Below are 72,089 nucleotides of genomic sequence, written 5' to 3' on the forward strand. Positions count from 1 at the left end.
TCTTATTACGCCGAGCTTACAGAACTCTAGGCTTTCTCTAGCCGGCTTCTTGACCAGGACCAGATGCTTAAGAGCTACATAGTGAAGCTGAGCCCTAGCAACACTTCTGCGCTCGGAACCGTCTTCTGTGCCACCGCTGGATCACTGTACCACAGTGCATGGCACAGAGGGAGGGATCGTTAGCCTGAGATTCCTGGATGCTTGAGGTTTTCGAGGACAGTGGATGCTTGGCCACAGTTTGTCGATCGACCATGATGGCAAGGGATGGGAAGAAGAAGGAGGGAGAGAGTTGAGATGGGGGAGCCTTTAATTCCAGCACTTGGGAGGCAGAAGCAGGTGGATCTCTGTGAGTTTGAGGCCAGACTAGTCTACATAGTTCCAGGACAGACAGAGCTACACAGAGAAGAAATTCCGTCTCCAAAACAAACAAGCAAAGTGAAAGAAATGATATGAAATCTCCCATATGACTCATCTGTTTCTATTCAAACATGCAGCCTAAGTAAATCAAAGATAACGGCTGTAGATGGAAAGGCATACACACATGTTATCATTCTCTACTCTGTATTCCACATAGTATCTTCCTTATTGTCATGGATTATGTTAGTATTGCTACTTGGCAAGTGGTTTTGCTGTTCTGTTCATCTGAAATATATTTGGAAAGCCTAGGTGTGTGTACTATTATGTAACTGACTGTAGGCCTCTGCATGGTCCAGATTTTTATCCTTATTGGTCCCCATGTTTTTGTGGAATAAGAACAAGCCACCTAGAACATAATGGTATGATTTTCAAGCCAGGTGTGATAATGGGGTTAGGGACACATGAATAGTAATTGGGAGTCCTTACTGAGGTCTTCTCAAATTATTATGCTTATTATTTTGGGTTTTGGAGACATGGTCTTCTGGAGGCTGACCCTGACCTTCCTGCTTCCAACTTCCAAAATCCTGACATTTCAGGTGTGTTCCGTTCTACCCGGATTAAAGATTTATAAATGATGAACTTTGTGGCAACTTGTCATTTTCTTTGAGTTGTGACAAATTATGCACAGGCTCCCAAAGACATTTTAGTTTTAGCTTTAAAGTCCCACTCATAACATCTTACATTTATATAGAATATTGTAGATTGAGAATGTTTTTCACCTGCATTTCCTTTCTCATGTCCAGAAAGCTGCATGAGGCAGGAAGGGGAAGTAGCACGAATTGTTTAAAGGATGAGGATGACAAAATTGGCCTAGTATCTAAGACAGTTGTCCGTCACTGAGATTATTCTCCTGACTCCTATCCATACTTCCCCCACTCTCCGTAATAAAGAGAACGAGGTAGGGATGAAGAGAAGAGAAATTTCCAACAGTCATCCAGTATCATCTGTGTAGTTAATGGTCAATCTTTTTTAAATAAAAGATTATTATTACTGGATGTGTATGAATACACAGTGTGAGTGTGCGTGTGTGTGAGCACATGTGTGTATCTGTGTGTGTACCCTTATATCATAGCCCAAGTGTGGCAGCGAGAGGACAACTTTCTGAAGCAGATTCTTTCCTTCTACCTTTACATGATGCTCTGGGGATTGAATTCCAAGAGCCAGGCTGCTACAGGAAACACTTTTACCCACAGAGCCATCTTGCCAGTCCATAGGGCTTCAATTTTTAATTGTTTTGCATATTGTGATTACAAAACAGTGTTTTAAGTGCATTTTCTCTATGTTAGGAAGATTCATATGTCTACTTTATGTTTGAAGAAATTATAGAAAAACAATGCAAGTGTATTAGGAAAGCCAGTTGGCTGATGAAATAGTAGGGTAGTTGTTGAAATATTTAACAAAAAGAATTTAGCCAGTTTGCTCTAAGCAAGAGATTTGCTCAATTTTTCACCTTTTCTTTTTTTTATTTATTTATTAAAGATTTCTGTCTCTTCCCCGCCACCGCCTTCCATTTCCCTCCCCCTCCCCCAATCAAGTCCCCCTCCCTAGAAAGCCCAAAGAGCAATCAGGGTTCCCTGCCCTGTGGGAAGTCCAAGGACCTCCCACCTCCATCCAGGTCTAGTAAGGTGAGCATCCAAACTGCCTAGGCTCCCACAAAGCCAGTACGTGCAGTAGGATCAAAAACCCATTGCCATTGTTCTTGAGTTCTCAGTAGTCCTCATTGTCCGCTATGTTCAGCGAGTCCAGTTTTATCCCATGCCTTTTCAGACCCAGGCCAGCTGGTCTTGGTGAGTTCCCAATAGAACATCCCCATTGTCTCAGTAAGCAATGTTTTTATTATTTCTCACTTAAATTGATTTATTAATTTTAATCAGTCCTATACATTTGTATACACTTTTTAAAAAGTTTTATTTATCTACTTTTAATTGTCTTGACCAGTATAATTTTAAACTTTTTTCTTTAGGAAAATAATGTTTACTTCTAGACATTTACTTAGAAAAGAACTGAACACAAAATTCAGCAAAAAACTCCATTAAAAAAAAGACTCAGCCTTAAGGTTTTATTTGCAATAATCTTTTAGGGTCAAAGTTTTTGTTTTGTTATGCATATGTGTTTATGTGTATGTGTTTGGTGGAGAAAGAAAAATGACAAAAATTTGTGAGTCCTTTGATTTCTGTTAGATTTACTCTTTATTATTATTTTATTTATATTATTAATTTATTATTATTTCCACCTGTGCATCCAGGAATGTGCAGCTTCACAAAGACTGGCTGTGGGTAAGAAGGATAATATGGTTTGCTGCGTGATCTGAAATGGAAAACTCCTAAGAACTGACTGATTTTATCCTATGACCCATTTCATGTTTCAGCAAAACTCACTGGCTGAGGAGTTTAGCTTATGAACCACTTTTAGCAAGCTCCCGAAATAAGGAAGGCTTTTTTTAGACGCGTCCTCGCTGTGAGAGCTTATGGGAATGACGTTTTTTGGTGACTTTTGGCACTTTGAACCTTCCTGAATTCCTGGTTGTTTGAGGACAAAGTAAGAAAAGTTCCAAAATTAAGAAACACATCTTTCAAGGCAATTGTGTTTAATTTTATGGTATAATAAAAACGTGTCTTGGTCATTTGAACACGTTGTCCACAGTTGGTGGCTGTTGGGGAGGTTGAGGTGGCGTAGCCTTGCTAGAGGATGCATGTTACTGGGGGTGGGCTTTGGAATGAAAAGTCTCATGCTGCTGGCATTTTGCCTTTTTTTCTGCGTTATGCTCATGGCTTAAGATATGAGCTCTTAGTTTCCTGCTCTTGTTTCCATACCTTTCCACCATGCACTCCTGTCCCTCCGGAATCATGAGTCTCCCCAAATCATTCTTTTGCAAGTTTCTTTCTATTGCTGCTCATTACAGCATTAGAAGACTACCTAATATACCTCATATACTACCTGGCATGATTTGACATCACAAAAATATTAATTTCTGTCTCTCAATTATGTAATTAGGCCTGATTTTCATAATGTAGTGTTTACATTGTTTGAAAATTTAAATTCTAGGCTGGAGAGATGGCTCAGAGGTTAAGAGCACTGCTTGCTCTTCCAGAGGTCCTGAGTTCAATTCCCAGTAACCACATGGTCACTCTAAACCATCTGTAATAAGATTTGGCACCCTCTCCTAACCAGCAGGCATACATGTAGACAGAACACTATATACATAATAAATATTTAAAAAAAGAAAATTTAAATCTAAAAGTTCATATGTATTGTTTTTATTATGCTTGTTTCAAAAAAATTTAAACTTAAGAGATTAAGAATTCTTTCTTCTTGAACTTCTTTTTTAAAAAAATTATTCCTAATTAACCCTGCCTTCTCATCTGTGAGACTGATTATCTGAGCTACCCGCACTCATAGCCCTGCCTTCTGATAAAGGCTGTAGGTGCACGCCAGACATTCCACACACCCAGTAGCGGGAGTGGGATCCTGAAAGGACAGGCCAAGCCTCTGCAAGCTGAGACTGGTTGGGAGAAACAAAACTAAACTGGTATACCCAGAAAGAGCTGCAATCTCAAATATGTATTCCTAAATGCTTACACAGTTAGAAGGGTTGACATCAAAATACTGCCAGAAAGACCCATTCTATTGGCAGAGGACACGGTGCTTATGAACAGTTTTGCAAGGAATGGTGGAGTTTTGTTGCATGGTTTTGCACTACAGTGAAACTAAATGGAAGGAGGGGTGGTTTGTGATAAGGGTTGGGGTGGAAAATGTGCTCAAGAAAGAAGAGCATTTGATCTGATCAAGTGAAACCCATTGATCATATCAATCCTTGTTACAAAGGAGCTTTCACTGCAGTTGAACTAACTCGGGCTTTATTTTGACAATGGTTTCCGGCTTTCTTCCCTCTCCTGCTTACATGGCACTATGTAGCCTGAACTTGGCTATAAAATCAACACCCACTTTCTCTGCACCTCCACTGCTCCTGTTATTGTTTAGATTGTGTGTGTGCGTGTGTAAGTGAAGGAATTTATTTTGTTCCTGTTCCCTCTCCATTGAGTCTGGTTCTTGTGACATTGCATCTAAACGACCCTAGCCTCTAGAGCATAAAGGCAGGATGTAGACAAGGTAACAGGCCTAACTAAGAGACTACAGTCTGTGTTACATTCTAAACTAGTCCTTAATAGCCTGGAACAGGGAGACAACCACTTTAAAGAGCCGGTTCTCAACTGAGGTTGACTCTTTTCCTGTACAGGAACGTACTTTGCAATGCCTGGAGATGTTTTCATTGGCACACCTGTACTTTTACCTGTTCTTTCCTGACAAGGCTCTTTTTTGTTCTACTCTACTCCAATAACACCCCAAGCCAATCTCTCTCTCTCTCTCTCTCTCTCTCTCTCTCTCTCTCTGCTTAATCTTATTGCCACGAACTATGTCAAAACCATGCGGTAAGAAAAGATTGGGTATTACAAAGTAAATGTTACTAACAAGAAATGAAAGAGAACATGCTTACTGGCATTAGGTTGTAGATCTCAGTGTTACTGCCAAAGACCCTATGCCTCCAGCACACAGAATGGATCCTCCAACATTTTTCTAGTGCAAAATGTCAACAGTGCTGAAGTGGAGAAGCCCTGCTGGTTTTCAAGATAATAAAACTTTACTACAAAGAACTGGGTGTACTACTATACCATTTAAAAGGTATTTTGGTTTTAATAGTAAAGTTTAGAATTTTTTTAATGACAAAGTTTGGAAATACCTATGCAAATAAAGAATGAATGTGTTAAGTCTCAAACCCTGGGACAAATGGCTGAGGTGCCTATTTAACCTATCAAGGCAGATCAGGCCTCCAGGTCCCAGGATGAGACTTAACACATTCATTCATTCCATGGCAATGCATTATGATAAAAATATCTTTTCTATTCTAAGGGACCTGAACTTTTGCTGGATCTCACAGCCAAAGTTAATAATAACCTTTGAGGACAATTAAGACTCCTGACTGCTATCCTACTGTGTACTCTGCCTGTTTGTTTAACATGTCTTTAAAAGAACAATGTAAAAGTCATCCTTGCTCACCTTAGATTTCCCATGTAATGAACTTCAGAACCAAAGATAATTATAATATTGATAGTTGTAATATTGAATTATGTCCTCTCCCATGCCCTGTTGCAGAACATTGCATACGCGTTTTCATGTCTATTGTTTTCTAGAAACAGCAAACAGCCTGAAAGTGGTCTTCTAAAATGAACAGCCAACAAAAATGTCGAATGCAACGTGTGGATATTGCTTGATTAACAAATGGTGATTATAGTACTGTTTGTTATCTTGAGAGTCTGCTTTAATCCCTTGTTAAATCCATTGTTAAAGATTTCTGTGAAGTGTCCCTCATTCCTTCCCCAAATAATGCTTTCTGTGCTCTCCAATAAATACAGAGCAAGGTCCTTTGTTAGGGACACACCCACCTAAAGGCACACAGGACAGACCCACATAAGCACACAGGGACAGACACAGGGCTATTCACAAGACAGCCTTCTTTGGCAGGCACAGAATCACTCTTACAACAGACAGAAAGAACAGAAAATGCAGGGAGAGTGAAGTAGAGTTAAAGTCTAGACTGGTTCTTGGTTAAATGACACCAGGGGGAAATAATTTGATTTCTTTCCTTAATGTGACATTGTTGCAGTTTTTGGTGACTCTGAGTTTATTAATTCATTTAAATCAACTATGCATTCAAAACCATTTTCTGAATAGCCAGTGTGAGCCAGATCATATTCTTGGAATCCTGTTCACATCGTGTTATACTCCACCCTCCATTACTCCAAACTATATGAAACAGTCTCGTTTCAGGATTCATCTTACTCTGAGAAACTCTGCTTTGCAATCAGCTTTTGACTCCATTTTGAAAGCGGAAGATCGTTCGGCTCCAGGTTGGACTTGAAACAACAATTCTATTTGCCCAGCATCAACCATGCTGCACAGACTGATAAAAGCCTTTCCTGGAAGTAGAAAGGATGTTGCTCTACAAATTTATCAGAGTGGATAGACACAATCGGGGCACATGGGTTTATTAAAATCATACCAGGAAATCCAGGACCAAGGTGTTACTGGACATGTCAGACCCAGGAAGGAGTGAAACTCCCTTACTTGTCCACCATAAAGGGATATGCTAGATGTCTAACAGCCAGATGATTGCCATTTGATGTTCCCTGTGCATCAAAGATTGACAAGCTGAGGACTCTTTAGGGTCTCTTGATTTCCTGCTCTTGGTTTGGCCTACTCAACTGCCATTTTCCTGTCTGTCCACCTGCTTGCCCATCTGGACCTAGATCTGCTTTTCTGCTTTGGACTGGGTTGTACCCTTTCATCTCTGCAGCTACTTGCACCTTCAATTTTAATCCTGATTCTCTCATGGCCTGATAGCAGCTGTTTCTTCCTTATCAATACTGTCTCTGCTTGAACTTCCATCTGCTCACTTCTTAAACCTCTTGAACTCTCCTGTGGCCTCTTTAACTTTTACACACACACACACACACACACACACACACACACACACACACACACACACACACACACTGTGTGATATGAGAGTTAATAAGACTGGGAGAAAATAACAGACATTTGCTTCAGCCAGATTACCAAGGTAGGTAGAATTATACAGTGAATTGTTCTTGTTGAAATTGCCAGATCATTCAAATTTATTGTTATTCCATAAATTCTGACATAGTGGAAAGATGCACATGTCGATGTCTATGTTTGTTTCTGGTATGTGCTCATGGCAGGTCCAATATGAGTTATGATATGGTACTTCCACATGTAGCTTAACGAGGTTGTTCTAAATTTCTATCCACAAACCAAACTGATACAAACTGAGAGTCTGCTAGATAAATTCATTGTGAGCTGCGGAGTCATTTCTGAGGGGCAGGCAGACCAAAGCTTTACTGTTTTTGCTGTTCCTTAGATATCTACATCAGGTGCAGACTCATCATCCAGACTCTATGCTCAGAGTCGGACATCTGTTGAGAGTTTCCTTTCATCAATAGGAACACAGCCTTGCTTGCAAAAGATTGCTTGTTGAGGCTCCAATTCTCAGACAGGGTAAGCAGAGTACAGAATATCCACAGGATATTACTCAGGAACGAAAGTTTAATTTGGGGTATGAGGTGTCTTTGCCTTGGAAGATGATGGGAGAAAGCGTATGGGAGATGGAACACTTTGTTTGGGATATGATAAAATAGAACCAAATGTCAGTTAGACAAAGCTGATTCGTATCTAGAAATGTGTATTCTTGAAAATAAACCATAAAAGTTGCTTCTAAAGATATGATTGACCTGAGAATGAATATTAGGTAAAAAACATCTCAAGCAGCGTTGCTGAAGGATGGTAAGACTTTGCGTTGGGTTGGACCTGATGAAGGTTGTTAGTGATTTTGTTTAGCACAGTTTTGTGAAATGGTGGCAGTCCAGTTAGGTCAGGTTGATGAAATGTAGTGAGGAAATGGAGAGAAGGACTCTAGATATCATGTTAAGTGCTTTGTTGGCCAAGTAAGCAGGGAAATAAGGTCATGGCTGTAAAGGAGTTATGAACAAAGGGACAGCTTTTCACCGATTCATCCATCCATTATTTTATTATGTGTAATCATCCGGCTGAAAGATAGGAGGTTATGTAACACATGAAGTCCTTGAACAATTCATAGAGAGTGGCATGCAGAAATGGAACAGCTAATTTATTAGAACAGAAAAAAGAATAAATAGGTAGGAAGATATTTTGAAGATGGGAAAATAAGGGAGTATTCATCCAATTTCTTTTGTATGCTCAGTGAATTAGGTCTTTAGAGAATAGTGAGAATACTGGCCAGAAATGTTGTAGACTGAAGAAAGCAGAAAGGTCATGAAGTAGCAATTTGGATATTAGGAAACAGACAAGGAGAGTTTGTGCAGTACGCATCAACATTGAGGTCTACTTGAAATATGATGCTAAAGGCAGAAAGGAAATTGCTAGCATGCTGTGTGTTTTCCTTCAGTCACATGCAACTGCTTTGGAGTTAGACACAGCATATACTGAACCTTTTATGGAAATAGTCAGCCAAATCTGAATGTGACAGATAAGAAAATGGGGCCTATCCAAAGGAAGACTGCACAGAGAGGAGCCTTTTATCATTGGCATCAAGTATAATTGTTAGCACATGGTGATACAAAACTGAGATGAACTTGTAGTTGGCTTCATTATTGATTTCTTTTATTGAAAACTGATTCTTTTCTCATAAAATTATCATGATTATTGTTTCCCCTCCCTTTATTCTTCCCAGTTTCTCCCAACCTTCCCTCCCCTCAAGATCTACTCCTTTCTGTCTCTCATTACAAAAAAACAGGCTACTAAGAGACAGCAACTACATATGATAAAATAAAATATAATAAGAAAAAGCAAAAACTATCATATCAATGTTGGACATGGCAACCCAACAGGAGGAAAAGAATCCCAAGAACAGGCACAAAAGCCAGAGACCCATTCATTCTTACAGTTAAGAGTCCCATAAAAACACTAAGTTCCAAGCTATAAAATATGTACAGAGGACCCGGTGAAGACCCATGTGGGCCCTGTGCTTGCTGCTTCAGTCTCTATGAGTTCACATGTGCTTTGCTTAGTTAATTCAGAGGGGCTTGTTCAAACATTCTGGTGTCCTCCATCTTCTATGACTCTTATAATCTTTCTGTCTCCTCTTCTGTGGGACTCCCTGAGCTCTAGGAGGGATTTGATGGAGACCTCCAATTTAGACTCTCTCTCCCCATAGTGTATGGCTGTGGGTCTCTGTATCAGTTTTTATGTGCTATTGGAGGAAGTCTCTCTGATGGTTACTGGATAAGGCACTGATTTATGAGTTTAGCAGAATCTCTTTAGAACCAACTTTATTCATTATTTCTTTAGACCAGCAGTGTTTAGTTTTACCCTAGGTCTCTAAGTTATCTAGTATCTGGTTCTTAGTTACCCAAGCAGTGTCAGGTATGAGTTCCTTCTCATAGAAATAAAATGAAACATGCCCCTGACAGTGCTGAAGCATGCAGGGTAGTCCATTTATATTGGGTTTCATGGTCTGAGTTGACAATGATGACTGACCATGTCTCTTCCTCCAGGAACAGGTTACACTAAGATACGAACTCGGATTGCTAGATTCAGAGTCCAGAGTGTTAACCATTGCACCACAGGAGCTGGTCTTTCAATCAGATAAGATCTTGGTTTACTGCAATACCACTCTTGGGAATATACCCAAGAGATGCCCTATCATATGACAAAAGCATTTGTTCAACTATGTTCATAGCAGCATTATTTGTAATAGCCAGAACCTGGAAACAACCTAGATGCCCTTCAATGGAAGAATGGATGAAGAAAGTATGGAATATATACACATTAGAGTACTACGCTGCGGTAAAAAACAATGACTTCTCGAATTTTGCATGCAAATGGGTGGAAATAGAAAACACTATCCTGAGTGAGGTATCCCAGACCCAAAAAGATGAACATGGGATGTACTCACTCATAATTGGTTTCTAGCCATAAATAAGGGTCACGGAGACTACAATTGGTGAACCTAAAGAAGCTAAATAAGAAGGTGAACCCAAGGAAAAACATATAGTTATCCTCTTGGCTATGGGAAGTAGACAAAATTGCCGGGGAGAAAACTGGGATCTTGGGGGTGGGGTGGAATGGGGGTAAGGGGAGATGAGGAGAGAAAAGTGAGAAGGGAAGGGGGGGGAACTTGGGGAAACAGGAGGATTGGGATAAAGGAAGGTTGGACAGGGGAGCACGGAAGCACAATTCTTAGTTAAGGGATCCACCTTAGGGTTGGCAAGAGACTTGATCCTAGAGGGGCTACCAGGAGCCCATGGTGATGTCCCCAGTTAGTCCCTTGGGCAGCTGAGGATAGGGAACCTGAAATGACCCTATCCTATAGCAATACTGATGAATATCTTGCATATCACCATAGAACCTTCATCTGGTGATGGATGGAGATAAAGACAGAGACTCACACTGGAGCACTGGACTGAGCTCCCAAGGTCCCAATGAGGAGTGGAAGGCGGGAGAAGATGAGCAAAGAAGTCAGGACCACGAGGGGTGCACCCACCCACTGAGACAATGGGGCTGATCTATTGGGAGCTCACCAAGGCCAGCTGGACTGTTACTGAAAAAGCATGGGATAAAACCGGACTCTTTGAACATGGCGAACAATGAGGACTGATGAGAAGCCAAGGACAATGGCATGGGGTTTGACCCTACTTCATGTTCTGGCTTTGTGGGAGCCTAGCCAGTTTGGATGCTCACCTTCCTAGACATGGACGGAGGGGGGCGGACCTTGGACTTTCCACAGGGCAGGGAACCCTGACTGCTCTTTGGACTGGAGAGGGAGGGGGAGAGGAGTTTAGGGGAGGGGGAGAAGGGTGGGAGGAGGGGGAGGGAAATGGGAGGCTGGGAGGAGGCGGATACTTTCTTTTTCCTTTTCTCAATAAAAAAAAAAAAAAAGATCTTGATTTACTACTCCTACCACTTCTCTGTCACCTTTGACTTAGTATATTTTGCAGACAGGATAGACTGTAGGTCAAAGATTTTATGTCTGGGTTTGTGTCCATGTTTCTCTTTTGGTTACCTGAAGAGTATGTTCCTGCACCAAACAATAGAATGTAGGTGTGAAGGCTCCATGTGGATACCAGATCAACTTCTCCATGTTCAATGAGTTTTTGGATGTTGTGCTCAGCAATGGGGTACCTGCTGTCAGTTTGCAGAGAGAAGTTGTTTGGGGATTTCAATCGGACCCCCTTGGCTAAATACTCAACTGAACGCAACTGAGTCCCACCACCGGAAGTCTTACCTGCCTACAAGAGATGGCCAGTTGAAACTCTGTATCCCCCACATTACGAAGAGTCCTCAGTAAACTCTCCAATTTCCTCTGCTCCCCTCCCTGCTTCTCCCCTCCCCTTCAGCCCTCTCCCAAGGTCCCCATGCTTCCAATTCACTCAGGAGATCTTGTCTTTTTCTACTTTCCATGTAGATTAGATCCATGTATGTCTCTCTTAGGGTCTTCATTGTTGTCTAGGTTCTCTGGGATTGTGATTTTTAGGCTGGCTTTCTTTGCTTTATGTTTAAAAACCAGCTATGAGTGAGTAGATGTGATAATTGTCTTTCTGTGTCTGGGTTACCTCACTCAAAATAATGTTTTCTAGCTCCATCCATTTTCCTGAAAAATTCAAGATGCCATTATTTTTTTCTGCTGTGTAGTACTCCATTGTGGAAATGTACCACATTTTCCTTATCCAGTCTTTGGTCAAGGGGCATTTAGGTTGTTTCCAGTTTCTGGCTATGACAAACAATGCTGCTATGAACATAATTGAGCACATGTCCTTCTGGTACGATTGAGCATCATTTGGATATATACCCAAAAGTGGTATTGTTGGGTCTTGAGGAAGGTTGTTTCCTAATTTTCTGAGAAATTGCCATACGGATATCCAAAGAGACTGTACCAGTTTGTTCTCCCACCAGCAATGCAGGACTGTCCCCTTTACCCCATATTCTCCCAGCACAAGTTGTCTTCAATGTTTTTTATCTTGGTATAAAATGGAATCTCAGAGTTGTTTTGATTTGCATTTCTCTGATGGCTAAGGATGTTGAGCATTTTCTTAAGTATCTTTCAGCCATTTTAGATTCCTCTGTTGAAAGTTCTCTGTTTAGGTCTGTACCTTATTTTTTTATTGGATTATTTGTTTTTATGGGTGTAATTAACCTCCATAGGTCGGAGTTTTTCTTCTACCTTCTTTAGAGCTGGATTTGTAGATAGATATTGTTTAAATTTTACTTTACCATGGAATACCTTATTTTCTCCATCTGTGGTGATTGAATATTTTGCTGGGTATAGTAGTCTGGGCTGGCATATGTGGTCTCTTAGAGTCTGCAGCACATCTGTCCTGGCCGTTTTGGCTTTTAGAGTCTCCACTGAGAAGTCAGGTGTGAGTCTAATAGGTCTGTGTCCATATGTTGCTTGGTCTTTTTCCCTTGCAGCATTAATGTTCTTCCTCTTTGTTCCGTATGTTTAGTGTTTTGACTATTATGTGGAGAGGGGATTTTCTTTTCTGCTCCAACCTATTTGTTGTACCTTAGGCATCTCCTTCTTCAGCTTAGGAGATTTTTTTCTATGACTCTGTTGAAAATATTTTCTAGGCCTTTCAAATGGGTTTCTTCTCCATTCTCTATACATATTATTCTTAGGTTTGTTCTTTTTCTAGTGTCCCAGGCTTCCTGTTTTGTGTCAGCACTTTTTTAGATTTAACATTTATTATGACCAATGTAGCCATTTATGCTAACATGTCTTCATCACTTGAGATTCTCTTTTTTTCCATCTTTGTATTCTGTTGGTGAAGCTTGCCTTTGTGGTTCCTGTTTGAATTCTTAAATTTTTCATTTTCAGAATCCCATCACCTTGGGTTTTCTTTATTGGTTCTATTTCCAATGTCAGGTCTTGAATATTTTTATTTCTTTATATTTATTTGTTTGGTTTTCTTGGATTACTTTCAGAGATTTATTCATTTCCTCTTTAAGGTCCTCTATAAAGGCTGTTTTAAGGTATTTTTTCTTGTGCTTTAGCTATGTTGAGATAGTCAGGGCCTCTTGTGATAGCTGGGCTCTAGTGGAGACGTATTGCCCTGGCTGTTATTGATTGTGTTTTATTCTGCTATCTAGGTATCTGGGTTTGGGTTTAGGTGCTGATTTTTGGATTTGTCTTTTTTGGGTGGATGTTTTATTTCTTGGTTTCTGTTTCCTTTCTGGGGTTTTCCAGCATGCGATGGTTCTGTATTGTTTGTTTTTCTGGCCTGTCCAGCTGGCGTGTTCAGGGGGAATGCATGCTGGTGTTGGAGGATGGGATACTGGGATGAGTTGGGGGAAGGAAGGTTGGATGAGAAGATCTTTGTGATTCATCGGTGATGAGGTCAGAGAGGAAAGGGAGATCACATAGCAGGTTTGCTACAGAGCTGGGGGATTGAATCTAAGGAGCAGAAGGGAGGTGTGGGTTCACCTTCAGCCTACTTGTTGCCTTAGGAGGAGTGGTTCTTGGATTAATAGCCGGTGCCTGCTGGGATTGGGGGCTGGGACTAGAGAGATTGGAAGGGGAATATCTGTGGGATCCACAGGAGTTGGGAGCAGGGGTAGGTCAGGGAAGGCTGCCACAGGTGTTCTTCTATGCAGGGCTGGGCCTGAGACTTAGGGCTTGGATCTGGGAGAGCAGAGGGAGACAAGAAAATCTCTGGGTAGTAGCCCATCTGGTTTTCTGGCAGGCATGAATTGTGGCTTAGCAAGGAGTGCATGCTGGAGCTGGGGGCTGGGGTACAGCAACAAGCTGGGGGAGGAAGGCTAGGAGAGGATGGGATCCACAGGACTTATGCACAGGATGAAGGAAGGCTTCAGCTGATGTTCTGATGCAGCGCTAGGGACAAGACAGAGAGACTGGGTCTAGGAGAGGGAGGGAGGGAGGGAGGGAGGGAGGGAGGGAGGGAGGGAGGGAGGGAGACAGATGGGAGACGGTCTGCCGGCAGCCTTTCCTTATTGATATCTCATTCTTTTCCCTGAAATGGATGAAAGATGGCGGAGAAGGATGGCGGCTCTTTGATCACCATGAGGAAATTAATATTTCAAATGGAAGGAAAGACAAGTTTTATTTTTTATTACTCATTTTAACTAAAGTTTTTGTTAACAATTTTATGTATGCATATCATGAGATTTGGTCGTTTTTACCCTCACATTGCTTTCTTCCATCCCTGACCCCACTGAAATGGCTCTTTCCAATAAGTCCTATTCCTGCTTTGATGTGTTTTCCGTGTTCATGGCCCAGTGAGTTAAGTTATGTTTGCGTTCACATGCTTGATGCTTGGTTGGGAGATTATTTCCCTGAGCATAGGCAGTGTCTCAGTGGCTACACCACTCGAGAAAATAGTACGTTGTCCCCTGAAACCATTATCTGCCTCTAGTCCCTCATGGCTGTGCTGGCTCTCCCAGACTCCTTCCACACATATGAGAGGATGTTGTCTTAGTTAGGTTTTTATTGCGGTGGCACCATGGCCATGGTAGCTCTTATAAAGTGGAACACTGGATTGGGGTGGCTGGCTTCCAGTTTCAGAGGTTCAGTTCATTATCATCAAGGTGGGAAACATGGGGGCATGCAGGCAGACATGGTACTGGAGAAATAGTTAAGAGTCCTATATTTTGCAGGCAACAGGAAGTCGACTGGAAGCCACACTGAGGGAAATTTGGGCAAGAGAGATCTCAGAGCCTGCCCCCACAGTCACACACTTCCACGACAAAGCCATACTTCCTGATATTGCCACTCTCTTTGCTGACCATTTTCTTTCAAACCACCACAAATGTTAATGGCCCAATCCAGTGTAGTGAGCTGATGGAAAGACAATGTTTCACAGTACCCTTACCCATCCTTTGGCTCTTAATTCTTTGCAGGCCCTCCTTTGAAATGCTCCTTGAGCCTTGGAGAGACTGATGTAAGTGTATCACTTAGAGTTCAGCACTCAACAGTCGCTTATTCTCAGCATTTTGATGGGTTATGAGTCTCATTAACCACTTCCCACTGGAAAAAGCAACTTTTCGGGTGAAGGTTGAAAGCGCCATTAATCAAGGGGGATAAAGATTATTATTTAGAAGGCAGTTTGACCTCATGTCCATTTAGGAAAACAACAGGAGGAGTTCTCCCTGGGCCTGTGATCTCATAGCCACAGGCTCTTGCCTAGGTTTACAGTATTAGGCATGAGTTTGCTCCAAATGGAACAGGCCTCTAATCTACTCAGAAGGCGGCTGGTTGTTTACTTCTGTAATTATCATGCATGCTTTCACACCCATGCCCATATCTTGCCAGGTAAATTGTTAATGTAGTTCATGGGGTCCATACCTGGTTAAACCTGGTGAATTTCCCCTCCCAGCAGCTTGCATAGAAACAAACCCCTGGCACTGTGAAAGCCCATCAGAGTGAAGGAATGTGTGGTTTTCAATGATAGGTTCTTAACATTTAGTCCTAGTGGGAAGCCAAAAACAATGGCAGTAGCCTATGTTGTTTTGGGGGCTTCTGTGACATCCTTAAACAACTTGCAGAAAGGAATCCCACACCAGATAGTGGATTTTTAAGAAGAGCATTATCCACCTGCCAGATGCCTCTGTTAATCTTTTAATTATGTGTTTTTTTTTAAAAAAATATATTCACAAAATAGTTGGTTGGGATAAGGGTTTTCATATATCCACAAATTTGGTTAGTCCTTCTCCCCACCCACTTCCATGCTAAAACTATCCAACCCCTTCCATAAGATCTCTGCTTTTCTCTTCACAGCCTCTGCATAGCTTGTCGGTTTTCATAGTTACTCCAAGTTAAAGATACTAGTCTAAGAATTCAACACTAGGATCTGTGGTGTGGGAAGTCCTTCTGTTTATGTGTTGCTTTTATTGGTTAATGAATAAAGAGCTGCTTTGAGCCTATGGCAGGGAAATAGAGAACTAGACGGAAAAAGCGAAGCTGTGTGCTGGAAAAAAGAGAACAGAGTCAGAGAGACACCATGTAGCCCCTCCAGAGACAAATGCAGGAACTTTAGCCAGTAAGCTACAGCCACATGACCACATGCAGATAGAAATGGGTTAAATTAATATGTAAGAGTTATCCAATAAGTAGCTAGAGCTAATGGGCCAAGCAACCTTTAATTAATACAGTTTCTGTGTGATTATTTTCGTTTTGGGCAGCCAGAACGAACAAGTGGCCTTTCTGTTAGAGATTGCATATGAAAAAGAACACATAGTGTTTGTCTTTTTAGGCCTGGATTATCTCAGTCAGTATAATATTTTCCAGTTCCATTCATTTACTTGCAAATTTCCTAATTTCATTTTTTCTTTATAGCTTAACAAAGGTCTTTATGCATACACAAACAACATGTGTGTGTGTGTGTGTGTATCTACTACAATTTCTTTATTTGTTCATCAGTTGATAGACATCTAAGCTAGCTCCATTTCCTAGCTGCTGTGGATGGAACAGCAGGGAATGCGATTGGGAAATTATCCCTGCCATAGGATTTACCTTTTGGGTACCTGCTTCAGTATGGTTGGTATACTTGGATCACATGACAGATCTATTTTTAGCGTCTTGAGAAAGGCTTACACTGATGGCTGTCGTGGCTGCACAAAATTACTTTCCTACCCACAATGAAGAGGGTTTCCTCTCCTCCACAATCTCTCCACCATTTGTTTTCACTTGTTCTCTTGGTTCTAACTCAGGTAGGATGAACAGAAGACACATAGGCAGAAGGACTTCCCACACCACAGATCCTAGTGTTGAATTCTTCTTTAATTTGGAGTAACTATGGAAACCAAGAAGCTATGCAGAGGTCCTAGGGAAGGGGTTGGAAAGTTTTAGCAGGAAGGGGTGGGGAGAAGGACTAACCAAAACTGTGGATATACGAAAACCCTTATCCCAACCTACTATTTTGTGAGTGTGTGTGTGTGTGTGTATTTTTTAAATAATTAAAAGATTAAAAGAGACATCTGGCAGGTGGATAATGCTTCTGCCAAGCAGTTTTAATTTGCATCTCCCTGATGTCTAGTTTTATGTCAACTTGACACAAGTTAAAGTCATCTGAAAGGAGGGAACCTCAGTTGAAAAAGTACTTCCATAAGATCTGGCTGCAAGGCATTTTCTTCATTAGTGATTGATGGGGAAGGGCCCAGGCCAATGTGGGTGTTTCCATTCCTGGGCTGGTGGCCCCGGGTTCTATAAGAAAGCTGGTTGTGCAATCCAGGAGGAATAAACCAGTAAAGCAGCACTCCTCCATGTCTTCTGCATCAGCTCCTGCCTCCAGGTTCAGGCCCTGTTTGTTGTCCTGCCCTGACTTCTTTCAGTGATGGATTATGATGTGGATATGTAAGCTAAATGACCCTTTCCTCCCCAACTTGCTTTTGGTCATGGTGTTTCATTACAGCAATAGTAATCCTAACTAGGACCCCCTATACTTCAAGTCTTATTGAAGAAATATTTTGTCTTCCTTCCTTCCTTCCTTCCTTCCTTCCTTCCTTCCTTCCTTCCTTCTTTCTTTCTTTCTTTCTTTCTTTCTTTCTTTCTTTCTTTCTTTCTTTCTTTCTTTCTTTCTTTCTTTCCAAAAAAGTAACAGGTGATGTACTCAGAGGTATGCATTGCACAGGCAAGTGGTGAGTTCATTGGTGCTTAATAAACCTGGCTGAAAACAAAGTCTACGTTTCTTTCTTTCAGGGTTTTATGCTTTTCTTCCCCTGTTGAGCTACATATTATGTCTAAAACGTTTTTATTTTCCTCACTGCAAAAGACTAAAGGCAATAGCAGAAGCATTTATAATTACTATAAGGATTGCTGTTTCGACATAATAATGTGAGATTGGTAAACAGAGTTTGCTGATATAAATACACAGTGGGAGATTTTATCTCTTAATGTGTAACCCAGAAAAGAGTGTTACGAAAAGCTAACGATGATCATTTTGTACCTAGGCACTTCTGCCCTGCTTCCATTTCTGTTGCTGTGCTAGGGGAAAGGTGCTTATTTTAGTTTACAATTTCAGGTTGCAGTCTGTCATTGTAGTTAAGTCAAGGCAGGAACTTCAAACAATTAGTCACATCTACAGTCATGAGCAGAGAAAGAGTAAATGCAGGCATGCCCACTGTTCAGGCACGCTCACTTTCTCTACTCTATGCAACTCAGGACTCAGACCTAGGAAACCATGCTGACCACTTTTAGGCTGAGTCTTTCCACATCACTTAACAATCAAAACAACCCTTCAGTGACATACTCACAGGCCTCTGTGATCTGCAGGATCCCTAACTGACACTCACCACCATGTGTCCTTTTCTTTTCTTTCTTTCTTTCTTTTTTTCCTTCCTAACTTTCTTCTTTGATAAATTCCTTATTATGTTTTTTTTGACTTAATTTTTATGACGTAATTTGGTCATATAAATTAAAGTAAAGAAGAACATGGACACAAATATAAATGCTATACAGATCAAGACATAAAATTTGTGATATGATTATTACCCTCTGGGTTCCTCTACGGTCACATTCCAGCCCCCTTTTTATCCCTTAGAAGTAACCCATCTTATTGCTTGTGGTTTTAGCATGTGTGTACATCATGTGTTATCTGCAAAATGTGACTGTGTGTTTGTGAAAAAATGACTATGGAAGAGCTGACTGTTTTTAATAATATGACGAAAGTGATTTTGATCTGGAATCACCAATCATGACATGTACTTGTGGTTGTGTATTAGGCTCCCTTTTTATACACATCTAAACTCTTTCCCATGGGCTTTGCATAAACTTAGATTCTCACCAACAGTTCAGAGTTCTTTTAATAAAATTAATTTATTATTTTATGTGCATGAGTGTTTTGCTTGTATATATGTGTTTATGCCCCATATGTGCCTAGTGCTCACAGAGAACAGAAGGCATTAGATCCCCTGGAGTTGGAGTTACAGAAAATTGTGAGCTTTTGTGTAGATGCTGAGATTTGAACCTGGGTCCTCTGGAAGAGCAGCCTGTGCTCTTAACTGCTGAGCTGTCTCTCCAGTCCTGAGTTCTTAGTTTTTTATACCAAACAGACTCTTGGGATTACTGGTCTTTGAAATACGTCCCTCTGATCTCATGGTTTTGTATAATGCTTCATTGTACTTTTAATTTTATTCCCATGATTACCAGCAAAGGTGAACCTTTTTTTAAAAAGTACATTTCTTATCATTTAGAGATTATTTATCTTTGATATATTGTTTGAGAATTTCATACATGAATATTTATCTCTGTCCCCTACTCCCTCCCTGCCAACTTCTACCTCGTGCCTTCTACCATCTTTTTTCTTCCAAGTTCATGTATTCTTTTAAATGTTCTGAATCCATTTAGTGCCTTCTGCTTGTGTATGGACAACCTGTTAGTGCTCACATCCTAAGCCAGAAGATTGTTCTTGATCCAGTAGCCATCAATTGCTGTAGTTCTCAGCTAAGACTGGGACTTTGTGGACCCCTCCCTCATCCATCCACATCCCAGTCAGCTTGAATTTTGCTGGCTTGATCTTGTGTGTTTAGTCAAGGTCACTGTGAGTTCATGTACACGATCTCATGACCAGAAAAGAACTATTTCATAGCAAATCCATTTATAGGTTTTAGTTTATGAATGGTTATTGTGTTAATCCAGTTTATTTTAATTATTTTATTATATGTTTTCATATATACTTTGATCGTATTCGTTTCCCTCCCTGACTTCTTCCAGCACCCTCACTCCACAATGCCTTCCTAAATACCCAACTTCATGTTTTATCTCTTAAAAAAAAACCACCCCCAAACCAAAAAACAAAGCCAACACAAACCAAAAAAAGCACACACGCACATACACTCACACACACAGACACACACTCACATGCATATACATAGTCACACACATACACACATTCACATACACAAATTCACACACACACACACACACACACACTCATACACACTCCCCCCATCCCCCCCACCCTTGGAATCTGCTTTGTGTTGCCCAACTACTCCTGACCATGAGGCCCACCCTGGAATTCATTTTTATATAAAGAATAAGACAATTACATCTTTCTCTGGCCAAATGACAAGTAAGCGATCCCTGTAGCATTTTTTTAAGGAGTTCTGGTTTTGAAAGATATGGAAATTGCAAGGTAGAAATTTGTTTTCTGAATATTAATACTCAACCATGGCTATTACAACCAGTGAGTGCTCACAGGACTTGAAGGCAAAGCTGCAAAGGTCTTTTGTAAAATAAAGCTGCTTAGATTGTCTTGAAACCCATTCAGAAGCAATGGGCTGTTTTGTTGTTGTTGGGTAGTACTAGAGTCCAAATCCGGAGCCCCTTTCTGCTAGGCAAGGACTCTACCACCGAGCTCTACTGCCAAGCCTTGTGTTGATTGATGGTTGGTTCATTCGTTCAGATAAGGTCTCACTAAGTAGGTCAGGCTGGCATTGAACTTGCAATTAATCCTCCTGATTCAGCGTCCCTAGAAACTGTAATTACTTGGAATTATGGGCCTGTGTCACCAGGAGTGGACCAAAATCCTGGTTATACACGGAAGTTAATACCACTAGATTTCCCAGGGGTAATTGCTGTTTTTGTTTGTTGGTTTGTTTGTTTGTTTTGTAGTATTGGGGATTGCGCCTAAGGTCTTGTGTATACGGCATACTTTATCATTCAGTCACATTCTCAACCACAATAAGTGTATAGTATGATGAGAAGATTTTAGTTAGAAAGCAGCAGGTAGTTTGTAAAGACACTGAAAATGATGCTGGCCCATGGCGACGATGAATTTTATATAATCTTCATCAGAAGAGAGAAAAGAGAGGTATATTAAAGTAACACTGAGGGTTGAGAGCTGCATTACGTAAGTGGACTAAGGAGAGTTAATAAACTATTCTGACAAACATTGACGTTAGATAGTATACCAAAAGTAGGTAGCATTTTTAATGAAGAAGCATAATTAATGAACAGAATTATGTGAAGAAAATACAATTTGGAGAAAGAACTAAGAGCATTATATTAAATTGTACAGTCCTTTTAACGCCAGAGAAAGCTTCTTACGGTCAGTATTGTGAGCTATCTGATACCTGGAATGTGAGAGTAGAGCAAGAAGGTCGCAGTGACTTTTCCTGTTCGGAAATAACAGAGCTATGAGGAGAATGACCAGGAAACGTTTGGCTCAGGCAGGAACACAGACTGCTGCTGAACATCTTGTTTGTACCTGTTCTGTCAGGAGTCCATCTTCACAGAATTCGAAGTGGGGTTTTCTGCATTTCAAGAGTTCTAAGTGCAGGAGGGTGTGGGGACAGAGAAGGATTATAGAACTTCCTTGTTGCCTGCACACACTTCTTCATGCCTGCTATTACCTGGGACCCAGGGAATGCACACCAGGCTCCTGAGGGGAAGCAGGTGTGAGCCAGTTGGAAAACTCTCCCTCAGTGACCGTCACATGTCCTTTTCATGATCCCCTATCTTACTACTCACTCCATTCTGGAAAATCGCTGCTTCGGTGCCAGGAGTTAGGGCCACGAACAGGATTCCTCTGTACCGATTGAGACAAGCTGTTAAATCTTTAGGAATTTATGCTGTAGAAAATTTTTGAGCTGGAAACTGCAGTCTTTGGTGCCTCAGGATATATGTCAGAGGTTTCCTTTGACTTAAGAGCTGTCTTAAATAGGGTTTACCCGACCTTGTGAATACATGGAGACCAAGGGCACATACAAATGTTTTCCTGGTTGTCTTAGGAACCCTAAGTGTGTGCTTCTGCCAGAGCCACTTGGTTCTCACTGAGGCAGTGCAGAGCAGAGTGAACTGGATGCTGAACATTCCAGCTTATCCAGCTAAGGGTAATAGATGTATTAGCAATCAACTCACTCACAGGATACTCTTAGAAATGCAGGCTGGGACTTCTAGATGCAAACTGCAGTCACGCTGACAGTTTCCTTGTTTTAGTAATGGCAGTTAATGATTTTGCCTCATGTATAGTTCTTTTTGTCACCTAGTGCCTTTAGTTCAAATAATTTAGATCTCAGATACTTAAACTCTCTCTCCCTCTCTGATACACACACACACACACACACACACACACACACACACACACACACAATAGGAAAAATGTCCCAAGTTTTGAGATTTTTCTATAACAGTGCCATTCAGACCTCTTCCATGAGAAAAAATAAAATAAAATTAAGCTTCTCATTTCTATGCTACTGATTCATATATTTATTTATATAATGCATACATATTTAAATTTCAAACATACAACGTATGTTGTTCGTATTTGTCTTCCACTCCTTTCCTCCAGCTTCCCCTGACCCTCAACATTTCTTCTCCCCCACATTTATGTCATTTAGAAAAATGTATTAAGTTGAGTTAGTTCTGCCCAAATGCGCATTGTGTGAGGTCCTCCATTGAGGCATAGGCAACTAGCAATGGCTTTTCCCAAGATTTATTTTTGTTTTAAATTATTATTATTTGTGTGTGTGCATGTGTGTGTCTATATTTGAGTGTGTGCACATGAGTTCAAGTGCCTGCAGAGACCAAGAAATGGCCAACAGATCCTATAGAATTGGAGTAACAGATGGTTGTGAACTGGCGTGTGGGTGCTGGGAACTGAACTCAGACCCTTGAGCTCAGGACAGCACTTGTTCTCCACTACTGAGCCATCTCTCTAACCCTAATTCATTCATTTATTCTTTGCTTTAAAAGTTAGTGTGTGGAACAATGGGGTTCATTATAATATTTCACACATATGTGCCATTAAACTTTCACTTTATTTGTTCCCTTACCCACATGCTAATGACTTTAAATAATAGTTTGCAATATGCAGCTTTTTTGATATAACATTGAATATTTTATACTATGCTTTATGTATGGAAAGAAAGGAGAACATTGGAAGCAGTCACTTTAGTCAGGCTGAGCTGAAGTGCACTTCAGAGACAAAGGGCGTACAAAGTTTCTGATTGTTAATAGTGTTCTGCATATCTGTCAGTTTCCCGGGATGACTTGTTTTAAGTCATGACTCAGGATGCTGTCATCTCAGCATTGGTTTTTCATGTTAATTGAGACACAGGCCCTTTTTTGTGTGTGCTTTCCAGTGGCTGAACCTGGAAGGGACACGCACGACTGCTTCTCACACTTCCTTTGATCAGAGCTACTAACATAGCTTACTTATAGCCAGTGGGATGAGGATTGTGAAGTACATGGTGGTTGGTGAGATCTGTAGGTGTGTTTGTGCTTCAGATGTCACAGCATTGTGACCAAGAGAAGGGAATAAAAGAGAGAGACATTTGCGGAGTCAACAACTTAGATTCGTTGCCTGTGTGTGCACATGTGTGTGTGCATGCCCGTGTGCCTGTAGGTGCATGCCCATGCATGTGGAAGCCCGAGGTTGCTGTCTAGTGGTTTTCCTTCAAAGACTGGTCTTCACACGCATGTGTACCTGCATGCACGTGTGCCTGTAGCAGCCGTTGTCAGGACAATTCTCTTTCCAGCCTCAGACATTTAGGCCACTCTTTCATTTTCTGGTGTTGGAATTTTCCACTTGTGATCTTAAAGGTCACCATGGAAACCAAAAGCCAACACTGTGTGGAAAAATCGGTGGCTACTGAAACCCTTTGTTCTGTGAGCAATCCATGTTCATCTATATTATTTGGACCTAAACTGATTACATTGTTCCAGTTAGAGGAAGGCCTTTGTGCTGGGAAGTTACACTGATGCTCCTGAGTAAACACACGCCCGGCACAGCAGCCTGTGTGCTGTCCCAGATCACTCCCTGGCCTGCTGCTGTGGTACACTAGTTAGCTCAGCACCTAGACTCTCTGAAGTCAGGAAGCATTATGACATTTCTGATAGCTGATAAGGGATAAGCTGATACTACTGCCAAGTGAAGAATAGGAAGTGTTCCTGTCCTGTGATAAGCAAAGGCCGCTCTTTGAAGAATGAGCCTGCTAAAGAGCTACTGTATGGAATTGCATGTAGCTAAATTTTGTGCCTAACACATTGATTTTTGTAAAAAGAATACTGCTTTGGAAGTCTTCCTGTCTGCTTATTTACTTCATGAAGAAAATCATGCCTCTTTCCTCTTAGCCTTTTTTTTTCACATCAGAGAGTTACTTTATGATTAGGTTTTCATATAAACCTAAAAATTAACACATGGTTATGAGAACAGGCCCAAAAAGTGTATATATATAATACATTTCTATCCATTTGACTTTTTTCATTTAAAAGACTTTTCCTTACCTGTTATAAATAATGATTCAATTGTCAGAAGACATTATTTTGAAGGTGTTGTATTTATGATGAAAGAAAATCATGACCTCTTCCGTGTAGAATTAGAGAGTCATATTGCTACCCTGGAAGCATGGTGGTTTTCCTGGGCACTCCTGCTCTCTCTTTCTCTCTCTCCTGATGTATTTATGAGACAGATTTTGGTACATGGTCTAGGTTGGCCTTGAACTTGTGATCCTCTGGTTTCAGGCTCCCAAGTGTTGGGATTATAGACATGTGCCACTATGTCTGGCTTCACTGGCTTTTCAATGTTTCAGCATAGATATGACATTGCTGCAGTTGGTCTAAGACAGTAGTTCTCAAGTTTTCTAATGCTGCAACCCTTTAAGACAATTCCTCATGTTGTAGTGGCCCCAACCATAGAACTATTTTCGTTGCTACTTCATAACCCTAATTTTACTATTGTCATGAATTGTAAGTAAATATTTGATATGCAGGATATCTTATATGTGACCCCCATGACAGAAGGTAGTGACCCACAGGTTGAGAACCACTGGCCTAAGCGTTGCTCTCCTTGCAGGATGTGCTGTTACTGATCCAAAGGTGCTGCTTGTGGAAACAAATGAGTATTTACCGTAGTAGTCCTGCTGCTTCTGATCGGATATTTGCTTTTCAGAGTCTGAGAACAAAACAGTTCCCAGACTGGACTTAGTGTTGGTTAAGTTTGTTACAAGTCAGCGGCTCTCGTTTCCCTAATGCTACAGCTCTTTATTTATAATTTTGTCCTCAACGATTAATCCCAAAGCCATGCACTCAATGCTACAGTGGCTGAGTCAACCCTTGCCCTTGCCTACGAGAATCTAGCCTTTTTACTCAGTTTAAATGACCAGTTGAAGCCATTGAACTATGGAGAGGGCTCCAGTGATAAGAAATATTCTAATTCTGTTCAGCACCACAGTAAGAACTGGTTGAAGTGACCCGTCTTCAAGATAGTTGTGTCTTCCATATGATAAGGGATGTATAACAGGGAAGACTTTTTATTAAGTTCTAATTATCTATTACCCTACAATATTGATTTAGGTTTTCTATCCTAATTCTTTTATTTCTAGATTACTATTCGTTAGAAATTTCAATACTCATGCAACTATTTAAATTAAGAAAAATATTCTTCTATTTTTATTATCTCCAGACATAAATTTATCATACCTAGTTTTAAAAGCCTTCCAGATATATCTCAATGAGCTGAAGTATAAATATGTATTTCAGAGAGGTTCTTACAGACGGTCTCAGACATTAACCTAAGGAAAACAGAGGAACTTGCCAGGTGGAAGTGTGGGGATAGTTCCTGGTCTCTGATTAGACTGTTGAGTGCTTAAGGAGGGTGAAATACAGTTAGTGACTTCCAAGAGGTTATGGCAGGTTTGAGGAATGGTTTAGAGCAGTGGTTCTCAACCTGTGGGTCATGATCCCTCCAACAAATATTTACATTATGATTCATAACAAAAGCAAAATTACAGATATTAAGTAGAAAGGAAAATAATGATATAGCTGGGGAATCTATTCCTTACAACACGAGGAACTGTATTAAAAGGGTCTCATTATTAGGAAGATTGAGAACCACTGGTTTAGAGGAAGTTCGCTGCCTGGTTCCAGGTTTCAGTGAGGACAGCATAAAAAGCAATCCTGGGGAAAAGGAGGGACAATTGAACGATGGTATGTGTCTAATCCAGACCTTGATGAGGTCCAGAGTGAAGGCACTGAGACCTAAGATGGAATCTAACACCAGAATCTTGAATACGGTCCTGTGGCTGAATAACAATAGTTATCCATATATACATAAAGTGATGGCCATAGATTTCTTTAAAGTTCTGGTTATCTGTGTGCTGTGTTTGATAAATACCCCCTATTATATTTGGATTATAATTATTTGAAATAATTGATCTTCTTGCTCAATATTTGTGTTAAGAATTTATTCTGCATTTTGGATGCCAAGAAAGAACAATGGTCACGATTGCTATTATTCAATCGCATACTGATAGACTTGAATAGAAGAGTGTGCTCATGTTCTGACTTTTGTGTAGCAGTAGCTTACAGGTATTATTGAATTTGACTCATGTAGACAAAAGTAAAGGAGAGAAGCTAGCTTAATATGACTTTAACATAATAATATGAATTTAAAATTATAGCAAAATACCTTTAGGTTTTGCAAAGTATTCTGTCAGAATAATTCACACCTTTATTCCCAGCACCAAGAAGGAAGAAGCAGGTGCATAAGTCTAGCCTGATCTACATAGAGAGTTCTAGGCCAACCAGAAATAGCTAGTTGAAACATTGTCTCAAAAAAAGAAAGAAAGAAAATTCCAGGTTATGAAAATTTTGTACACCATAATCTCCCAGAATTTCATTGTGTCTTGTAAAACATGCAGATTACCATCTTATGAAAGTATCACAAGAAAAAAAAATACGAGGATCTAAAAATAAGATGCTACAAAAACATTAGATAGGCCACTAACTGCTCTGGAAATAGTCTCTGCTGAAGGAACTGACCTATTATAATGCTTATAAACAATCTTTATACTCAGTGAACTTAGTGTTTTCTTTCATTTTTTTATTCCAAGCTGTTTTCCCCTTAAAACGATGAGTTTTGACATCACATAGAGCATGTGCAACAAAAACATTTGGGGCAAAGAATCAAAACAGTTTATGCAGATAACATCTTTGAGACAATCTGGCAATCTTGGCATTTGAGACTCAGAAGTAGGGAGAATGGAATGGGGTCACAGGCATCTTCTTGAAACCGCATGCATTTGTAGGCAGTTGCCAAATGGGTTAGAGTAATAGAGACTGTAAGATGTCTGTGGCACTCATTTCTGGTAAGAGCACCGGAAAATCTGCATCTGGAGTCTGCACAATGTGCTAGGGATAATTTGGTGCCTGCTAATTTTGTCTAAATAGAGAGGAAAAATAGCCCTTACTAAATCCTTGATAAGTTGACCAATGCTAGTTTGCTCACAACATTGTAGAACCAATGTCTTTTTACCGGGGCTGGAGATGTAGATCAGTTGGCTGAATGTGTGCCGAGCACAAAGTGCTGGGGTTGATCCCTAGTCCTGCATAAACTAGCTGTGTGGCGACAGTTCTAGCTTTAGGTGTGTGGAGGCAGGAGGTTAAGATGGTCAAGGTCATTCTTGGCAACATAACCAATTTGTGACCAGCCTGAGAAAAATACCATCTCATATTAAAAAAAAATGATAGATTTCTTTGCCAGCTGTGAAAATGTAACATATAATAGACAACATAAAAGCCTCAAGTTACAACTCAATGACTCAAATAAGAATCTTTGCAGTATATAAAGGTATTATAAATATTTCTTTCCCATGTTTATGGTGGACTGGTGGAACACAGTCCAAGAATGCAGCTGTGTGAAAAGAATTTTGAGTGCTTGTGAGAAAGCTCCAAGAAAACAAGGTAAGAGTCTGGTGACCTCAGTCTGTTCAAAAACACTAAATTGTTCTTAGACTATGTTTTCCTACCCCTCCCAGGTGTAGCAGATAGGAGTAAGTTTACTGCGGATTATTCATAACAACTGGTTATTGTTACTTGTTTGTATGCCTTTATGGAAAGACAGATGTGACTTGTCCACAGACGTCTTGTCCACGGCTTGCCCTTGTGATTGTACACTTTACTCACGTGACTCCCTTCATTCTCAGAGTAGAAATTGTCTGATGCACTGAATAAAGTTGCTTTTGGCATGAGACTTTAGCCCACCTCATTTATCAGCTCTATACTTCCAGGTCCCACCACCTTTAGAGTGTTCATGCTAGAAGAAGATGAGGTATTCAGGGTCTTAGCACAGGCTGCAGTCCTGGATAGAAGAGGATCTGAGGTTTGCCAGTCTCTTGCTTGCTGAGAATCAGAGATAGGTCATTTAGCTTCCCTGGGTCAGTGTCTTTTGCTGTCAGTAAAAATGAGCAATAGGTTGTGTTGATTTTAAGAGCAAAGGAAGAATCAAGAATGACACTGGGCTTGGGAATAGTCAGTTGTGACTGCTATCCACAGGGACAGTGGCTTCGGAGTGAGGTGGAGGATAAAGCCTGGGGCTGCCCTTCAGCGTAGTTCTTATTAGACCCAAATTGAAGTTGTTACATGGACAGTTGTGTATAAAAGTCAGGAGAGAGGTATGAAATAAGGTAAATATTTTTTTTGGGGGGGGGTTATCCCTATGTGTGTATTTTATTCAAAGTTCTTACCGAGAGATTGAGTATAGAAAGAAAACAGGTGTCCCAAGGCTAAGAAAGCAGAGAAGAAATCTATCGAAACTGAAGAAAGTATGTCCTTGAGGAAGAAGAAAACTAGGAGGGTGCGTGAGATATTTCAAACGCCAAGCAATAACCTGTGTCAAATGTTGTAGTTCCATAAAGTAACACAAGGAACAAGAATCACATGAGTTCTTGCTTCTTGATTATTAGCAATCTTGAAATGAGCCATTTCACGAATGGGTTTAAGGCAGAATGAGAGGTAAGACTGAAGACGGTGAATGTAACTTTTTGTAATCTGCTGTAAAGAAATTGGGCTATAGCTGGCAGAAAAATAATGGACAGCAACGAAAAATAATAATGTTGGAGTATGAATATGAAAAATCCAAATATGTACAAACAGAAGTATTGATGACAGGAGAGAGAGAGAGAGAGAGAGAGAGAGAGAGAGAGAGAGAGAGAGAGAGAGAGAGAGAAAGAACACAAGTGATTGGAGAAGTCATTTGGCATCAATGGAAAAGGTGACTGTGTTTATACAGCTATTTCTAGATAACTGGAGAAAAAAGAAGGAAAGCTGAATTGGAACAGGTTACAGTGATGAAAAATATTTTCTCATTTAAAAATTACTTGTTAGTTTATTTGTGTTATGATTGTTTTAATTTCAGCTGGTAAATAAAATATAAAATGGTTTGCAATAATGGGATAACAAGGTTTTTCAGTATGTGTATATATTGAATTATGTCTATCAGATTAAAATATACACTTAATCAGTCATATATCTTCTGGGCACATATCTAATGGAAATGAAATAGGTCCATTGAAGAGACATGTGTACTCTCATGGTTGTTGTAGCACTATTAATGTAGTCGATAAATGGAATCAACTCAGTGTTCATCAGCTGATGACTGGAGGATGTGCACCAAACTAGCGTTCAGCTAGAAGAAAGAACGAAATCCCACCATATGTAAAAACACAGATGGAACTGGAGATCACTGTGGTAAATGATATAGATCAGATGCAGGAAGATCAACCATCCCATGCTCGATCATAATGCAGATCTAAATAAAGTGACTGATCTCCAGAAAAGTTGAGATGCAATGGTGGCTAGAGAAGTAGGAAGAGACGAGGGGGAAGGGTGAGAAGAGGGGGAATTTAAGTGGGATGTATAATAAGAATCTAAGGTAATAATGAAGGTGGGGAAAGGTTGTTAAAAGTTTGAAAGAGAAGAAGGTAGGAGTTAGGAAAGTGAGTAATGAAGGAAACACTGTTTCTGCTGGGCTGCCCAGACTCCAGGCTGAGTGGTGCCTGGCCTGTTTATATTGGTATTCCCCATTTTGTTGTTTTGTCAACTGTGCAGTCTCTCACTGAGTTAACTGCCGCCTGAAGCTTTACTCTGAGGTAAAAAGTTTCATGAAAGAGAGCAGGTAAGGCCTGTAGATTCCTGCCTACAGTTTGGTCAAGTTCTGAATGCATAAGGATATTCTAAGATTGAAACACTTACTTCCGAATTGAATTTCTAGGAAATGAAGAGTTCACGCCCCTTCCTCATTTGAAAGATGAGTTGGGAGCATGGGCGCCTTGTGGGACGGTTGAAGGGGGGAGGGGAGAGGCAAGGAAGGGGAGCAGAGGAAAATGTAGAGCTCAATAAAAAATCAGTAAAAAAAGAAAGAAAGAAAGAAAGAAAGAAAAAATAAAATTAAATTAAAAGGAAAAAAATTCAAAAGGAAAAAAAAAGAAAGATGAGTCTGTAATGTTAATTCAAACTGCTTCCAACGTTCAAGAAACATTCCGACAGAAACTCAGAGATAGTTGATACTCAACTGTGAGTCATTGTTGGAAATGTGTTTTTATTTTCTCTGGAAATATCTTAAATTCTCTAAAATCTATCACTTCACTGGCAGCAGAAGCTTCAAGCAATGGAAGGGAATCCAGCTTCCTGCTGCCAGGGATTGATCCATACACTTTCTCAGCATGAGTAAACATATAAACCAGTACTGTTCAATTTCCTCTGTTGCTTAAAATTCAGTCCACTCTGACCTCAGTCGTATTAGCATCGAAGTACAGCTGAGTAGTCATTCATCACCCCGAACTGCTTCCCACAAAATTCTGTTCCTTCATATAATCCAGTATAGTAAGGTTAAAAAAAAAATCATTGTCCCCTGAGATGGGGTTTCTCTGTGTAGCCCTGACTGTCATGACAGAAAAATCAAATTTTTTGGATAAAAATAAAAAAAATAAAACTGTTGACTGCAAAGGCAGCTTAGTGAGTTCCCCAATCACTTTTATCATTATATATATATACTTAACATATATATGTGTACATATATATACATATACACATTTAATTTTATTGTCTACAGCTAAGACATGGATCCACTCAAGATGTACATTATCACGTGAGTGAATACTACAAATAGAGAACATATACCATAGAATTTTACTTAGCTACAAAGAAAAAAAATGTGTCCAGAAAAATGGATATGACTTGAAATTGTTATGTGAAATAAGACTCAGAAAGAAAAATGCTGCATATTTCTCTTTCATATATATATATATATATATTTATATACACACTCTCTCATATATATATATATATACATATATATATATATATATGTGGGAGAATTGTCTGTGTTCTGTCAATCATGTTATAAATAAACGCTTGGCTAGGCAGGAAATACAGGTTGGAAAACCAGACAGGAAGTAGAAATGATGTAATGAGAACAGGAGAATTCTGGGAAGGAGGAAGTGGATTCCTTCCACTCCTGCCCAGACCACCGAAGCAGCAGGATGTGATCTGCCTCACTGGAGAAAGGTACTGAGCCACATGGCTAACATAGATCAGAAAAATGGGTTAATCAAGATGTGAGAGTCATCCAGTGAAAGGCTAGAGCTAATGGGCCAATCAGCTTTATAACTTATAGAGATCTATGTGTGATTTTTCTTTGGGGATAAACAGATGTGGGGTACCTGGTAGGAGGACAGAAACCCCAAACAAACAGGCCCTTCTCATGTAACATATATATAAATATAATACATATTATATTTAAATGGTGTTTTATTTGGGAGAAAATGTCATCCTGTTGTCTTCAAAGACACAGACTTCTCAGTGTTTTTGGCCTCCCATCTTTACTTTGAGATGGCTTTAGTTTTGAAATAGCCAATCCCTCTCCAATCACAAGTGCTTGTGATAAGGCTTTAGTCTTGAAAGGAGAAAGAACAGGAAACATTCATTTAAGCAGGCTTTTAGTGTAACTATGAGTTTGACCTAAAGTCAGCATACACGCTAGAAAACGTCTAATTAAACATGAAATGCCCACGTAACCTGCTCTGCGGGTGATGTAGGAGGCTTCAGAGTGAGCCTAGAAGAGACATCTGTTTCAGGAAATGCTTCAAGAGGTTATGTAGTCACTGGCCCTTCCTTTCTCTCTCACCCACTTGGCTGCCTTAGTTGATGTCAGTTTCACTAAAGGTCCCAAAGCACAGCAAGCCTAAAATTCACAACTAAATTGTTCCTCACATCCTGTCTATCCCAATCTCTCTCATTTTCCTCTTATGTGCTCAGGGAACACTGGAGGATTATAAAATACTGTCACTGAGATATTTTAACTCAGTAGCAATGTATAATGGCTTCAAGTATCATATAAATTAAGGGTGGTGAGATGACTCTTACTAGGTTGTGGACACTCTGGGAGCCCTTTTGTCATCCGCATGACTGAGTTGGATAGCACGCTCCTGGGCCAGTGAAGAGACTGCTTTTGTTTACTATTCTGAACAGGACTTTTGTTCCATGTCCCACTTCCTGAGATAAGGGATGTGCCAAGCACTTACAGAGGTTCTGTCCATCAGAATTCAGACTAGTAAGTTTGCAAGGATGAAGAGGGGCTTGGTGTTCCTGCTCTCCGCTGCTGTCCACAGTTGGCTGTGGAAGGTCACTGTGACTGAGCTGTGTTCTGAATCTGCAGCATCACCTCATCCCATGCAGTGCTGTTCACAGCTCTTCTGTGCTGGGTCATCGTTGTGGGACCTGACTGGATGGAGACAGAAGTATTTCCTTAGCCCTAGGCTGTGTAGAGTGGAAAAATTGGGGCTGCCCTTGATGTAGTCCCTGATTGAAAGTAGTAATAGCCTCCCTCTCTCAAATAACTAAATGCATATAATAAAACAGCAGTAGATACGTGTAAGTAGAGTTGACCCTGTAGGTAGACTAGGATGGAGGGGATACTATGAATGATTTGATTTGAAAGAATCCTTCCAGAGTCCATCTGTCCTCAAGTACTCTATGGTTTTTAAAATGGCAACCATTTTTCTCTCCCAATGGTTAAGGCAACTCGCTTTAAATGTATCTACTGAAACTCAGGTTCTTTATTGATCACACTTTCCTAGGCTTAGGTTCTATTTTCATTATATATTTCATTCTTGTGACTATTAGTTATTTTATCTGACTGAGCTCAGTTATGAACAGGAACTTGAGAGCTACTGAGTGAAAGGCAGAAAATCCTTCGTGAACACAAAGTTCTGTGCATCAGGACTCGAGGACAGTGAGTGTGTGTGTGTGTATAAATACACACACACATACGCATATATAATATATACCATATATTAATTATTTTTATTTTGAATTTTATGTGTTGTTTGATCATATTCACCCCTCCTCCAACTCCTCCAAAATCCATTCCCTTCCCTACCAGCCCAGTTGTTGCTGTTGACGCAAACGTGTTGCAGAGGCAGCCTTGTTCTGTTGGGAAGGGATGGTGAGTGGAATTTGTGTTAACAACATATATTTCATTTATAGTTTCCTTTGGGGCCAGCTCAAAGCATACGTGGTATATTTTCCAGCTGTAAGAGGGTGTAATTTCATTGGTAAAAGAAGATGAACACTTTCTTACCTCTATATTTATGTTTGTTTTGTAGCAACTTCTGTTTCTTTTTATTGTTGTTATTACCCCTAGAAAGCTCAAGACGGCTTTGGGCTCAAGGTCCTTCTGTGTAAGCCTCTCCAGTGCTATCTCTCATTGTACTAACTTTAAGGTATGGTCCTGAAGTCTATCTATCCTGAGAACCATAGCCTTTATCTGGAAGGAGAAAAATAATAAACACAGGACCAAGATGATTTGTGAGAAATTTCTGTATGTTTACTATTAAAAATTATTTCTGGATAGAAGAGAATTTCTACAAATGCAAAAAGTACTTATTTGTGTCTGTTGAAGTCTGTAGTTGGACAGAGGTGACATTCTTTAATGTTTTATAGCTATTCATAGATAAAATATTGAAAACCCATAAGCATATAGAAGTATTAAATTTGACATCAATCATTAATTCTTTAAGATTATCAATTATCAAAATCTTAAAAGTTGGATCTCAGAAAATGTTAAATATGTAAAAATCTTTGGTATGTCCTACAAGTCATGATGTTAAATATTAATAATCATTACTCGATGTGCTTTTCAAATTAGTGAGGTGTGAGGAATGGTTGTTCTATAATCAGAGTGATGTAATACTGTAGACTATTTTTTTTACAAGACTAGACACAACTGACTCATTAAGCAATTTCTGTTTGCTGTTGCACCATGTTCCTACCCTTCGAGATCTCAGCTGGCCAAACTTAATATGCTAGGTAAAAATAGATTAGCTATTACATTTGTATTGGAAGTCAGAGTTCTGCACATCTCTCTGAAACAGAGTGTGATGTGGCTGAGCCATGACAAATAAAAATATGCATCTAAGATCATCAATTACTCTTATTATATTATCTTGAGTTTTTTTTAGTTAGATCCCATAAATTTCTGTGCACATTTTAAATAATGTGCAAAGTTATCAACCTCTTTTAGTCCCTGTTACTGAATGAGTGCAGATTATGAAGGGTTGTACTGAAAGGTCTTCCTTTGTCCCCTGTTCTTTTTACAGCTTTGTGTTATGGTAAACTGGAAGCCCTACCTTCTGCTCTAGTTAGGTTGGTAGAACATCCATGATGTGTGACTCCATCAGTTACTCTATCCCAACAGCCTGCGCTACCCCACCATTCATCTCTGCACATTCACGTGTTAGTCATCTTTCAAGTCTCACTGATGCTCTGCCTGTGCCTGCTTTCCTTTGATGGCTCTGTTCTCTAGGATCTCTACCTCACTTCTACTCGTCACCAACTTGTTGGCATCACTCATTAGGCAGGTGCTACAATACACACTTCCAAGGTGCTTACTAATTCTAAGCATTGTGCTTGGAATGTAATTTCGCTTATACAGGAATTGAATCTCATGAGCAATGTATACCATTTTCCTCATTTTGTAGATCAGGTAGGAAGTGAGAATGAAGGACACAGGTAAAATAAAAGAAAGATTGATTCAAATGTGTTTTCTTTTTCTTCTGTCTTTTTTTTTTTTTGAGTCAGGGTTTCTCTGTGTAGCCTTGGCTGTACTATAATGTGCTCTGTAGACAAGCATATTCTAGTGTAAACACAGAGGTCTTCCTGTCTCTCAAATGTATTATCTTATTTGCTAAAGATTATGCTACTACCTACTTGCCCACCAACAGTGTGTGTATGTGCAGATACACATGCATGTGCATTTGAAGGTCAGAATGTAAACCTCAAGTGTCATTTGTTAGGAGTTATCTGTCTTGTTTTTCAAACAGGGCTTCTCACTGGCCTTGGTCTTGCTAATTGGGCTAGGCTGACTGGCTAGTGAATCTTTTTCAACCTTCCTATTACTGGGATTACAAACATGTATTATTACTCCCAGCTTCCTTACATGGGCTTTAGGCTTTAAAATTTGGTCCTCATGCTTGTGTGGCAAGCACTTTCATAAGCTGAGATATCTCCCTTAAAGCTTTCATGCACTTTAATGCTATTATTATTATTGTAGGTTTCACGTCAATATTTTCATGCATATATATCACTGTACTTTGGTCTTATTCATCTCACTGTACTTCCCTGCCCCACCCACTCTTGGCCCTCTTGCTGATCCTTCTTCTCCCATCAAATAGTTCTCTCTTCTGCTTTCATCGTGTGTGTGTGTTTATGTGTGTGTGTGTGTGTGTGTGTGTGTGTGTGTCTGTCCCCAGGAATGACATAGTTGGTAATTCTGTTGGAGGAAGCTGCTTGTTTGTTTTCTGGCTGCCCAGAATAATGACAAAGAAACTATATTATTTAAATCTCTGCTTGGGCCATTAGTTCTTACTTTTTTTTTTTTTATGGTAAAGACTGCTTTATTGCTGACAGTTAGGACACGTCAATAAATAGTGATCCCCAAAGAGCTCAGTTACTCATCAGATTCCTGGTCCATCAAGCGCTGAATGCAATCGAACCATGTGAAGCCTGGGATGATGAAGTCAGTTCTGCTTCTTGGGAAATGCAGCCATGGCTAACTGATAGATGGCGCATGCTGTTCCACCAACTGTCAGAGCCATTGTGAGTCTGTAGAGGAGGGCATCAGCGGCCCCGCCTTTCAGATGCACTGGGATTCCATTATCCTCCTGAAACAGCTTTTGTTTCTCTGGAACTTTATTTTCAAAATTCCTCCGTGAAGTAGTGCTGATGGTCCTCTGGGCAATCTGACGGAGGGCCAGCAGATTCCGCAACATCTTGGCTCAGCTGCTGCTCACCAACCGCAACTACTGAACCTAGTTCTTACTTTTTATTGGTTAACTTTTACATCTTAATTTAAACCATTTCTAGTAATCTGTGTATCACCATGTGGCTGTGGCTTACCAGGTAAAGTTCCCAGTGTCTGCCCTGCTATAGGTCCAAAGCAGTTTCTTTATTCATTAGTGATAATCACAGCATGCAGAGGGAAATCCCACATCATAATTCCATTTTCAGTTTTGAATAATCTTATTCTGAATTGTATAGTGACTGCAAAATTTTATATTTTCACCACATGTGATTAAGGATTCCTCATTCCCCACATCTTCACCAGTATCATTGTCATTCACTAATTTAAAGATAACCACCCATCAAGTGATCTCAAAGCAGCTTTAGTTTATGTTTCTCTGATGTCTAAGAATGTTGAACACTTTTTCAAATATTTATTGATAATTTGTAGTTTTTGTAGGGGAATGTGTTACAGTTGTAGTGTTGCAAAGATATCCAGACTTATCAGGAAGTCAGGCTCTACTTACAGCTGCAATAGGACAGCTTTGGAGGGGTAGGGAGCCAAAGCAGGACAGCTCTGGAGGGGTAGAGCCGCATTAGGACAGCTCTGGAGGGGTAGGGAGCCAAAACAGGACAGCTCTGGAGGGGTAGAGCCGCAATAGGACAGCTCTGGAGGGGTAGAGCCGCAATAGGACAGCTCTGGAGGGGTAGAGCCGCAATAGGACAGCTCTGGGGGCTGGAGCTGCAATAAGACAGCTCTGGAGGCTGGGGCTGCAATAGGACAGCTCAGGCCTGGAGGACAGGTGTCCTAACTAACTACCTGAAGCTGGGGTGTGGTGGGGGATGGTCTCCCCGCAAGTTATAGTTTTCCAACTCTTCTCCTGAAGAGCTGCTACAGCAGAGTTCTGCTCTGTTCGCTTAAGGGAAGATCCTAGCGGAGCTATCTGCTTCTTCTCTGGCCCAAAATGTTTCTTCTTTGCTAACATTCTGCTAAAGGGGAAGCCCCTGCAGAATGTAGTAATCTTCTCTGGCTCCAGCGAAAAGTTGTTACTTTTTTCTACCCAGCCTTGCTCAGACCCCCTTAAGGAGCATCCTACCAAGGTTCTGTTCTGCTCTGCCTTCCTCAGGCCCCCTAGGGAGCGTCTCAGTAAGGTTTTTCAGCTCAGTCCCCTAAAGGACGTTCCAGCCTATTCTTCTAGTCTGTGCCAGTTAATGAAAGAGAAAGAGATTTGTTTGGGAAGGAGGAGTCCAGGAGAGTGGCTCCTCTGCCAGGGAGGGATTGACACTGGCCCCTAACTGAAGGGGCAGAGAGGCTTATATAGGGCTTCTTAGGGGTGCCGGTTTCCCAGGGAGAAGAGGGATTGGTTATTTTTCCCTGCTCAGGGATTAGTCAGTTTAGTTGGTCAGGGGCAGAGATGGCTCTGATTTTATGGCCAAACTGTGTTTCTTTCACTGGTTCGTTTTAGATTTTTGACTCTAATCTTAGGACCAGGGCATACTTCTTTCGCTGGCTCTGATTCTAGGGACAAAGTGTGTTTCTTTGACACTAGTTTCAGAGTCAGGGCATATTTCTTTGGCCCTGGGATCAAGGATAAAGAAAGATGTTCCTTTCCCTGGCTCAGGTCTCAAACACAGGGTGTGTTTCTTTCACTGGCTCTGGGTTCAGAATCAGGGTGCCTAGTGATTGGTTGGTTTCCTGCTCCAGTTGTACCTTTTTTCCCTACAGTTTTTCCTTTGAAGCCCAGCTATTTGATTAATGAGCTCATACATTTTGGATGATTTTGGGGGGCACATTTAATTTTCCTTTCATCCATTTTAGTCTTTCCTTTTGTTTGGAATTTTAAAAAGTTAAAGCAAAAAGTTCCCTTAGATTTACTCATGTGCATAGTGTTTGGTCTTCAATTATGTATGAATATGGTATGTGTGTCTGGTGCCTGTAAAGGTCAGAAGGGGAGCCTTAGCTCCCCTGGAATCATCATTACAGACAGTTGTGAGTCATCATGGATTGTTGGTAATTAACTCCAGATCTTCTGTTAGAGCAACATTTTTTTTTAAAACTACTGAGCCATCTCTGCAGTCCCTGATTTGAAAGCTGCAGTTGATATTTTTCAAGCCACCCGACTCTGCCATTGTTCTGCACAGACTTCTAGGGGCATGGTTTGCATTTGTGTTAATCTCAATGTGTGTGTGTTGTGTGTGTTCATGGAGGAACAGAAAAACAAATATTAACTTATCATGTATTTGTAACTCATTTCTTCATCATTTTGAAACAAATTTCTCTCTCCAATAAGCAATTACTCATTAAGACACCACACATGATATGAGATATTCAGTCTGTAAGTATTCTATAAATAATGCCTTTACAAACCTCATTTATTGCAGTAATCTTTCTTGTGGGACATTGCATTGATGTAGTTATAGGTTGATTTTGATTCTATAGGATGAAGCTTAGGTAAACTTTCTATTCATTTATATTATCATGACTAATAATGACAGATGGGAAAAATAAATGGACGAATAAGACCCAAGACCACAGAAGCACACACCTACAAAACATATTTAGAATGATGAGAATGTCTGCATATATAGTGATTTTTTAACATCTGATACTTTGAAAACTTTTATAGCATACTGATATAATGTCTTTAAAACCCTTTTCCAAATAAAAATAATCATTGTTTCTGTTGTTACATCATCTGATTCATTATCAATACTATGTATCAGTGCTGATGCGCCATCTGAAAGCTAATGACGAATCTGTAGTAATGCTGAGCATCCTGTAATAGCACGTCAGCATTTCACCACCTATGATTAGTCTTATCTCACTTCTCAGGGGCCACGGTGGCTTCATGTGTCCAGGGTGATTATCAACAAAACAGTGGAAAAACAAAAGCACCTTGCATCATCTTGGCAGAATAAACACTCTCACCATGTAGGTAGTAGTCTGATTTGGAACTGAATCACTTAGAAGTCAAATGGTTAAGAATTGAGTGGGTGAGAAGAATCTTTGCCAAAATACATTTCCACATTAAAAATATGTCTTAGGTTGTTGGGTGCATGGATGTGAAAGATCAGCATGTAAAGATTATATGGGAGATGGTTCATGCATAGTGATATACCTAAATTCAGCCCCAGAATTAAAACACTAATGCTCTTAAAAACTTTCATGTAATAATTTGTGTTGAAATACTTTCTGACTCTTAGGCCCAATAATATGTGCACTATTTGTAGCTGTGCCAGCAGTTCATAGAGGTTATTCAGACGCTCCTCAGAAGAATGCACAATTGTTGAAAATCACAGAAGAATAACTTTCCTGACATCTTGTTGGGAATGCCTTAAGTGTCATCTGGCTTGTTGTGAGTTAAATTCAAAAACCTCCAGTAGTGAAGGAAACCATGTGCTCTGTGTGGACAGACGTGTGCTCTGTGTGGACTGATGGAAGTCTCCTTTGTCTTCACTGGAAGTATTATTCTCGGACCTCCATCTCTGGCTAACATCCCTAGCCCTTTCTATGACCACTGGAAAGGAAATCATGTTCTTTTACGGGGGTTATTAGGGATAGTTAGCGATGTGATGGTTCATCCCTTAGACTTCCATGCACAGCCTTAAGTTAGGTGTCTCTACGTAAAAAGCTGCTGGAATTCAAATGGCCCAGCACAAGTCAGCTCACGGGAGGAGTTGCTCTAACGAATCACCTGGTGCTTTTGAGCTGTTCTATGAACTTGCTGTTTCTTTACCTATGGATTGTATAAACAGATTTTGTATCACTCTTGGCCTCTGAGTTTCCAGATTTCTTTCAGCTGAAGTAGTTGTTGTTACTAAAGTGAGGTGAGGTTTATAAAAGAAAGATAATGGAAATACACACAGCATGCAGTAGAGATAGAATTTATTATTTAGAGAGAACATTTGTTGGACAGAATTACCAAACTCACTAAATATTAATATTAAATGTTAATATTAGTAACCATTAATTATATATTTCTGTAATGTAGAATGGTTTCTTTACTCTCTTAAGTCAATTAAATGTTTGCACTTATAGTATCACCGAGAAAGACGAGCTGGAGATACAGCAGCTGATGTGACTTTTACTCAAATGGACATCCCAGGCGGCTGCATCGCTGGGACACTGTCATCGCATCATTTCTTCTGCTCAGTATTTAATTTCATCATCACTTGCTTCTCTGCTCCCACATTGCCACTCTTTTTATTTTATGTTAGAGATGGTCTTGGCTGTCAAGCCTTTTCTTGAACATTAGTTGACACAAGGGATAATCTGATTTCCGTGGCAGGCCCTTCAGTGGCCAGCTTAGGAAAGTGTTGTCCTAGAGGGTCATCTACATAATATCATTCAGCAGGTTCTCATAAATAGCCTCTTCTTAGAACAGGTAATTCATTCATTGTTTCTCACAGCGTCCTCATTACCTGTTATGATTTGTTTTTTTGAATCTAGAAGGACTTCCCACTTGAACAGTCTGATATTAAAATGTAGCTAGCTATTCCTGGAGGTTGATGCAGTTTGTTTATTTTAGCAACACTGATGTGTTTGGCCTGAGGGAGCTGAGCAGAGGACTTTCCAAGCCTTAGCAGATTCCAAGACAGGAGAGGTAATTACCTTGAGGAACTATTTTTATGTTTCTTCTATAAATATTGTAATAGGGAAATTCCTTTCTGTAGATTTTATTTTAGTGGTTGAGAAAGTACTGCAATAAGAGAAAGTTTTTTTTTTATTATCTTAAGGCTGTTGCTCTTATAAAAATAAAGGATGTCATGTGGCAGGAAATTAAGTGGAAATAGTCTATATGGTTTCTGTATTGCCTTTTCATTTGCCGTGCCACACAATGTTAAAGTTACTTTCAGAAACTGGACCTAACACCCTCATTGATTTGACTCGTTACTTGTATCAAGAAATAACGAGGAATGTTAATCTTCTTTCAGAAAATCAATTGCTTTGATCTTTTCTTAGAGCCTACTGGACCCAGAATCTTAATTAGCTTGTTTCCAATGCATTCTTTGGTGAATTACATCAGTTTCTGCAATCATTTCTTTATGGAAACAAAGGCATTTGTTTGAAATACAAATTGTTTCCCAGACCAGAGTCTGTCTTACAGGTTTAAGAAGAAAAAAAAAGGTGTTCCCTCATTTTGAGAACTGTGTAGGTAGAAACTGTTGCTATGCATGAATTAGGAAAACAAACAGACTCACCTTGGAATAGTTTCTGACTTCCCTGAATAATCTATTCTAGGAAATCTAGATTTCATAATAGCCTTAGGACAGTTGGCATTTCCCTGTCTTGATTTGCATATGCTACTACAGCCTCCAAAAGTCAATTCCATGTGACTTTATTGCTTATAACTGGCTTTTCAAAGAGGACTATAACGTATTATTCTAAAAATAATAGTTTTCTGTTACTGGACAATAATCTTTCTTTTGATTTTATCTTTACTCATAGAATGATTCATGATTAATAGTGAAATTTAAGAATTCAAATGAAAATTCATTTGCATCTTTGCTTTAGCAATTATTTTCATAGACAAGCTAAACTGTGTTTAGGATTTTCTTACACCGAATTGATTGACAATGTTACCCATCTCATAGACTCCTTGTGAGGACTAACTCCATTAATTAAAATCAATGACTTTGTTCCAAGTTCTTCAGTAGCATACTGATCATAGTTCCTTAAAAATTTGGTTGCACAAAACCTTCAGAAGTAATAGGCAAATTCTGAGCCTAAACTGCTCACATCCTTGGTGGATTGTTGTAACACATGTGCGTAAGCACACACACACACACACACACACACACATGACATATGACACACAAAAGTAACATGGGGAAAGCAGAAGGGATTTGGTGAGAAGGGGATAAGAGTGAATAATTCTTAGGGTTTTGATGGAAGAATATTACTTATATATATGAAATTATAAAATAAAACATGTTTTAAAAATAAAAATTAACACTTTCTAGGAAAATATGAACTATTTTAATGAATTTATAAATAGAATTCTAGGGAAGAAAGGAATCAGAAAAAAGTGTTGAAGGAAAAAATGATCCAGTACTCTACAGTTAGATGCAGATTTGCAATTTACAGTTTCAAAACCTCACTAAAGCTAAGAAGTCTAAACAGTGAATACTGTTCCTGGATATATCATAGTCAAAATGCTGATAGAGAAAACATTGGAAGTGTCTAATGAAGGGAAATGTGGAAGGCAGATATGGAAAACTAAAGATAAGATAATTGGAGACTTCTCACTGCGAGCTGTAGAACTCAGACGACTTTGGACCATATCCACAAAGGGCTGAAGGAAAATGAAAGTAAGCTTTCTGACAAGACTCAGCCAAGCTGTTCTTCAAAGACAAAGGCAAAATGGAAACAAATGCAAATAAACCAAATTAAGATCGTTTGTCTGAAGATCTGCCCTGTGGGAACATTAGCATGACTTTCTCTTAGTTTGAGACCCAGAATGAAGGGACGGGAGGGAGAGGAGAATTCCTGATTCTCACACTGTTGGTTCCATCTCTAGGGCTTTGGCGCCGAAAGGGTTTAGCACTAACCACCTCAAGTGGCTCCCTCCAATGCTCTGCGTGTAGAGATGACAAAACATGTGATACCCACGTCACTGCTTCCTCGACAAGACTGTGCTTCACCTGGACCACAAATGCTGGCTGTGGTTTTTCAAGGGATAGGGATTTGACCAGCCTGGCATCTTCTTGTTCTATAGAGAGCATTTTGATTTATTTTTATCCTCGTGTATTTGAAGGTTGTAATCTTAAAAAGTTCTTCAGGGAAATTGTGTTGATGTCATTTTCAGAATGTCCTTTTTCTTCCTCCATGGATTTAAATTAAGGAGAGGAGCACCTTTATCCACACTAACAACAATGAGCCTCCAGCATCATGAAGCAGCTTTAGAACTAGTTGAGGGTCTTTGTTTTCAGTGTCCTCTTTGCTGTATGTACACACACACCACAACCTTCTGACATTTTAAAAAATGATTTATTTGTTTGTATTTTTTATGTGCACTGATGTTTTCTCTGCATGTGTGAGGGTGTAGGAATCCCCAGAACTAGAGTTATTGATAGTTGTGAGCTCCCGTGTGGGTGCTGGGAATTGAAATCTGGAAGAGCAGCCAGTGTTCCTAACCACTGAGCCATCACCCCCACCCCAACCCGCTCTGGGCATCTTTATTTCTTTCTGAAAGACACTTTACAAATAAATCTTGGGTCTGGAAGAGACTCTGTGATAGAGAGCCCAGCATGCACAAGGCGCTCAACTCAGCCTGCACTGCAGGAAGCAAGGCAGAGACACAGGGCACCCCATCTCTTCCTCAAAACCCACTGCATGTCCTCTAAAGAAAGAGTATTTCCTTAGAGAATATTTGCTCAGCATCATGAATACAGTTGTTTTGTGTCGTCCCATACTCAGCCCACACTCACATTTCCGTACTGTTTTACACAGGTGCGCTTTCCCAAAACAAGGTCCACCTTTTCACACCACTCTGCTTTAGACTCTAAAGCCCCTTTTCACCTGCAGCGCCGTTCTCCTTTCCCAAGAACATCATTCTTCTTACTTTTCACATACTTTTATTCCTTGCACCGTAACTTTTGAATTGGAACTAATGCAAGCAGACAGGTGCTGTCTGTTTCTCCATTCAGTTATCCACTCCCTCACTTTCAGAGGGTGGTTGAGACACTTTTGTACGCCAAGCACTTCATGCAGAGCTGCACAGGTAAGAGAAGAGCACAGCAGTGCCTTCTCTGCAGCGTGTCAAGGAATTTTGGGAGGAAACCCTTTTTTTTTGGCTGTAAATGAAAGCTGTGAGAATGTCCTTAAAATATACGCGTTAATGCACGCTGAGATGCATGCTGAACAGATTGCAACAAGCATTTAATCGGACAATACAGTGGTTTTGTGTCTTAAAGCTCTGTTCCCTTTGATGCACAGCCCCACCATCTCAGGGACAGCTCTGGTCCTAGTGCCAGAAGTTGAGAACTGCTCTTTTGCTGCGGAAGTCCATGGAGCTGGTAGAGAAAGTTAATAGAAGAAACGTGGTAGGCTTTATTTACGTCATGTTAAGTGCTTTTAAAGATGTTGTGGAGGGTGCAGGACTGTCCTGAGCCCTCAGGACATGGGAGCCATGGGGAACTGCCTCAGGGAAAGGCCCCTGAAGGCTCTCTCTAGGAAGTGATTTAGAATGGAGAAAAGTAAGCCAGCCCACTCCTAGAACCAAGGTTTAAGGCACAAAAACCCATTATTTATTTATTTATTTATTAAAGATTTCTGTCTCCTCCCCGCCACTGCCTCCCATTTCCCTTCCCCTCCCCCAATCTACTCTCCCTCCCTCGTCAGCCCAAAGAGCAGTCAGGATTCCCTGCCCTGTGGGGAGTCCAAGGACCACCCACCTCCTTCTAGGTCTAGTAAGGTGAGCATCCAAACTGCCTAGGCTCCCACAAAGCCAGTACCTGCAGTAGGATCAAAACCCAGTGCCATTGTTCTTGAGTTCTCAGTAGTCCTCATTGTCTGCTATGTTCAGCGAGTCCGGTTTTATCCCAGGCTTTTTCAGACCCAGGCCAGCTGGCCTTGTTGAGTTCCCAATAGAACATCCCCATTGTCTCAGTGTGAGGGTGCACCCCTCGCGGTCCTGAGGGAACCTCTTTGCAAAGAGACAGGGAAAGTGAAGCTGGCGTTTGGAGCTGATGGTGGTGTTTGAATTGCTTGGCAGTCTTTGCCATTTGCTGAGACAAGTAACTTCACCAAGTTCTTGCAACCTGCTTCTTCTTTAAAAAAAAAAATCAATCTAAGTGGCCTTTCCTTACCTTCAAGTCACATTGTTTTCATTTTTATCTCCAAATATTAGATGTTGAACACAATTTAATGTAAAGGAAACATTGGGACCACAGCAGCAGGAGACAGTGCCACAAACTATTTGCTCGCAGTCCAGCTGCGCTGCTTCCTAACTGTGGCGTCCCTGCCACTGCGTCCCTGCCACTGTGTCCCTGCCACTGCGTCCCTGCCACTGTGTCCCTGCCACTGATTGGCAGGCCGCTTTCACTCCCTGCCATCCTCCTGCTCCTCTGTGACTTCAGGGTCATTTACAATTATTAAGTAAGAAAATGAAACAACAGTGTTGGCACTGGAAGGCAGAGTATATGTTTGTATTCAACACAGGATTGCTTTTCTGCATTCATGAATTCTGTCAGGCAACCGACAAAAATGATGTGCCTTTCAGGAAGGGCAAAGGACAGTCAGGTCTGTGAAATCAGCATGCAGCTGGAGTGTCCTCAGGGTGAGGTAAGACCATCATCTAGGGATTAGGGCTCAACAGAAGAAAATGTTCTCGGAGCACCTGTTCAATAAGAAATAAATTCTTGAGTTACAACAGCACATTGATAGCCTCCTTTCTTTCACACACACACACACACACACACACACACACACACACACACACACGCATGCACACACACGCACACATAGACACACATTATGCCCTTTTCAGGCATAACAATTGGGATTTGCCATAATTCAGGCATAATCAGATGTTTTCTATGATGTCACCACCACCATCCAGTAATACAATGTGCTAGACGATGTCTATACCCTGTGGTTTGTGGCCTGCCTGACCTTTTGTGGCTTGCTGACTCCTGCCGACTTTATACTCTCTCAGGAAGACATTTTTGCAAGAGTCTTTTGCTTTTAGAACAACGATCTTAAAATACTTGTTTTCAACAAATTTCTTCTTTGGATATAAAGTCTTTAGACTCTAGATGATCAATTATAGTATAATATGAATATATAATGGCCAAGAAGCTTTTGGGTTTTTTAAAATGTAGATGATCTTCAAGATAGGGCATGTTCAAAAGATGGAATTTGTCCTGTGGTGTTGGTGGGAATTACATAATTTGTTGATTCATTTTATGATTTATTAAGTAAAAAACTTGATTTTTCTAGAACCTCATTTTTTTTTAAAAATATTTATAGAATTGGTGTCATCTTGCTTGCAGTGTCACGGCAAACGCATAGTAAATGCCTATGGGTGCGTATTCTTGGAAGTCTCTTTATTTTTGCAGAGTGTATTAATCCATGCTAAGACTAAGGACTTCTTTTCCTTTTGTTGAAAATAAACTTTTTCTCACATAATATATCCTGATTATGGTTTCCCCTCCTTCCACTCCTTCCATTTCCTCCCCACCTCCCTTCCTATCCAGATACACTCATTTTCTTTTTCTCATTGGAAAGCAGTGTCCTAAGGGCTAATAGTAAACTACCACAAAATATAGTAAGATAGAACAGAAACTATCACATCAGAGTTAGAAAAGACAGGCACAAGGAAAAGAACCCCAAATAAGGTACAAGAATCAGAGACCCCACTCATGAAATCTCATACAAACACTAAACTGGAAGCCATGATATAATATACACACAGGACTAAGGACTTTTACTATAGGCTTTATTAGCACAGGACTAAGGACTTTTACTATAGGCTTTATTAGCACAGGACTAAGGATTTTTACTATAGGCTTTATTAGCACTCCTTATACTGTGAGAAGCTATGCATGGGACTGATTGTGGATGGAAAAAGGATAAAATACAATATTTTAGGGACTAAGATGATTTCCAATTAGTGCTGAGAGAATAGAGTTTCTGAAATTTAAGTAAGGTCACCACACTAGCCTGATATAATTAACTGTTCTTTCTATTTTGTGGCAACTCGACTGAAAGAAGAAATTAAGAACGAAAGATCCCCTAAAAGAACACAGAAGCTTATGGGGTAGAGGACATGTAAGTTCATTATCTTGGATGAGTCCTTGGTTTCTTGGTTACATAAATATTTCATGACATTGAATTGTACACTTTAAGGGCATGGTGTTTGTTGCAAATCAATTGCACTTCTATAAAACTGTCAAAAAGAAAAAGAAGTAGGAAACCCCCGAGTCTTACTGAAGTACTCTGTAAGGTGCTCATGTATGAGAACTGATCCAGTTGTAGGTGGTCCTCCCCGCTGCCTTTCAGCTCAGGAGGTGGGGCATGCTAACCATCATATTGGGAGGGGGCAAACATTAGATACACAGCTAGGAACATGTACAGTTTGGTGAGAAATTCTGTATGTCACTGAATAAGAGTAATCTTTACCTCTATGAGAAAGCAGATTTAACTTTTATAGAAATTATTCAAGGAAGCCACAAGTATTGGAGGAAAACTGTGGGAAGTAGCTGCACTACTTTAGTGGGATCTATGGGCTTCCATATGTGTTGCTGTGAGAGTATCTTTACCCTGTAGGGGCAGGTAACCAGGAATAAATGGAAGACATTGCCAGAGGCGTATGCACGACAGCAGAATTTGTAGTGGAACAGAGACAGCATGAGGGAGATGGCTGAGTGGAAAGAAATCTATGGAGACCCTTCGCACGATCTTCAAAACACACACCCGGCACACCTCATCATGATGCGTTCTCATAGATTTGTAGCACTTATAATTCTTGACTTGAAAATTCCTTTCTACAGCAAAACAGAATGACCATTTATCATCTGTTCATCTCTGAATGTACTATTTCCCTATATCTGTGGAATCATCCCGGGGAATTGGGAGGAAACTGTAACTGAACAGTGTCCATTGGACTCAGAATCCCACAGGCTGCTACATTATATTGTAGATAGAGCTCAGAGTTTCCAGTGTTTATACATCATGGCTAGTCCAAAAACACTTCTCGTCATTTGTTCAGAAACAGAAGACATCTGGTCACGGACTGTGTTGGAATCATTAGACTGGGAAAAAAGAAGAAAATAATTCATCAAACGGCCTGCCAGATGGTTGACAAAGAAGGGCTTTACTAATTTGTGGGGCAATTTTTCCTAAGTACCGCAATGTTTGTGACAACATCATGCTCAAGCGAATGGAGCTTTTCTGGAAAAGCACAGCCATTCTGTAGGAACTCAGTGTTTTGCTGATGTAGCTCCCATCAGGGCACTGGGCTTGGGAGTGCGGGGCGAAAAGAGTACTTTAGCTATCACATTTAGAGTATCATAAAATATTTATGACTAAAATCAAAGCATTCTTACATTCCACATTTATTTGGAAGGGAGTATGATTTGGAAGGGAGTAGATAACCCAGATAATAATCACCTGACCAAGGTTCCGTCAGAATTGAGATTGGCAGCAGTATCCATTCGTGAGTGATGTCCTTTTCCAATTTGAGTTGATTTGAAAGGAAGAATCATTTCGAGAATGAGAACTCAATGTTTTCCTTTGTCTTAGCTGAACCTTAGACAAGCCCCTCCTCTTCTTTTTTAATCTGACATTATCATATTGTATACAATGCACTGTAACCACATGGACCACCAGCAGTCTCTCTCACTGCCCCTCCCATCCCCCCCTTTTTCCCAAATAGTCCCCCTCCCTCCTACCTTCCCCAATCCCTCCCTGTTCTCTCTCCACGCAGTCAATCACAGCTGCCGTGTCTTAGTGACTGCAAAGGCCATGCACTATCTAGTTGATAGAGTCCCACCACATTTTTCTCGATCCTTTTTCTCCTACAGTTCTTACACCCCACTCCTCTGATGTTTTTTAGGCCTTGGAATGAGTGACATAGACATCCTCTTTTGGGCCAACCTTTAGCAACTACTTATTCCAAAGCCTTAGGTCAGTTATGAGTCCCTGCTGTGACCGTTGCTTGTCGGTCACAAAAGGCTTCTCAGAACAGTACTGGAAGCTGTACTAGTCAAGGGTAGGACATAAATGTTTACAAGGTGTTTAACCGTATGTCCATTTGACATAGTGTCAGCAATAGGTTCCCTAGGTAGGCCATAGGCTTTTGATCATTACTGCAGTGTCAGGTGTATATTCCTGTGTATAGAGCAGGGCCTCAGATCCCTCTGAAGGTCATGACTCTAGGCCATCCCTCCTGGATTTCATTCATGGTATACATCAGGAGCTCTGAAAACTCCACCAGAAAACTCCACCTTCCCTTGACATCGGCTGCATGTTACTGGTGTGGAATGAAGGGTTTTACTCACAGGACTAGGGTTGAGTCTGTTCATCTAGGTGCTGTGGTGTGCTTTAGAGGGGATTACTCTTTTAGAATTCACTGCTCATTGGATCGTTGTGAGAAGTAAATGTTACATCAAAATATTCAGAGAGATACTAATAATGGCAAAAATTATAATGAGCTCAGTGACAAACACCCATCATTCCCTGCTTTTCTATTTCCAGTAAGGGACGTAAAGATTTCCATCAGTGAGCCTCTAATGAAGTTTGTTCTTCTTGCTGGCATGTCTTCCATGAACACAGCTGTATGTGCTGTCTTGTCTGTGTCACTAGACACTCAATGTTTGTGACCATCTTAGTCAGCTCAGGCTGCCAGACCAAAACCCCAAATCCTGGGCAATGTAAACACAGCTATGGAGACTGGAAACCCAGTCAGGACACTGACATGCTCACTTTCTGGCAGGCAATGTAAACACAGCTATGGAGACTGGAAACCCAGTCAGGATACTGACATGCTCACTTTCTGGTAGGCAATGTAAACACAGCTATGGAGACTGGAAACCAAGTCAGGACACTTTGTCTGTAGGTGGAGGACAGTTCCCTTTGACTTTTGTCCTCATCAGTGGAGAGAGAAGGGAGGTGGGGAGGAGGAAGCAGGGCTTTCTGATCTCCCACTCTCACTTGTCTATTTTCCTTTCACAAAAAAATAGATTACTTTCATGTAGGATGTTCCTAGTATGGTTTCCCTTCCCCCACCTTCTCCGAGATCTTCCCCACTTCTTCTCTGATGCGAATCCACACCCTTTCTGGCTCTTGTTAGAAAGCGAATAAGCATTTAAAGAATGATAATAAACTAAAATGGGATAAAACGAGACAGCACAAAGTGGAATAGGACAGGACAAAAAAAGTAACCAGAAGAAGAAAAGCCAAAGCAAAGGCTTAAGAAACTTCCAGAGCCACTTAAGTATACACAGGAATCCTATAAAAACACAAAACTAAAAGTCATAATATACACACAAAGGATCTGTAGGCTTAAAAAGAAATTCTGAATAAAACATGAGACAGAGAAACTCTAAAGATGCCACTGAGTTCATTTTTGTGTTAGCCTTTTACTGCTGGGCTTGGGGCCTGCCCTTAAGAGTAGTTTGTATCCCCAGTGAGACTCTGTTGGAGAAAATTTTCTTCTTTGTGAGTGGTTGTCTATTGGAGAAAGCTTTGGTTTAGGGATGGGACTTGTATTCACTTCTCTCAGAACCAGGACCTTGTCTGGTGCATACCTGTTCAGGCCTGTGCATCCTGCCATATTCATTGAGTTTGTATGTGCATCGTTCTTGTTGTGTTTAGCAGGCATTATTTCCTTGGTGTCCTCTGTCTGTTCTGGCTCTCATACTCTTTCCGCCTTCTCTTCCTCTCAGTGAAAGGGATTTGATGAAGATGTCACTTTAGGACTGAGTGTTCCAAGGTCTGTCACTCTCTGCATAATGTCTGGCTATGGGCCTCTGGATTTGTTCACATCTGTGGTAGAGGAAGCTTTTCTGATGACAGCTGAGCAAGACACTGATCTATGAGTATAGCAGAATGTCATTAAGAGTCATTTTATTGCTATGTTATTTTCACAGAACAGTAGTTTTCCCAGCACCAGTTGTTGAAGATGCTATCTTTTTTTCTACTATTGATGTCAGGTTTCTCTATAAAAAAAAATCAGTTGCCCATATATATGTGTGTCTTCAATTTAATTTCATTGATCACTGTGTCTGTTTTATGCTAATTCCATACTCTTTTTTATTACTGTCACTCTGTGGTATAATTTGTAGTTGGGGTTGGTGATGCCTCTAGCACTTTTTTATTATTCTTTATTATTAGCTATCCTAGGTATTTTCTTATGAAGCTGAAAATAATCCTTTCAGGATCTGCGATGAATTCTGTTGGAATTTGATGGGATTGCATTGACTCTGTAGATTGCTTTTGATATGATGGCTATTTTTACTATATCAATACTCCTGAACCATGAGCATAGGGGAGTATTATTTCCCTGATTTCTTTCTTAGTCTGTTAGTAATTTTTTCCTTTAGTTCAAAATAGATTAATTGCTCACATAATATTTCCTGATTATAATTTTCCATCCCTCTACCCCTCTACTTCTCCTGGTTCATCCCCATCTCTCTTTCCATTTGGATTCATTTTTTTTCAGTCTGATTAGAAAGAAACAAGTTTCTAAGGAAGGGGCGCTCAACCTCTGGGGGTCATATACCAGATCTCCTGCATATCAGATATTTATGTTAGGATCCATAGCAGTAACCAAGTTGCTGTTATGAAGTAGTAATGAAGTAACTTTATGGTTGGAGTTCACCATAACATGAAGGTATTAAAGGCATTAGGAAGGTTGAGAACTACTCTTCTGGGATGATAATAAAAAAATATAACAACATGAAACATAAAAAGAAAAGCCAAAAGCTATTACAACAGAGTTAGACAAGACAAAGAAGTAGAAGAAAAGATCTCAGGAAAAGGCACAAGAATCAGAGACCAATTCATTCTCATACTCAGGAATCCTACAACAACACTAAATTGGAAATCACAATACATATGCAAAGGAACTGAGTCAGACCTGAGCAGACCCTGCGCTTCCTGTCAAGGCTTGCTTTTGAGGTTTAATTTTGAGTTTCTAAAGTTTTTGTTTCTGTTTTTTCCCCCTCAGTTTTGATTGTTTCTCTGATTTTATTTATACTTTCATGTCTTGAAATGTTCTCTTCATTTTATTCCACTCTTTGTATTAATGGATAGATCCATTTCCTCTTTAAGGACTCTGAATCTATTCATAAAGGCTGTTTGCAGTCCTTTTCTTGCCCTTTAGGCATATTACATTTCTCTGGGCTGGCTGTAGTAGGGTAGCTGGGCTCTAGTGGAGACGTACTGTCCTTGGGCTATTGGTTGTGTTTTGATGCTGGCATCTAGGCATCTGGGCTTGGGATGACTGTAAGTCTAGATGCTGATATTTGGGCTTGTCTTTTTGGCTTGGATATTCTGTTTCTTGGTTTCTATTACCCCTTCTGGTTCTTAGAAGAGTGTGGTGGCTTTGGATTGCCTGGTAGGGAATCTTTCTGATACCCTGCTAGATGTGGCCACTGGGTCTCAGGTAGAATGCATTTCTGGGTGTTGGAAGCTGACACTAAAGATGGGATAGACGACAGGGGGCCGGGTAGTAAGCGGGCCCCTAGCAGGGAGGGAAGCTGGGTGTGCGACCAGAATCTTCCCTGGGCATAGGGGCACAGAAGAAGGAGAGGCCACAGCAGGTGGTCAGCTACACCGGATTGGAATGGGGGGACAGGAAGGAGAGTGGAGATCGCCTATCTGATTCCCTGGTCTCTGTGTGTGTGGCTGACAGGTTTCTAAGGAGTGTCTGAGAGTGAGTTAACAGCTGAGACAAAGGACTGGAGTTGGGGAGCAAGGTTATAGAAGTTCTTTATGTAAACTACTGGGAATGGGGACAGAGAGTTAATGTCTCTTTTTATGAAGATTCTCACTACATGGTTTTACCTTTGTGATCTTGTCTAAAGGCCCAAGGTCCCAACCCCATAATGTCATCAAACAGAGGATGGAGCTTCTTCTAGAGACTTTTGGGATGCACATGGCAGTGCTTCCCGTTCCACAGAATAGCACATCAAAGCCGTAGTGGTGATGCCAAAGTGGTGACCAGGTAGACAGTTCAACTTTTCTCAGTGACCCAGAAACTTTCCTGGGGTGAGCTGCAGACATAATCCCAGAGCCTCAGGGTTTTCTGAAGGATCAGGGATAACAATGCCACTATTGACTTCAAAATTACTCACACGTCCTCATATAGCATTCCAGGAAAAAAGCTTTGAGGTGAGCCACCGCCTGGCTCATTTATGGACAAATGTCTGTTCTAGACAGTATAGCATTGTGAATAAAACACACAACCCATTCAGATATCCAACAGAGAGATTAAATGGTAATTCTGTGATTCTTTGAGACATGTAATTTCAAATCCCAGTCTTCTGTCTTCAAAACATAGATTCCATTAGTAACTTTCTTGCGGGTGTGTTGTCAAGATTCTATGATAATATGTTTATTTACTCACGTGTGCACACACACTCACACATGCATAAACACATATCACACTTGCTGCATAGAGAATACCTAGCATGTAGTCAGTGCCATACAAGTGTGAACTGCTGTTGCTGTCCTGAGGTTTTGTCAATAAGGCCACGAGAGCATGTCCTTGTCGCACACTTGCCTGTACATAGCAGAATGGATGAGAGTTTGACAGTGATGCTGGTCTGACTCCACCCGACTGGTCACCTTACATTGAGTGCCTGTAATTTTCTGGTTCCTACACAAGAAAAAGGGACCTCTAACATCTTAGACTGAAGGAAGTATGTTTTTATTTATTTACTTTTGCTGAGAGCATTCACATAATTCAGGAATTTATCCATGTGATAAAACTTTGATTTCAATTTACTGTACTGTTACAAGCTTGCGCTTTCTGAGAAACTCTAGAGGTAGGACAGTTCTGGTTACTGATGAAAATGCACTGTTATTTTATGTCATTAGTTAAAACATTATGGTCATGTACCTGCAAATGGAAAATTTGGAAATGGGGAAGATAGAGCTTGATTGGCACCATTACCAAAGCTTGTGCTGCACCAACCTCAGCTCTGATTTTTTTAATGACTCTGGGAATGGGGAAGGAAGCAGACTGACTAAATGCTGATACTTTTCCATGGGTCATTCCTGTGCCCAGTGAAGAAGCTTCTCAGTAGAACAATGCACAACATGCTCATGTTTTAAATGTCATAGCTACCTTTTGTTCAATACCTCTTTATCATGTGTAGGATTTTTTAATTTATTATTTCTGAAAAAGATACTTGGACCATGGCAAATTATCTGCTTAGGATGTACAAGTGCTTTTAAAGCTATTTAGGACACATGGGAGAAACTTCCATTTGGAAATCTGTCTGTACCCATTTTCAATTGTGTCATTTATTTTTTTCTATGGCACATAGTCCTATTGTGTAGCCCCAACTAGACTGGAACTCATAGTGTAACCTAGGCTAGCCTCAAATCTCAATTTTCTGACTTCCACTGCCCCAATTCCAGGACTCTAGGTGTATTTGGATGGAAACCCATCATCGAGGGCCCTGTTTCTACCAGAATCACCAGACATTGATGAGTATGCTGCTGGTTTTAGAACAAAAACAAGGAGGCATGTTTTCAACCCAGTGGATAGGAAGATTGGTATTTGCTTAAGTAGACCACTTTAATTAGTTTAAAGCTAGGAAAATTTGGAACTCTTCCCATTTCCACAGTTAACCATATACAGTATAAACCGGTTGATAAATGTGTTCATACTTGCAATGTGCCAGGCGGTCACTGTTACTGGGGTCAAGCACAACAGTAAATAAAATTCCAGTCCCCGTTTTTATATTGAGAAAGAGTAGATAATAAATATGTAATGAACTATCAGAGGCCATAAAGACAAACTTAAAGGGATAAAGCATAATACGAGACATATTTTGAATAAGATCATCAAGAAGGTTCTTTCTGGAATAGTTACTTTTGATCAGGAGAGAAAGGGTGTTGCAGGCATCTGGGGATAGCATCCCAGACAAAGGGAGCATCATGAGTGTGATATAGGCACCTGGGGACAGCATTCCAAATAAAGGAAGCATCATGAGGATGATGTAGGCATCTGGGAACAGCATCACAGATAAAGAGAACCTCTTGAGTGTGATGTAGGTATCTGGAAACAGCATCCCAGATAAAAAGAGCATCATGAGTAAGATTCAGTTATCTGGAAACAGCATAAACAGATAAAGGGAGCATCATGAGGGTGATGTAGGTATTTGGGAACAGCATCCCAGATAAAGGGAGCATCATTAGTGTGATGTAGGCATCTGGAGACAGCATCCCGGATAAAGGGAACATCACTTGCAAGAAAATTTCTCTGATGAATTCAAATATATGAAAGGAGATGAGTGCTGTGGTTTGGATACACACTGTCTGTCTCTTCCCTCCAAAAAGCTCATGTTTTAAAGGCCTAGTTGACAGATGATGACCTATAAGGATGTAACTGGACCTGAGGGCTCTGATGTGGATCAGTTCCTTCATGGAGTCAAAGTAAGATGTCATAACTGGGATGTGAGTCCTAGGTAAAAGAAAACTACAATTTGTCCTCAGTTATATCCACCCCTCCCAGTTTCCCAGTTTCCGTGAGCTAAGTTGCATAGCTTTGCCAAGCTCCCCACATTATGTTCTACATCAACTCAGGCAAAAAAAAAAAAAAATGGCACCAGAGACTTTGGACTGAAACCTCTGAAAGCCTGAGTGGAATAGCCCTTTTCATCTTGTAAAGAGCACAGATGGGTGTTTGTCATAGCAGCAGCAGCAACAGCAACAAAAGCAGTTAATAAGTGAGTATAAGAAGGTAATTCATTTCAGTCATGCTTATTAAACTCTTTAAAAGAGTTCTATTAATTCTCACAGAGCAGTTATCCTGAGTTCCATTTTATTCTGTGAAGCTGTAGGTCAAGCTTTCTCAGGAGAGGTAAGCAGTGCACTTCTTTTCACTGTCCTGATGACCTCCTGTGTGAAGCCTCTCATTCTTAGAAACCATCATCTTATCCTCATGTATCCACACTTTCGTTCTGAAACCATGGAAACCAAAATTAGCTCCTCCCAGGTCACAGAGCTGGTGCTGCTCTGAGCTGGAACTGCACGTAACAGACTGTTGACTGTGCCTGTCTGTGTGCCTTCTTGGAATATGCAAAGAGTGAGGCATGGACTGTAGTTTGAATATGAATTCTGGAAAAAAGTTTTAAGGTTAGATATTTTGAGGGTGTGTCTTGCTCTGTTTCGCTGGGGGAATTAAACAACGAACCACAAGGAGTAAATAAAAACATTGGATAATGGTTTTCAGCAAGAACTTTGGCCATAGTTCCATGTTGTATTCATGGAGATGGAACATGATATAAGTAAACACCAGCTCGAATACCGTTTGAGTTCCTGGCAGAGTCTGGGGAATAAACCCACATGTCATTGTGTGCCCTTAGATGTAGGCAGAGCTGATTGCTAGCCACGATGTTGACAGAGGATAATAAACTGTGTTGGTAAAAATCAGGTGCTGCCGTGGACACATTTTCAATCTGTCAGGGCAGAGAGGCAGCTCAGGGAAAGTTTAGCTCCTCTAATTCAGAGTCTTGGCTGGCTCAGAATATGTAGTTGGCAGATACTGACTCCACAGTGTTTATGACTAAATGCGTGCTTTTAAGAACTGACCTTGGGGGGGACTAGTGGTGTGATCCAAATTTCTTGTGTTTGTTGTGCACACGGAAAGGTTGATGGGGTAAATGAGGTGTAGATATTCTGTTCTGACAAGTTCTCTCTGTTCTTGTTGGATTTTACGATGTCTGAGACAGAGAGCTGACTGGCAGGCTCACCGGATACCGGGAACTGTGCTCTGATATTTATTCTACCCCAAAGAGATGAATTATTTGAGACATCTATTTAAATGCCATTTTTACTTTATTTTCCTTCAAAGGAAATGATTAAATTTCAGTCCATTTTTAGATTTTGAGTGTCACACTGTAATTTCGCTCACTGATTTTGGCAAGTACTCTCCTACTGTCATTAGGGTTTTCCACTTGCTTGGTACTTTCCAACATAAAAAAGAAAACACAGGAAGGTCTATTAATAAGCAGACCTGTTTGTGAGGCAGGTGTACAGAGGATACATGAACTGTTAGATAAGTGAAGGTTACATAATTAGGCTTGATCTACTTATAGCAGATAATGGATGAGACAACTTAAAAACAAGATGTCCTAGAAAGAACTGTATCTAGGCTGAGCAAGGTATTCCTCCTAAGAGAATATGCTCCAAGACACCCACCGGTTCAAACACTAGGGATAGATCCTGGTCTCACTGCCAGTGGCCCCATAGATTCACAACTGTCCCCCACATTCATTAGTCCTGGTTTGGTCCTATGCAGGTTCCCCGGCTATCAGTCCAGTGTTAGTGAGCTCTTACTAGCTTAGGTCAGATGTTTCTGTGGGTATCACCATCATGGTCTTGATCCCCTTACCCTTTCTGAGGAGTGGATGGAGGGTGGGGTGAAGGGAAGGGAGGGGTGGGAGGAAAGGAGGGAGTGGGAATGAGGATAGCTCCCTAAAATGAGGAAAGATTGCATTAAAATTTTTTAATAAAAAACAAACAAACAAAAAACAATTAAACACAAAAGAGAAGAGAGATATATGTTTTTGATTCAGGGAGAATTATCTTTTTTGTTATCTGAATGGTCATGTGTTGGAGTTCAGCCTCAACGGGGTTCACATGTTCCTGGGCAGGGGTGTGAGGATTAGACATATTAGACAGGAGGAAAGGAGCTATGAAAGAAAAGGAACAGAGATGCAGAATAGAATCAAGAGGGCAACTGAATACTGAATTTGCCCACGTTTATTTTTCTTATGCTTATATACTCTAATACAAAGGGGGAAAATCCATGCTTTAACATGATACAAAGAACAAACAGAACAATTTTACACTTCAGTTCCTGAAACATCAAGCAACTATATCCTGAGTTAAGTATTCTGTTGTTTAGGCAGGACATGCAACAACCACACCTTAGACCAAGTATCCTGTAGAGAGTCACCCCCTGGGTAAAATCCTGTCATATCCTTGAAGGAACAGGAATAGGCTTGGATTTTCTGACCTTTAGTCAAGTTGAAATGAACCTACTTCTGTAAACTCCCACAGCCATGATAAAAAGTGAAATAAGAATCCAGACACTAATCACAATTGTCCATATTAATGGGTTGCTTGGAATTATTTCCATTATTAACTTGGGATCAGTGGTAGTGATAGTACTTAATTCAACATTTTATTGTTATGTTGCTGTGCTTGTTGATGACAGTTGACAACTTGACAGTATCTACAGTCATCTAGGAGACAAACATATAGCATCTCTGAGAGTGTTCTAGATAAACTACCTTGAAGTAGAAGGATGATGTGGGAGTCCTTGCTGTATGCTGTGAATACCATTGGTTAATAAAGAATGTGTTTCAGCCAGTGGCTTAGTAGAACAGAGATAGGCGGGGAAAGCTAAACTGACTGCTGGGAGAAAGTAGGAAGAAGTCATGGAGCTGCCATTAGAGACAGACATGCTGGAACCTTGCCCGTAGATCACAAGCCTCGTGGTAAAATATAAAGTAATAGAAATGTGTAAAAATAAGATGTAAAATCTAACCAATAAGAAGTTAGAGTTAATAGGCCAAGCAGTGATTTAATTACTACAGTTTCTGTTTGGTTATTTCGGGAGTCTGGGCAGTCAGAAAACAAATAAGTAGCCTCTTACTACAGGAAGAGGCATCTTAATTATTACAACTCTACTTGTTTATTTTTATTTCATTAAAACAAGTATTATTAAATAACTTTTAAAGTTTATTGGCCCTTAAAATGTTTTAACCATTTTTTATTTATTAAATTTGGTCTCTAACAATTTTATATCTATATATAACACATTCTGATTGTTCTTACCCCTTCTTTTTTTCCCCTTTCTGCTTTTACCAGTCCTTCTTTCCCCTATAAGTTCCTTTGCCACACTTTTAACTGTTTGCTTTTCAGGAGTGTCTGTGTGACTATGGGTTTGGAACTCCACTGGAACCTAGTGAGCTCACCAATGGGTATACAGCTAAAGGAAATAACTGCCTCTTTCCCAGAATCTGCCAGTAGTCACTGGTTCAACAGGGAGGCACGGGGCCCCATGAGTGCTTTCCTGATCCATACCTACCTGTTGACAGACCCATTCAGTTCAGTCCAAGTGTCGACAACCACAACCACTGTGCAATTATGATTGCAATGGCTGTGCCATACACAGACCATGGCATTTTGCAGTCTTTCCCCCTAACTCTCAGCCTGGCTCTTAAGTTATTTCTGCCCCCTCTTCATTGATGGTCCCTGGGCTGTAGAGAGGTGGTAGAGATGCCTTGTTTATGACTGTGGCTTAGAATTCAATTTTCCTTTATCCTTAATACCATGAGTTTATCTCCTTTGCCTTCAACACAAGTCTCTGTGTTCACCACTACAAAAAGTGACTTCTCTGATGAAGGCTGAGAATAGCATTTGTCTATGCATATAAATATAAATATTTAGAAGGAAGTTAGAGACTATGTAAATTTAGCAAACAGTGGTAGTAACTTATCTGATAGGATCCATGACTCTCTGGAAGCTTTGCTTTTGAGTGGATTTATACTACTAGGTATTATACATATATGTACTGAAATGATCCATGCAAACTAGTTATTGGCAGCCATACTGATCAAGCCAATTAAAGTTTCTAGTCCTTTTATTAATGGTCAGACTAAAAGTAGGCTTGCACTTCTGAGATGTTTCTTGGTGCCCAAATTTAAGGGTATAGTGTTTTAAAAGGCAAACCCCACAAAGGCCATAATTTACATCAATGTTGATGAGAGTCAGAGTAACCTTGAAACTTTGATTCCTAGCAGAGATCATGGTAATAATTTCAGACATAACATGACAGTTATTTTTGACTCCTATCTTTTTTAGTCTTTGTAGTTTACTTTAGTTATTTTGGTTAATCCATCTGGACCATGGTCAAGGTCATGGGCATCTTAAACGTGTTGCCGAGGCCAACGTGAGCACTGTGGGAAGGGTGAGAAGGCTGAGACCTGTGTAAGCAAACACAAAATGGATTCAGAACATGGTGCCATTTTCCTTAGTCATTTCGATACATTCTGTTTCTGCTTAAAGCAAAACTGTGCATAAAACAAATCAAGGAACTTTCAGGAAATGTTTCGTGTATGTTGGAATTTTAAGAGATTCCATTTTTAAATTAATTAATTAATAAAAATTGTGACATGACATTATGGGACTTTCAAAGATGCTTTTGGTCATGTACTGCTGGGCATGCAGCCTACTGTTAAGATTAGTTTCTTTCTTCAGTGAGACTGCTTTGAGGAAATTACATTTTACTTGCAAGTAGTTAACAACTGGAGGTAGCTTCTGGGTTAGAGATGGGGTAATTTTCCACTTCTCCTTTTAGCTCCAGGACTCTTTCTGGTGTAGACCCCTGAAGGTCCTGTGCATGCTGCCTCCGTCTCTGTGAGTTCATACATGCATCAATCTTGTTGATTTAGAGGGCCTTGTCTTGGTGTACTCTCTACCCTCTGGCTCTTATACTCTGTCCTCCTTCTCTTCTGTGGGGTTCCCTGATCCCTAAAGGGAGGGATCTGGCTGAGGGCTCTGACATCTCTCACTCTCCACTTAATGTCTGAATGTGAGTCTCTATATTTGTTTCCATCTGCTAAAGGAAGAAGCGTCTCTGGTGAGGGCTGAAGAAGGCCCTGATATAAGAGTATAGTGGAATGTTATAGTGGAATGTTTTAAAATTTTTATCATATTTTAATTTTCATATTATTTATTTATATTTTTTCTCTCTTTTGTGTATGTATTGTGGATTCCAATTTATTGTTTTTATGGCATTCCTGAGTGTGCAAATGAGTGAGTCTCTGTTTTTTGTGCCTTTTCTTGGACTTTTTTTCTTCTGTTTGTTTTGTCCTATTCTGATGTATTGGTTTTGGTTTTATCTTAATATACTTTATTATAATCACTTAGAAGCCTTTTTTTTTCTAATGAGAGACAGAAACTGAGTGAATGCAGTTGGGAAGGGAGGTGGGGAGGAAGTGGATGAGAAGAGAAAGAAGAAACCATAAGCAAGATATATTATGTGAGAAAATGAATCTATTTTCAATTAAAAGCAAAAATTATTTATTTATTTATACATGCTTTATTCTTAAGATCCAATAGTCTTGCTCCTAGAGAGCCCTGATGGAAGGAAGGTAGGCCCATGGTCTGATAGCCACTCCATTGTTCTTCTTGTTCACTTGTTGGAAAATTTGGCTCATTTCAGAGTGTTAGAAAATGTATCCTTAATTTTAAAATAATCTTGAGGTAATTATATTTGCCACTGAGATAATTTATCATTGAACAAATTTTTTTTGTTCTATAGATCTGTGAAATCAAATATTGTCATTTTACATTTTCAAATATATCTGTAGTATAACCACTCTTTGCAAAATGATAACCCTTTATGTGTTAAAATGATATTGTAGTTGTTACATTCCAGTCACATTAAAAACATCCCCTAAAATGAATCTCTGAATCATATTGTACTTAAGTATTTGTTAGAGTGGATTCTAAGAAGATGTGGAATTTTGAGTATCATTTAGTTGAAGAAAATGGTATCTGCCTTGGGACCATGAAAACTCAGTGAACCTCTTTGTCTGTATTAATCAAAGACACACCAGATGTCCTGCAGGCCTGGAGATATCGTCAGCCTAGGCTGCCTTTTAGCCCCTTTTATCCCTTCTGGCTTTGTGCCTGTGTGCCGAGAACAATCCATAGACTCTTTTGGAATAGCTCCAATGCAGGGTTTTAAGCAGTGTAGAAATCTAGCATCTCCTGTGTTTTTCCACTGTTAGTTGACTGCTTAGCCAAGCAAGAGTCACTGTCATTCAAACAAATAGCATTGATATGGCTTTGCTTGCATTGTTTTGATGTGGAAAACTGGTTAATGAATTGGCATTTAAATCAGGCGCTCGACGCACATCTGCTGTCAGCTGTCAAGTGTGCCATGTTAGGCTTTACTTAGCAATGTTCCTGAAGGGGTTAAATCAGCTCCCTTTAGAGGGCGGGGTTTGCCTCAGGCGAATCCCTGCCAATAAAGGGTGCGCGGAGAGGCGGCTCGCCCCTTTTTGTTCCTCGCTACCTGTGCTACGCTGGAACTTTGGTTCAGTAAGTTTAACAATAAACTGGTAAATATTCTTTGATATCTGCATTGCCTTTATTTTGTGCGGGTACATGTTCCTTTGAAGATTTAGCATGTGAACTAATGAGTTTACAAAATCAATTAAGAACTTTTTAGTAATTGTCACTCATAAATCTGTTCCTTGAGACTAGAACATGATACTGGGCAGTTCTGGTATTTGGCTTGAATGTAGTATGAGTAGTAGCTTTATTGTCTTTGAAAGACCCTCGACGAGGACCTCTTTTTGGGAGGAGACCTCCCCAATGCCAAGGAACAGGCCGAGACCGCACGGATGCAAATTGCAAGAGGTTTATTGGGTAGACACAGGTACCTGTGGGCAGCGAGTCTTTCAGAGGACTTGCGCACCTGCCAACTGGAGGGCGGGCTTTTTATAGGGAAGAGCAAAAAGCAAGTTTACAGAAGCAAAAGCGTGGTTATCGGTTGACCGGAATGAGGTGGGGGCATGAATGGTTTCCTCTCTCAGCTTGGGTGTCAGCAAGAAGCAAGTTTACAGAAGCAAAAGCGTGGTTATCGGAATGAGGCGGGGGGGGGGGGCATGAATGGTTTCCTCTCTCAGCATGGATGCCTGGCAACAATCATCCTGTTCCTATCTTATAGCTAACCTGCTTTGTTGACATCTTGCCTTGCAGTCTTCCTATCTCTATCTCATAGATATCCTGCTCTCTCAAGCACATGGGATGTTCTTACGGGAGCAGGCTGGCTGCTGATCCGGAGAATTTTTTTTTTTAAAGCAAACAGGACGTTCCCCCGGGAGCATGCTAGCTACGGGTTTTGAGGAGGGGGTCTGTAGGGTCTTTCAGTCTTCAGTCCTACATTAAGTTTCTAAGCATGTGAAATCATCAAACAAACGGTTCATGGTAATTTGATGTCACTCATTTGGTAAGTTATGATTAGTTTCAACTACAATTGATGCTTGGCACAATACTCTGTGTATTTTCTTCATTGAAAAAATATTGCTCAACATGCCTTTTACACTATAGACTATAAATAAGTTATGCTATAAAGTAGTTTGTGTCTACTTATTTGGCTTGATGAAGAAACCAGATCTCAATTTACATATTTTTTGAAAGTCATGGTAGCACAAATCTAAAAATTATCACACACCTTAATTCCAGCACTCAGGAGGTGGATCTTTGTGAGTTTGAGGTCAGCCAGGACTACAGACCAAGTTCCAGAATAGCCAGGGGTACAGTGAGACCCTTTTTTCAAAAAAAAAAAAAATCAAAAATCAAAAAAAAAAACCCAATACAATAGGAAAATTTATGATGGACATAGAAGAGTGCAGATTTTAGTGACCGGATGAGACTGACAACTGGGTGTCAAGAGGGTTGTAAAAGGGAATGTCACTCAAACTTCTACAGGTATTTTAGATGCCCACTAGAATCACGTGCTTACCAGCATTGTGGCTCTTTTCTCACCTTGATGAAGAATGTGCAAAATATATACACACAAGCATACACGCACAGAGAATTATCTGGATTTTCTGTAGTATATTGGCAAATCATATGTGCTGTTTGATAGGTTAAGCAAGGAAGCAAACACAGTTATCAGCTTAAATACTTGGGGCCCACTGTAGGGGATGTGTAAGGAAGCAAGGCGATTGGGCTCTCCTGACCAAGTCCATGCTTCAACACTGCACAATGCCTTGCTGCTCTCATGGTTATTTTTTTTTTTTGGTTTCATAAATGCAAAGCTCCTTGGATTTAAGCACCTGATTGTTCAGTCTTCTTATTTTATGGTAGTTTTCTATGGGTAAGCTTCAGACAGAAATTTGTATTTTGCAGTTCTTATGGCTAGAAATCAAGGATGGCGGCTCCACTCCTTTTATTCTGTACACGCCTTGGATTTTGCTAGTGCACGTCCCTACTGTACACTCCTTGGTTTTTGCTAGTGCACTTCCCTACTAGTGGTCTCGTATCTCCACATTTACCCCTGTTATTTGGTCACTACTCAAACTGAATTAGGGTTTGCCCTGGTGGCTTCATTTTAACTTAATCCCCTTTTAAATGACCTTGTTTTTAAGTATGGTCACAGTTTTAGGTTCTGGTGGTTGAGTTGGGAACTACCACTACATATAAATTCTGCAGGGACATAGTTCAGCCTGCAACATTTAGAGAATCTGTCTCAATTCACTTACTGGCTACTTTAAAGATTTCAATCTAACAAATATTTGCTGGCGTGTGTATGTTGTGCTAGTGCACAAGAATGTGCACCCTAGTGTGTAAGGAGAGAGAGAGAGGAAGAGAGAGAAAGAGAACTTGTTCTTTTGTAAGAAAGATAAGGCATAATAAAGATTTATTTCACTCAAGCCTTCACAGTACCTTGTTTGTATCTTTTTTATGATGCAAAAGCTGCCTGCTGTCTTTCAGTGTTTAGATTGTAAATTTTTGAGGAGAGACACTGACTCATTTTGTTTTTCTCGGTATTTATCCGAATAAATGTTTATTAGGTTGAACGGAACCTAATATAATTTAAAAGAGAAATTTAATAGGTTCCATAGCTGAAGTGCAGGAAAGAAGAGACAAAAAGGAAGGATCTTATCCCAACTCAGACATTTGGAGAAGACAATATAGTTGCCTAGTGTTTCAATGTAAATAGGGGAGAAGGGAATAAGCCTATACGCATACCAATGCACATATATTTATGTCTCCTACTGATTATTTCCATGGGCCATCTTGACCAGTATAAATCCTTCTTAACACCGTATCCATACATCTGTATTTCAGCTAACACTCTGTGATTGTAGATGATGTTCTTCATATCCAGCATTTAAACTTATCTTCTTCCCTAATTTAATAATACCTCAACTCATTTTATGCTATCTATCATCCTTCTTCCAGTTGTGCACACAGAAAATATCAGGATCTCAAATTGTGAATCCTCTTCTGTATTTGTCTTATTAGTATCCAATTACAGAATACCCACTCCATAATACTCCTTGATTCAAGTTCTCACTTATTTCCAGTTATCTTCTTGCGGCATCTTTTGCACTTCTTATTGAGTGCAAAATTTTTCTATTTTTCATTCTCCCATGAACTTGAGCTGTGTCTCCATCCCGTTGTCTTCTATGATTTCATGGCTACTTTCCTAAAATTAATATTTGGCTGTTTTACCCATCCCAAAACTTGTAGTGGTCCCAACTTCCAACAATTAAGATTTAAGCATCTTGCCTTGGTATTGAAGACACTTTGTAAGGACCGCAAGCACATTTCACTGATTTTTCTTTTGCTCTTCACTGTGAAATAACTCATTCTTTCAATGAGTTTTTCTTCTTCCTTCCTTCCTTCCTTCCTTCCTTCCTTCCTTTCTTTTTTTTCTGATACAGCGTTTCTCTGTAGCTTTGGAACCTGTCCAGGAACTCCCTCTGTAGACCAGGCTTTCCTTGATCTCAGAGATCCATCTACTTTTGCCTCCCGAGTGCTGGGATTAAAGATGTATGCCACCACTGCCTGGCTCAATTACATTCTTTCTGTTGCTTATTTTAGACTTTATCTTGTAAAACATTAGATTTGTTATTTCTTTTTCTATGTACACACATATTAATGTATATGTATATTGTCTAATTGTATACTCTTTATGCATATAAATATATACACATATATGTTAGGGCATATACCCTCTCTATATGCATATATCCTCTCTCATATCCATATGAGTTGATATTATAAGGAATAGCTTATATGATTTTGGAGACTAAAAGCTCCTATAATCTGTCATCTGCAAGCAGAGCTAAAAGTCGAAATTCCAGTCTGAGTCTGAAGGCCTGAGAGTCTGGCTCTCTAATGGTGTATGTTCCATTCTGAGGGCAGGAATGTCAGTGTCTCACAGCTTATGACTCAGGCATAAAAGCACATTCAATCCTTTCCTGTATTCTGGTTTTATTCAGGCGCTTAATGGGTTGGATGTCTTAGTCACTGTTCTATTGCTATGAAGACCATGACCAAGGAAACTCTCATAAAAGACAGCATTTGATTCGGGGAGACTCAATTATAGCTTCAGAGGTTTAGTTTATTGTCATGGCAGAAGGCAGGCTGTCATGGTGCTTTAGAAGTACTCAGAGCCATGCACAAAATGGAAGACTCCCTTTTCTTAGTAGGGGCTTCTTACTCTCTGCATGACCTTATTTAGAAGCTGTCCCTGAGCTTGGATGCCTGATTTATCTTAAGTGACCTTTGATACAGTTCCCTGCAAATGCTCTCTCTCTGCTCCCCTTATGATAATCAGGTACTGTGCTCCCATCTGTATGATGGGACTATGCTGCCAAATGCAAAAAAGCATACTATGAGCACCTATTAGGTGATGTCCCAGCTGCTGTCCCCGTCCTACATATTCTCCTCACTCCAGAATGAAGTTGAGGTGTCTCACTGAAGCTGACTCCTGGAAGATTATTTCCGAGGTACTCACTGCCGGCCAATCCCACCTGCTGCCTCCCTTTGTTCCCTTGTTTTCATAGCCTGAGAGCCATCAGACTTTGAAGAAAAAAAAAAAGAGAGAGAGAGAGAGAGAGAGAGAGAGAGAGAGAGAGAGAGAGAGAGAGAGATTGGGCCTGGCCATTGACTTTTGAAACCCAGTGACACATTTCCTTCAACAAGACCACACCTCTTAATTTCTTAATTCTTCCTTCGCACCTTATCATTGGGGGATCATGCATGAAAATACATGAGCCTATAGGGGTCATTCTTGTTGAAGTCACTGCTCCCACCAACACTGGAGAGTGCCCTCTGCTTTACTCAATGCACCAGTGCAAATGCTCTTCTCTTGGAAAAACCCACTGTGTTAGTTAGATCTCTTTTTCTGTGACAAATATGTAAGTTAATTTAAAATAAGGAAAAGCTCATTTGGCTCACATTTCAGAGGCTCTGATCTATGATAGAGAGTTTCTATTGCTTTTAGGCACACGTTGGAAAGGTATGGTAGAGCAAAGATGTTTGCCTCATGATAGACAGACAAAAATAGGGAAGGAAGAAGAGACCAGGGTCCATTGTCTTTAAAGGCACATGCCCAGTGATTTCTTCCCCACCAGGTACCAGTTCCAACAGCCAATTCAGTTATGAACTCATTGATGGATTCTTTAATTACTCAAAATGAGTCTACTAATAAAGTTAGTCCCTCATGAACAAGTAAGTCCTTCTGCTACTACAAGCTTCAGTTCAAGCTTTGAACCTCTGAACCTTTCTATGGATACTTCATATTCAAGCCATGACAGCTACCAATAACGTTATTTTGGCTCCACTGTCACAGAAATGAGCTATTACACAATGTGAGCATTATGAATTAAAAAAAACCTTACCATGAAGATGTGATAATTAAAGATAAAATTATTCAGGAAAAGAAAAAATACAGAAACTTAAAAATAAAGTGATTATCAGGCTGTTCATCAAGTATTATGTGTGTATGTGTGTGCACACATGAGTTTGTTGGAATATGTGAGAGAATTATTACAAAGAGACTACAAAAGAGCAAGCTAAATGCTTTTAAAAATCAATTGATGATTTGGTTAGACTGATCCTTTAAAGTGTAAAAGAGACTAGATCCGCCTTATTTGTTTTGTAAAAATAAGCTTAGTGGTCAGTCATGCTGCATTCTACAATAGCTTCAAACTAATATTAGTTACAAAATGGCCAGGATGTAGCTTACTGTTATGACTGCCTGGCCCATGCGTGGCTCCAAGTTTAATCAGCAGAGCTACAAATCGGGTAAAAGCAACTAAATATTGTTTGAGTTCAAACTGCTCTAGAAAGATCTATATGTATGGTCTAAATTCTATTGGGTTGCATTCACAAACCAAAAACTTAGGTTCAATCTTAGCTGGTTTTATTGACTGATGAGATGTTTGAAGTAGTGACTTTCCTGTTGCTGTAATGAAGCACCATCACCAAGGCAAATTACAGAAGAAACAGCTTACTTTGGGTTATAGTTCCAGAGTGTTCCATAATGGCAGGGACAGCTTGGCAGCAGGTGGCAGAAACATGAAACCGAGAGCTCACATCTTTAACCTAAAACATGAAGCAGAGAGAACAAACTGCAGCGTAGGGAGGCCTGCAGCTCTCAAAGCCAGTGCCCAGGGACATGCCTCCTTCAATAAGGCTGGGCCATCTATGTCTTCTCAAGCACACACAAAGGATTGTGCACATGCACACAACAAAGGATTTTTGCTAAGAAACTTCGGCCCATTTAACAAACTTCCAAATGCAAGCATAATATCTTTATTGCTGAGATTAATATCTGTGAGGTGTGGTTATTGTATCTAAAGAATTTTCTAGTATCAGAGAAGACAAGCTTGTTATAGTTTTTAATACAATAGAAGTTATAGCAATACTCTTCCCAGGGATGACCATAATGACAAAATAAATCCATGTAAGAGAATTATGATGTGATACTGTGGAGGACCATTAAGGTCTAAAAGTATTATGTTGCATGATTTAATGAATGTTTTGAAACCTGTATTACTACTTCTTAGTTTGCGTTCCATGGGGATATTCCAAGTTTGTGCTTTTTATCTTCCTTAATTATGCTGTGATTCTACTTGTAGGTGGATAATCAATGTACCTGACATTTATTGAGGCATTTAATTAGCAGTGATTTTGGAACTAGAAATGTTTGTGAAGGAGTTGACTATAGAAGTTCACTATGAAACGCCACACAGGGACTATAGAAATTCGTAGGGAAAACAGTTGTCTGTGTTGTGAAAAGTTGCAATGACTTTATATAGGTTGTTTAATCTCTCAAGATAGTGTTTCTCAATTTATTTTTAGCATTTCTTTTTTTGCCTGGCAGGGATTTTAGATGGTTGCCATTTATTCATCCAATTTTAAAAACAAGAGATTAGTACTTTGTGTTCCAAAAATGCCTTTCAGAACAGGAATCCTTCCAGGTAGTGGAAATATTTAACCATAAATAGCAGAGGTACTTATCCTAGCCAAGTATGTGGGTTTGGAATAAACCCATCTACATGTCCATTAAAAGTTTTATTATGGTGGATCCCTAATATGTGATGTCTAAGTTACTGCTTTATAAATATTTAGGGTAGATACATGACTCAATATCCATGAGGTAAATTTACACTACAAAACAATTTTCTCCAGATAAACTTTAAAATTACATTTAACTGAAGCAAAACAAAACCAGGAAACATTTGGTGATGACTCCTTCAGACATATAGATTGGTTTGGCCAGGAAGTGTAGTTGAGTTTAGTGAATTATTAGGAAAATGGAGGTTGCAACCTTGAGCTCTCCCCAGCTGGCTCCCTAGTCCTCCAGAATTCCACATTTCCAGGGACCTGTCACTGGTTTCAGGTAAGGCATGAGACATATTACCAAGATCTCTTTTCTTTTTTCAGAAAACTCATTATAGCATATAGAAAAGAGGTCACAGGTACCATCTTCATCTATTGTGGGGCATTTTTCAATATGTGAATATTAACATTTCCAGTTAGAAGCTTTAATCACCACTTGAAACACATTCAAGGCTCTCAATATCTAATGGTCTAGGGTAAAGTAGATTTAAGGGGAAATTTTGGAACATGATTATTTTTTATAATTAAAATTATTTTGCATTACTTCCTGAAGATTGACATAGTCTAATTTGTAGATATTATTAAGCTTGCGAATTGTTTGAAATATATGAAGTAAAAATGTATATGCTAATAAAATTGTGACTCTGTTTAGGTAGAATTATCTCAGGGTCTCCTTTGAGCACTGCTGTGCAGTTAGATGCTATGCGGTAGAAAAAGTTTGCCCAATGAATAACCCATTCTCAAGTTGGTCATTACTTTAAGAGTTTTATTTTTCTGAATCAAAAATAGCATTGAAGTTGGGTGTGGTAGCTTATTTCTATAATCCCAGCACTTAAGAATGTGAGGAAGAATTGCCATGAGTTTGAAGGCAGCTTGGGTTGTAGGATGAGTTCCGAGCTAGTCGTGGCTATAAAATAAGACCTATCTCAGACAAAAGCAAAAACAAAAGCAGAACAGAATAAAGCATGCAAGACAGCAAGCAGGAAAACTGAAGAATTTTCCCTTCCCTTTCTCCTGTGTGGAGAACTGAAAAAAATACGTAAATTTTTATTCCCTTGGCATGGAGAATGAGAACCTCACCTCAAATGTAGAATACCTCATAAACAGAGGAAGGGACTGTGTGTCATTCCACATAGGAAGAATGCAGCTGACATTTTGCAAAGCTATTATTAGAACAGAATTTCCTCCACTTTTGCCACAGCATGCTTGAAGAGACAGCTTGGTACTAGATAGTTCAGCATTTGAAATAATAGCCACAGTTTCCCCACTGTGTGACACTGGAAGCTCATAGTTTCTGTAAGCCTCAGTTTCTTTAGCTACAGGGGGAATAGAAAAATACAGTACAAGATTCCATAAATTTATAGTGATATTTTATTCATGTTTTAATAAATAAAGCTTGCCTGAAAATTAGAGGGCAAAACCAAGCCACTAGAGGCCAGGAAGTGGTGGTACACACACCTTTAGACAGAAGGGTATCTGTGAGTTCAAGGCCACCCTGGGCTACACAAGATCAATACAGAAAGAGATCCCAGTGGTGGTGGCTCACACCTTTAATTCCAGTACTAGGGAGTCACACACTTTTAATCTGTGCACTAGAGGGGAATACAAGATGGGAGGAGACAGAGGCTCAGGTCTCAGCCTGCAGTTGCCAGGTTTTGGAAGAGGTAGGACTTCTCTAGTGGTTTGGTTGTTTTGCTTTTCTGATCTTCAGCTTGAACCCCAATGTTTGTCTCTGGGTTTTTATTATTTGTGCTACATAACATGGTGCTTGATGAATATTTATCACTCAGGATGCAATGATTGACCTCATTGTTGAACATTCAGCACATGGAAAACTAGATTTAAAAAAAACAAGATCCTAATACCCAGGAAACTTTTTCATAACTTAGGTCGACATAAAATCAGCAAAATTACCAGTAAAGCAAAAGACCCAGAAGAAGGAGGAGGAGGAGAAAAAAAATCTATACCAGAAGGATTGTTGCCTTAGCCATCCTTGCTTGTGTTTTACCTATTCTGTTGTGGGAAAGATGTGGCAGTTTTTTCAGCTCCTTGTTTTTTATTTAGGGTGATATTATGTATAATAATATTATGTTATCTATTTATTTAATACATTCACCTGTGTTCTAATGACATTCATGTGCATTTTATTCAATTTGAGATTATTCTTGCTTAAGTTATCAAAGTCTTGATTACCCCATTAAACGCAGGAAAAAGAACACCGTTAGTATAATTATACATAAAGGACTACTCTAGATTCATTTGCTGAGTGAGAAAATCAATGAGCTTGAAATATTGCAAAACTTTAGGCTCAAGGTCAGATATGCCTGCATTTGGGTTTTACATTTTCCTAGTAAGATTAGATATTACTTATATTTTCTCTGAGATTTCATTTTTTCATCTATGAACCGAAGAGAACATGGCCTTTTATGTGTAAAAATTAAAAAAAATTGTATGTATGGAAAACTGAACTCTCCGGTCTGGATTCAGGTGGAATCTTTTCGCATGCACAGATGTGGCCCCGTTTCCACAGGGTTCTGTTAATCATTACCGTGTCGTACCTCTCTTCATGTTTATTACATTTCACCGAGAATGGCCAACACCTTCTAACTTTAGATTTTGCCAACATTTACTTTTATGATGTTCTTGATTATGACAGGATGTATTTTTAGATGCCTAGAAGCAGAGAGAGATGAATTATGGTCCCTGGCTTACATTCTTCTTTTCCTTCTTTGTTCAGTCTGGGGCCGTGGCCCATGGGATGGGGCCACCCACATTCGGGGTGGGGCTGCCCTTGTCAGTTAAACTTTTCTGGAAAGACATTTTGAAAAGACACACTTAAAACTGTCATTTCTATCTCCATCCATCGCCAGATGAAGGTTCTATGGTGATATGCAAGATATTCATCAGTATGGCTATGGGAGCAAAGAAGTCAGGACCACAAGGGGTGCACCCACCCACGGAAACAGTGGGGCTGATTCATTGGGAGCTCACCAAGGCCAGCTGGACTGTGACTGAAAAAGCATGGGATAAAACCGGACTCTCTGAATATGGCGAACAATGAGGGCTGCTGAGAAGCCAAGGACAATGGCACTGGGTCTTGATCCTACTTCATGTTCTGGCTTTGTGGGAGCCTAGCCAGTTTGGATGTTCACCTTCCTAGATCAGGATGGAGGGGGGAGGACTTTGGACTTTACACAG

The 72,089-nt window shown here is 40.1% G+C and overlaps 1 long non-coding RNA gene and 1 pseudogene across 1 annotated transcript; both read right to left on the reverse strand.

Annotated features, from left to right (window-relative positions):
- Nucleotides 1-20,941: 20,941 nt before the first annotated feature.
- On the reverse strand, nt 20,942-21,586 carry LOC142858410 (uncharacterized). The gene is made up of 3 exons (XR_012912012.1): nt 21,452-21,586; nt 21,189-21,250; nt 20,942-21,096 (listed from the first exon to the last, which is right to left on the reverse strand). It is a non-coding gene; the product is annotated as an uncharacterized LOC142858410 (long non-coding RNA).
- Nucleotides 21,587-35,620: 14,034 nt separating this feature from the next.
- Nucleotides 35,621-36,063, reverse strand: LOC142858246 (cytochrome c oxidase subunit 7A2, mitochondrial pseudogene; annotated as a pseudogene).
- Between the last annotated feature and the right edge of the window lie 36,026 nt (nt 36,064-72,089).

Source organism: Microtus pennsylvanicus, chromosome 10 (genome assembly GCF_037038515.1).
Source record: "Microtus pennsylvanicus isolate mMicPen1 chromosome 10, mMicPen1.hap1, whole genome shotgun sequence".
Taxonomy (NCBI): domain Eukaryota; kingdom Metazoa; phylum Chordata; class Mammalia; order Rodentia; family Cricetidae; genus Microtus; species Microtus pennsylvanicus.